The sequence below is a fragment of the Argopecten irradians genome, chromosome 16 (genome assembly GCF_041381155.1).
Source record: "Argopecten irradians isolate NY chromosome 16, Ai_NY, whole genome shotgun sequence".
Classification (NCBI taxonomy): Eukaryota; Metazoa; Mollusca; class Bivalvia; order Pectinida; family Pectinidae; genus Argopecten; species Argopecten irradians.
The window spans coordinates 19,840,664-19,912,752 of record NC_091149.1 but is presented as its reverse complement, the minus strand read 5'-3'; the positions used below and the strand labels follow the sequence as shown (position 1 = coordinate 19,912,752).

The 72,089-nt window shown below is 35.8% G+C and overlaps 1 protein-coding gene across 1 annotated transcript; it reads right to left on the bottom strand.

Annotated features, from left to right (window-relative positions):
* Positions 1-20,020: 20,020 nt before the first annotated feature.
* LOC138310071 (prolow-density lipoprotein receptor-related protein 1-like) lies at positions 20,021-60,665 on the bottom strand. Its single transcript, XM_069251215.1, is given in 44 exon segments — positions 20,021-20,195; positions 20,605-20,754; positions 21,055-21,180; positions 21,703-21,823; positions 22,570-22,725; positions 23,423-23,598; positions 24,612-24,716; positions 25,308-25,409; positions 25,778-25,997; positions 26,637-26,828; positions 29,322-29,542; positions 29,922-30,103; positions 30,651-30,875; positions 31,435-31,523; positions 34,725-34,868; positions 36,304-36,429; positions 37,228-37,365; positions 38,861-38,973; positions 39,499-39,616; positions 40,292-40,405; positions 41,087-41,206; positions 41,640-41,756; positions 42,217-42,465; positions 42,752-42,871; positions 45,130-45,189; positions 46,407-46,421; positions 47,037-47,172; positions 47,175-47,567; positions 47,569-47,623; positions 48,558-48,780; positions 49,294-49,422; positions 50,121-50,229; positions 50,231-50,244; positions 52,688-52,933; positions 53,723-53,780; positions 53,782-53,835; positions 53,837-53,844; positions 54,472-54,606; positions 55,175-55,294; positions 55,755-55,871; positions 56,135-56,290; positions 57,098-57,322; positions 58,566-58,687; positions 60,478-60,665. Coding segments are annotated over 44 exon segments (6,162 nt in total).
* Between the last annotated feature and the right edge of the window lie 11,424 nt (positions 60,666-72,089).

The window sequence follows — 72,089 nt, the reverse complement described above, 5'->3', positions numbered from 1 at the left end:
TAGGTACATGTATGATCAGGGATATTTTATTTCCATTTGCTTTTACATCTTCATTTTAAAAATGGAGGTGACAATAAAAAAAAACCTAGAGCATAGATGTACTGGGTTTCCATAATTCAAATCACAATCCAATTAACGGATGTCCTAACCTGATTGACAGTAAGACAATAGCAAATACCCGACATAGTCCACCGAATAGCAAATTGCCCGCGGCCAGGTACTTACAGGTGAGTTCGATGAATGGCGTTTGGTACAGGTAAACAACATCCTGGCCCAGGTATTACATAACCATCAAACCAAAGACATGGCTAATTATATATCTATATAGGGATATCTACTCGTATATCGATTAAAAATTGAAAGCGACCACACAGTCTGAAAAAATAGTTTGTTTTGCTAATATCTCAATATTTAGATCTTTTATAATATCAAAAATAAATTCTTTCTACCACATGTTGAAACGTTTTACGGTATTGTAATAAATGTATCTCAATTTATTCGGTTAGCAACACACAACACAATGTTTGTAATGATCAATCATCGGTGTGTATGTACAGAAACATATACACCGTATACATATATGTATATATGTTTCTGGTATGTACGTCAATACTTTAATAAAGGATTTCTGAAATTGTTTCATAAAATTTCATTTTACAGTCACAAACTTTGTAATTCACAATGTATCAAAGATACAGACTACAGGAAAATATTATCTAATTAAAGCTTATTCGTTGCTGAACTCCTCGACAAAAAAATCGAAACTTTTATTTCTGTGTGGATTTTCTTTCATAATTACACGAAGATACCTGTTATTAGAGCATAAATTAGAGTATTTGAAACATCGAATTTCACTCTTTTAGTTATTTACATTCGAGCCAAAGTTATTGTATGATTAACTTCACTCAAAAGTAATCATAAAAAATCGTTGATCGGCTTTTCCTGTGACCGTCGATGTAAGTGATAGCACATCAGTTATAGTACAGCTATAAGCCACGGACTATTATGATGTCACACGGTTTAGAGCTAGAAAATATGCATAATCGGGCGGTCAGAAGTTTGGACCCCGATATCGACGGTTTACAGGTTATTCCGGTCGCGCGCGGCACGAAGAGGTTTCTACACGTGCTAATAAAGCCATTTCCAGCATAAACTGAAATTATATTTTTTGACTGCACAATTCCTTTGACTAGTACTTTCATTGCAACAAAATGTAATATTCCAATCCAGTATTAACTTCTGAAATTGAAATCAGGGGTATCAATGTTTATAATATCCTGAGTTGGGTTAGATGTTTTAATGGAATATCCCTTGAGAGGAAATTGGACATTGATTTCAACTTCACCTTACGCTGTTGTTAACATTGACAGATTGACACTGGATTTGGCAATATTTGATTGTTGGGTTCATTAATGGCATGGACAGCCTCCAATGTATGTTGTGTGTAGCATGCACAGACTGCGCTGTATTTGTTGGGTCTTCTTGTATAGTGGAACTCTTGCCCTTTCATTGTGCTACATGTATTATGATATCACTGGAACATGCCGCTGAAGACACCCAAGCATCCCAACACACCTTGTCACATTAAACTGACAATGGGTCAGCCAGTCGTTCTACTGCCAGTATATGCTGAGCTCAGCAGGAGCATAACTACCACTTTCATACACTTTGCCCAGATGGTAGAAAGTTCAAACCATGATTGAAATTTCAAAACATGTAAAAACCAACACAAACTTTCAAAAGGAATATATATTAGTCTTGCATCATTTTTATTCTATATCATTAGTCATTGTTCATATTTATTTCGCATACAATATTTTCAAGATCTTTGGAGCATTTGTTTTTAACAACTTTATAAGATTAAACATTTCCATGATTTAACCAATTTGCAAATATTTGATCCACATTATTCTATAATAAACAACAGTCATTCTGCGAAAGTACAGAATTTTCAATCTGATATTTCAATCCATATTGATTGAAAATAACCTGAACATGTACTATTACCTCTTTTATGATATATCTTTAATATTTCAATATATCATTACCCTGTCTAGAATCTGAGCTACGCCTCCTTCAGTACTTTCAGTACTTTGATTTCAATTCTTTAAAATAAGTTATCAGAATATGGGTTACCCATGATTAAGAAAAAAATCATTCTGTAACAGTCAAACTTGTAATCCTGTGATGTAACCTTGATATTCAAGATTTAATAGAATTTCATTCTGATTATAGTACTGAATGGGTTACATAGCCGCGAACTGGCAAGATCTGTTCTATCTTTGTTTTGACAAATGACATAAAAGTGTTGGTCCATGAACTATGTACCATTAACACCCAGCCTTGTGGTTCCATTGTATAAATCCTGTGAATTAATCTTCTTGGAATTCTTATCCTGTGTTCATCAGAAAAAAAAACAGGTTATAAAGCTAGTTAAAATCTGTGTTACATTCAACTAAAATAGTTTCATTTTCATCAGTAGTGAACCTACAGTCATAGTTGTTATATATGGAACTTCATTGTTAAGTCATTGATCATGGTACACTTGAATTTGTAACAAATTTCAATTTTGCACAGTGGACAAATTGTTTCAAATTCATCGTATATTATCTCGGTGTTTATACATTGGTCCATCTGTATCACAGAAGTGTACATTGAAAATGGTCACCCCAGCATAAGCGCAGTAATGCAACAATACATTGTCCCTCAAGTTCCCATATCTCAATTACAGCCAAAGTTGTTTCAATAAACCCTGGAAGTGTTAAACAGCTTAGACCACAACGCCACAAAAAAACTTATTTAAGCTGCAGAAAGCTATACTTGAGTTTTACATCTCGGTTGATATAAAACTTGTTTACATACATTAAAGAAGGCACATCACTTACTGCAGACTCATTTATCCTTAAATCAGAAAAAGGAGGTACGCATTACATCCCAAGCACATCTTAAGCCTGTATTCCTGAAGTTTAAGCAGTAACCATAATCTTCAATGAAATCCATTTTTTACTTTCAATCAATTAACATCCCAATCACTTTGTAAAATTTTGAAAGTTTGATTAATTAACGTCCTATTTCATAATAAAATTATGATGGGTTGACATGTAAGTCAAATACGGAACCTCCCATGTATCACGGTGTTTCAGAATTGCGTTCTTCTTGTCAAATAGTGTACTATTAAATTTGATAGTGTTTAGTCAAGTGTTAAGGGTAAGACTTGCCGCCACTGTTCACAACAAGCAAATCAATAAAACCACATTTATTTACAAAATGACATTACAGAAACTGCTTTAGTACAATTTAATGCTAACAGTCTTTTAACGTAAGTATACAAAAGTGTTTTCAAAACAACCCTTCATCTTCACATGAATTTCATATTAATCCTAATTTACAGTATTGGTCTGAAAATGTTTCGGGCCGTAATCTTTGAACTATTTACCGTCAAATTTGGTGGAAATTTCAGTTATCCTAAATCAACAGTATAGGTCAAAACCTACTGACAACGTTCCTAATAAATTTGAGTCAAAATCGAACCATACCAACAGATAGAAAGGCATTTATACATGTTACTTGGCTAGAAACATGTCCCTTCAATTGCCATTCAGTTGCCCTTATCAATTCTCTTGTCTACCATCAAATCTTACCTCAAATTTACAATCAACAGTTCAGTTTAAGACAAACAACATCTGTTATGATAGATCGACGAACCTTTGTTACAGTCAAAGTGTTTACAGAAACCTTTGTTACAGTCAAAGTGTTTACAGAAACCTTTGTTACAGTCAAAGTGTTTACAGAAACCTTTGTTACAGTCAAAGTGTTTACAGAAAACCTTTGTTACAGTCAAAGTGTTTACAGAAACCTTTGTTACAGTCAAAGTGTTTACAGAAACCTTTGTTACAGTCAAAGTGTTTACAGAAACCTTTGTTACAGTCAAAGTGTTTACAGAAACCTTTGTTACAGTCAAAGTGTTTACAGAAACCTTTGTTACAGTCAAAGTGTTTACAGAAATCTTTGTTACAGTCAAAGTGTTTACAGAAAACCTTTGTTACAGTCAAAGTGTTTACAGAAACCTTTGTTACAGTCAAAGTGTTTACAGAAACCTTTGTTACAGTCAAAGTGTTTACAGAAACCTTTGTTACAGTCAAGTGTTTCAAAGTGTTTACAGAAACCTTGTTCACAGAAACCTTTGTTACAGTCAAAGTGTTTACAGAAACCTTTGTTACAGTCAAAGTGTTTACAGAAACCTTTGTTACAGTCAAAGTGTTTACAGAAACCTTTGTTACAGTCAAAGTGTTTACAGAAACCTTTGTTACAGTCAAAGTGTTTACAGAAATCCTTTGTTACAGTCAAAGTGTTTACAGAAACCTTTGTTACAGTCAAAGTGTTTACAGAAACCTTTGTTACAGTCAAAGTGTTTACAGAAACCTTTGTTACAGTCAAAGTGTTTACAGAAACCTTTGTTACAGTCAAAGTGTTTACAGAAACCTTTGTTACAGTCAAAGTGTTTACAGAAACCTTTGTTACAGTCAAAGTGTTTACAGAAACCTTTGTTACAGTCAAAGTGTTTACAGAAACCTTTGTTACAGTCAAAGTGTTTACAGAAACCTTTGTTACAGTCAAAGTGTTTACAGAAACCTTTGTTACAGTCAAAGTGTTTACAGAAACCTTTGTTACAGTCAAAGTGTTTACAGAAACCTTTGTTACAGTCAAAGTGTTTACAGAAACCTTTGTTACAGTCAAAGTGTTTACAGAAACCTTTGTTACAGTCAAAGTGTTTACAGAAACCTTTGTTACAGTCAAAGTGTTTACAGAAACCTTTGTTACAGTCAAAGTGTTTACAGAAATCTTTGTTACAGTCAAAGTGTTTACAGAAACCTTTGTTACAGTCAAAGTGTTTACAGAAACCTTTGTTACAGTCAAAGTGTTTACAGAAACCTTTGTTACAGTCAAAGTGTTTACAGAAACCTTTGTTACAGTCAAAGTGTTTACAGAAACCTTTGTTACAGTCAAAGTGTTTACAGAAACCTTTGTTACAGTCAAAGTGTTTACAGAAACCTTTGTTACAGTCAAAGTGTTTACAGAAACCTTTGTTACAGTCAAAGTGTTTACAGAAACCTTTGTTACAGTCAAAGTGTTTACAGAAACCTTTGTTACAGTCAAAGTGTTTACAGAAACCTTTGTTACAGTCAAAGTGTTTACAGAAACCTTTGTTACAGTCAAAGTGTTTACAGAAACCTTTGTTACAGTCAAAGTGTTTACAGAAACCTTTGTTACAGTCAAAGTGTTTACAGAAACCTTTGTTACAGTCAAAGTGTTTACAGAAACCTTTGTTACAGTCAAAGTGTTTACAGAAACCTTTGTTACAGTCAAAGTGTTTACAGAAACCTTTGTTACAGTCAAAGTGTTTACAGAAACCTTTGTTACAGTCAAAGTGTTTACAGAAATCTTTGTTACAGTCAAAGTGTTTACAGAAACCTTTGTTACAGTCAAAGTGTTTACAGAAACCTTTGTTACAGTCAAAGTGTTTACAGAAACTTTGTTACAGTCAAAGTGTTTACAGAAACCTTTGTTACAGTCAAAGTGTTTACAGAAACCTTTGTTACAGTCAAAGTGTTTACAGAAACCTTTGTTACAGTCAAAGTGTTTACAGAAACCTTTGTTACAGTCAAAGTGTTTACAGAAACCTTTGTTACAGTCAAAGTGTTTACAGAAACTTTTCAGTCAAGTGTGTTACAGTCAAAGTGTTTACAGAAACCTTTGTTACAGTCAAAGTGTTTACAGAAACCTTTGTTACAGTCAAAGTGTTTACAGAAACCTTTGTTACAGTCAAAGTGTTTACAGAAACCTTTGTTACAGTCAAAGTGTTTACAGAAACCTTTGTTACAGTCAAAGTGTTTACAGAAACCTTTGTTACAGTCAAAGTGTTTACAGAAACCTTTGTTACAGTCAAAGTGTTTACAGAAACCTTTGTTACAGTCAAAGTGTTTACAGAAACCTTTGTTACAGTCAAAGTGTTTACAGAAACCTTTGTTACAGTCAAAGTGTTTACAGAAACCTTTGTTACAGTCAAAGTGTTTACAGAAATCTTTGTTACAGTCAAAGTGTTTACAGAAACCTTTGTTACAGTCAAAGTGTTTACAGAAACCTTTGTTACAGTCAAAGTGTTTACAGAAACCTTTGTTACAGTCAAAGTGTTTACAGAAACCTTTGTTACAGTCAAAGTGTTTACAGAAACCTTTGTTACAGTCAAAGTGTTTACAGAAACCTTTGTTACAGTCAAAGTGTTTACAGAAACCTTTGTTACAGTCAAAGTGTTTACAGAAACCTTTGTTACAGTCAAAGTGTTTACAGAAACCTTTGTTACAGTCAAAGTGTTTACAGAAACCTTTGTTACAGTCAAAGTGTTTACAGAAACCTTTGTTACAGTCAAAGTGTTTACAGAAACTTTGTTACAGTCAAAGTGTTTACAGAAACCTTTGTTACAGTCAAAGTGTTTACAGAAACCTTTGTTACAGTCAAAGTGTTTACAGAAACCTTTGTTACAGTCAAAGTGTTTACAGAAACCTTTGTTACAGTCAAAGTGTTTACAGAAACCTTTGTTACAGTCAAAGTGTTTACAGAAACCTTTGTTACAGTCAAAGTGTTTACAGAAACCTTTGTTACAGTCAAAGTGTTTACAGAAATCTTTGTTACAGTCAAAGTGTTTACAGAAACCTTTGTTACAGTCAAAGTGTTTACAGAAACCTTTGTTACAGTCAAAGTGTTTACAGAAACCTTTGTTACAGTCAAAGTGTTTACAGAAATCTTTGTTACAGTCAAAGTGTTTACAGAAACCTTTGTTACAGTCAAAGTGTTTACAGAAACCTTTGTTACAGTCAAAGTGTTTACAGAAACCTTTGTTACAGTCAAAGTGTTTACAGAAACCTTTGTTACAGTCAAAGTGTTTACAGAAACCTTTGTTACAGTCAAAGTGTTTACAGAAACCTTTGTTACAGTCAAAGTGTTTACAGAAACCTTTGTTACAGTCAAAGTGTTTACAGAAACCTTTGTTACAGTCAAAGTGTTTACAGAAACCTTTGTTACAGTCAAAGTGTTTACAGAAACCTTTGTTACAGTCAAAGTGTTTACAGAAACCTTTGTTACAGTCAAAGTGTTTACAGAAACCTTTGTTACAGTCAAAGTGTTTACAGAAACCTTTGTTACAGTCAAAGTGTTTACAGAAACTTTGTTACAGTCAAAGTGTTTACAGAAACCTTTGTTACAGTCAAAGTGTTTACAGAAACCTTTGTTACAGTCAAAGTGTTTACAGAAACCTTTGTTACAGTCAAAGTGTTTACAGAAACCTTTGTTACAGTCAAAGTGTTTACAGAAACCTTTGTTACAGTCAAAGTGTTTACAGAAACCTTTGTTACAGTCAAAGTGTTTACAGAAACCTTTGTTACAGTCAAAGTGTTTACAGAAACCTTTGTTACAGTCAAAGTGTTTACAGAAACCTTTGTTACAGTCAAAGTGTTTACAGAAACCTTTGTTACAGTCAAAGTGTTTACAGAAACCTTTGTTACAGTCAAAGTGTTTACAGAAACCTTTGTTACAGTCAAAGTGTTTACGGAAATCTTTGTTACAGTCAAAGTGTTTACAGAAACCTTTGTTACAGTCAAAGTGTTTACAGAAACCTTTGTTAGAGTCAAAGTGTTTACAGAAACCTTTGTTACTTACAGTCAAAGTGTTTACAGAAACCTTTGTTACAGTCTAAGTGTTTACAAAACCTTTGTTACAGTCAAAGTGTTTACAGAACCTTTGTTACAGTCAAAGTGTTTACAGAAACCTTTGTTACAGTCAAAGTGTTTACAGAAACCTTTGTTACAGTCAAAGTGTTTACAGAAACCTTTGTTACAGTCAAAGTGTTTACAGAAACCTTTGTTACAGTCAAAGTGTTTACAGAAACTTTTGTTACAGTCAAAGTGTTTACAGAAACCTTTGTTACAGTCAAAGTGTTTACAGAAACTTTGTTACAGTCAAAGTGTTTACAGAAACCTTTGTTACAGTCAAAGTGTTTACAGAAACTTTGTTACAGTCAAAGTGTTTACAGAAACCTTTGTTACAGTCAAAGTGTTTACAGAAACCTTTGTTACAGTCAAAGTGTTTACAGAAACCTTTGTTACAGTCAAAGTGTTTACAGAAACCTTTGTTACAGTCAAAGTGTTTACAGAAACCTTTGTTACAGTCAAAGTGTTTACAGAAACCTTTGTTACAGTCAAAGTGTTTACAGAAACCTTTGTTACAGTCAAAGTGTTTACAGAAACCTTTGTTACAGTCAAAGTGTTTACAGAAACCTTTGTTACAGTCAAAGTGTTTACAGAAACCTTTGTTACAGTCAAAGTGTTTACAGAAACCTTTGTTACAGTCAAAGTGTTTACAGAAACCTTTGTTACAGTCAAAGTGTTTACAGAAACCTTTGTTACAGTCAAAGTGTTTACAGAAACCTTTGTTACAGTCAAAGTGTTTACAGAAACCTTTGTTACAGTCAAAGTGTTTACAGAAACCTTTGTTACAGTCAAAGTGTTTACAGAAACCTTTGTTACAGTCAAAGTGTTTACAGAAACCTTTTGTTACAGTCAAAGTGTTTACAGAAACCTTTGTTACAGTCAAAGTGTTTACAGAAACTTTGTTACAGTCAGTACAGTCTAAGTCAAGTTTTACAGAAACCTTTGTTACAGTCAAAGTGTTTACAGAAACCTTTGTTACAGTCAAAGTGTTTACAGAAACCTTTGTTACAGTCAAAGTGTTTACAGAAACCTTTGTTACAGTCAAAGTGTTTACAGAAACCTTTGTTACAGTCAAAGTGTTTACAGAAACCTTTGTTACAGTCAAAGTGTTTACAGAAACCTTTGTTACAGTCAAAGTGTTTACAGAAACCTTTGTTACAGTCAAAGTGTTTACAGAAACCTTTGTTACAGTCAAAGTGTTTACAGAAACCTTTGTTACAGTCAAGTGTTTACAAAACCTTTGTTACAGTCAAAGTGTTTACAGAAACCTTTGTTACAGTCAAAGTGTTTACAGAAACCTTTGTTACAGTCAAAGTGTTTACAGAAATCTTTGTTACAGTCAAAGTGTTTACAGAAACCTTTGTTACAGTCAAAGTGTTTACAGAAACCTTTGTTACAGTCAAAGTGTTTACAGAAACCTTTGTTACAGTCAAAGTGTTTACAGAAACCTTTGTTACAGTCAAAGTGTTTACAGAAACCTTTGTTACAGTCAAAGTGTTTACAGAAACCTTTGTTACAGTCAAAGTGTTTACAGAAACCTTTGTTACAGTCAAAGTGTTTACAGAAACCTTTGTTACAGTCAAAGTGTTTACAGAAACCTTTGTTACAGTCAAAGTGTTTACAGAAACCTTTGTTACAGTCAAAGTGTTTACAGAAACCTTTGTTACAGTCAAAGTGTTTACAGAAACCTTTGTTACAAGTCAAAGTGTTTACAGAAACCTTTGTTACAGTCAAAGTGTTTACAGAAACCTTTGTTACAGTCAAAGTGTTTACAGAAACCTTTTACAGTCAAAGTGTTTACAGAAACCTTTGTTACAGTCAAAGTGTTTACAGAAACCTTTGTTACAGTCAAAGTGTTTACAGAAACCTTTGTTACAGTCAAAGTGTTTACAGAAACCTTTGTTACAGTCAAAGTGTTTACAGAAACCTTTGTTACAGTCAAAGTGTTTACAGAAACCTTTGTTACAGTCAAAGTGTTTACAGAAACTTTTGTTACAGTCAAAGTGTTTACAGAAACCTTTGTTACAGTCAAAGTGTTTACAGAAACCTTTGTTACAGTCAAAGTGTTTACAGAAACTTTGTTACAGTCAAAGTGTTTACAGAAACCTTTGTTACAGTCAAAGTGTTTACAGAAACCTTTGTTACAGTCAAAGTGTTTACAGAAACCTTTGTTACAGTCAAAGTGTTTACAGAAATCTTTGTTACAGTCAAAGTGTTTACAGAAACCTTTGTTACAGTCAAAGTGTTTACAGAAACCTTTGTTACAGTCAAAGTGTTTACAGAAACCTTTGTTACAGTCAAAGTGTTTACAGAAACCTTTGTTACAGTCAAAGTGTTTACAGAAACCTTTGTTACAGTCAAAGTGTTTACAGAAACCTTTGTTACAGTCAAAGTGTTTACAGAAACCTTTGTTACAGTCAAAGTGTTTACAGAAACTTTGTTACAGTCAAAGTGTTTACAGAAACCTTTGTTACAGTCAAAGTGTTTACACCTTTGTTACAGTCAAAGTGTTTACAGAAACCTTTGTTACAGTCAAAGTGTTTACAGAAACCTTTGTTACAGTCAAAGTGTTTACAGAAACCTTTGTTACAGTCAAAGTGTTTACAGAAACCTTTGTTACAGTCAAAGTGTTTACAGAAACCTTTGTTACAGTCAAAGTGTTTACAGAAATCTTTGTTACTTACAGTCAAAGTGTTTACAGAAACCTTTGTTACAGTCAAAGTGTTTACAGAAACCTTTGTTACAGTCAAAGTGTTTACAGAAATCCTTTGTTACAGTCAAAGTGTTTACAGAAACCTTTGTTACAGTCAAAGTGTTTACAGAAACCTTTGTTACAGTCAAAGTGTTTACAGAAACCTTTGTTACAGTCAAAGTGTTTACAGAAACTTTGTTACAGTCAAAGTGTTTACAGAAACCTTTGTTACAGTCAAAGTGTTTACAGAAACTTTGTTACAGTCAAAGTGTTTACAGAAACCTTTGTTACAGTCAAAGTGTTTACAGAAACTTTGTTACAGTCAAAGTGTTTACAGAAACCTTTGTTACAGTCAAAGTGTTTACAGAAACCTTTGTTACAGTCAAAGTGTTTACAGAAATCTTTGTTACAGTCAAAGTGTTTACAGAAATCTTTGTTACAGTCAAAGTGTTTACAGAAACCTTTGTTACAGTCAAAGTGTTTACAGAAACCTTTGTTACAGTCAAAGTGTTTACAGAAACCTTTGTTACAGTCAAAGTGTTTACAGAAACCTTTGTTACAGTCAAAGTGTTTACAGAAACCTTTGTTACAGTCAAAGTGTTTACAGAAACCTTTGTTACAGTCAAAGTGTTTACAGAAAAACCTTTGTTACAGTCAAAGTGTTTACAGAAACCTTTGTTACAGTCAAAGTGTTTACAGAAATCTTTGTTACAGTCAAAGTGTTTACAGAAACCTTTGTTACAGTCAAAGTGTTTACAGAAACCTTTGTTACAGTCAAAGTGTTTACAGAAACCTTTGTTACAGTCAAAGTGTTTACAGAAACCTTTGTTAAGTCAGTCAAAGTTACAGTCAAGTGTTTACAGAAACCTTTGTTACAGTCAAAGTGTTTACAGAAACCTTTGTTACAGTCAAAGTGTTTACAGAAACCTTTGTTACAGTCAAAGTGTTTACAGAAACCTTTGTTACAGTCAAAGTGTTTACAGAAATCTTTGTTACAGTCAAAGTGTTTACAGAAACCTTTGTTACAGTCAAAGTGTTTACAGAAACCTTTGTTACAGTTACTGCTGAAGGTTTAAAGTGTTTACAGTTTACAGAAAACCTTTGTTACAGTCAAAGTGTTTACAGAAACCTTTGTTACAGTCAAAGTCAAAGTGTTTACAGAAACCTTTGTTACAGTCAAAACAACCGTGTTTACAGAAAAACCTTTGTTACAGTCAAAGTGTTTTACAGAACCAATAAAACCTGCCTATAACGACTGTTGAAGTTTTATAACTTCAGTTACACCTTTCTATAACAACCGCTGAAGGTTTATAACTTCAGTTACACCTGTCTATAACGACTGCTGAAGTTTTATTACTACAATAAAACCTGTCTATAACGACCACTGAAGGTGTATTACTATGAAAACCTGTGTATAAGGACTGCTGAAGGTTTAAAACTACAGTAACACCTGTCTATAACGACAACTGAATGTGTATTACTATGAAAAACTGTGTATAACAACTGATGGAGGAGAGATATAAAAGTGGTCACTATTGACATGTTGCCTTTATAGACAAGTTGAGGCTTCTGTGCCAACCATTCAGTTAATATCACAGAAATATATCAATACATGACACATGTTATTGTATACTTTATGTATGTATATTACCATGTATTATCTAAAACCTAATCATGTCAATAAATTTCTGTTATACTAATAATCAATCAATCATAATCAATTATTGTTAAAATGGTTGCAGCTTGGATGTGGCTTTCAAATACAATGAGAAAGACCAATCATAACAAAATCAATAATCTAATGTAAAAAAAATTGGGTTCGGTTGTCTACCTAGTTATGCAGATCAACATTCATATAGAGGTACAAACACAACATCAGCTATCTACAAAAAAAATCAAAGTACTGAAAGTACTAAATGGCTCGGTCTCAATGATTGGAGGATATATTTCTAAAGTCAACATTTTTTGGACAATAAGAAATAAAGTTTGCTAGTGTTCCTTCCGGTTTGGACTTTTGAGGATTCCTTGGACACCAAGGTGTTAAATAAGAAACATATACTAAACTCTTAGGAGCCCATTCTAATATTTCCTATGGTGTTATATGCCAAATGACTTTATAGCATCTTTAACCTTTTCCTTGTTAATTTGATGTCAATTAAAATATCCATTCTGAATTGCTATTCTCATTAAGTTCCTGGGACCAAAGTATCAGTTAACAAGTATTGTTTTGCAGCAGAGACAGACAAGAGGCATATTTTTCTATGCCAAAATGTCTTAAATATAGAATATGTCAGTCCTCAAGAAGACTTATCAATATAGTCATACCATTTCTGAATAAACTGGTCAATTGGTCTACTTTTAACAAGTTTTTGTAATTAGTCTTTTGTAAAACAGCAAGTTGATTAATTGATATATCCAAACATGATTTAAACTAGCTCTGATAAAATATCTTAAACATCTTACAGCCATTTAAACAAGAGCTGTCGGAGAACAGCAAAGCTCGCCTATTCAGAAGAAGTTGTTGTTCAAGTATTTACTATTTAAACATGGAAGTATGACAAATTAACAGACTAAAAAACCCTAAAGGGTCCCAAATTGGTTGTATTATCACGTTCAGCATCCATACACATTAGGAAAATAAAATCATAAACATTTATGATGACTTAAGCTTAAACAATAGACAAAATAGAAACTTGCTCAAAAACTTTAACGTGAAATATGACAAATTAACAGACTCAAAAAACCCCTAAAGGGCCCAAAATTGGTTGTATTATCACGTTCAGCATCCATACACATAAGGAAAATAAAAATCAGAAACATTTATGATGACTTAAGCTTAAACAATTGTCGAAACAGAAGCTTGCTCAAAAACTTTAACGTGAAATGGGACGCCAACGCTGACGCCGACGCCAACGCCGGGGTGACAACATTAGCTCCCCCTATTCTTCGAATAGGCGAGCTAAAAAAGTCTGGTCTATTTTCATGTTAAGTATACATTATGCCAAAAAGTAATCATTCTACATTTTATTCCAATATCAATTGGGTATCTTGTTAGCTCGCCATAAACCATGAATTGTTTTATACACTTTTTTAACTTGAGGAAATTACAAATGATATTTTCTACAATATTTGTATTTTCAAATCCCCATACTTCTGATGAGTATAATAAAACTGGCATTACAAGTGACTAAAATATTTTCAGTTTAAAATCAACAGGAAGGGATACATTCCTTTGTTTCTTAAAAATAGTAGACACTGATTTAATTGTTTGTTCAGCAATTTTTCCTTTTTCTTTAAAAACCCTACCATTAATGTTAAAAAATATACATAGATATGTATACCCTTCTTATCAAAATAATTCTATATCCCATAACGTAAACTGGTGTTGTTGGGCCAATTTACGTTTTGAGAATATTACAACTTTTATCTTTCTGATATATTAGATTATAATTTCTATGTAATGCAATAATGTAATGCAATATTATTCAAATCCGTTTAACATTTGTTGTAGAACAGTGTCATCGCCATATAAAATGATAAAAGTTTGGGATACATTTCAATATTATCTGTAAATAATTTGTCAATAGTTGTCAGACAATTAACATTCTTTTTCCGCCAGATAAGATTCCAAGTCATCAAGGTATATTGAAAATAGGAAAGGAGATATAAATAAGGTACCATACTGTGCATGTATATGTTCAATGTAAATTAACAATGTAAGCTGATCTTGCAGAATTGCCTTACAGCGTTATAATAAATGCAGTTGTCTCATTGCATTGGATATAATTGATTTAAGGCAGTTCATGTGGCGACCGAAAAAGGTAAAATCACCATTTTCAGAGTGATCAGAGAAGATTGATAGTCAAGGAGGGAAAACATAAGACAACCTGTGTTATGCAAATTAATATCTAATTTATTTTGAATAAAGTATGCCGAAGATGATGATTAGTGTATTATTAGCAATAATCTTAATATGTTTTCTAAAAATATTAACAACTAATGTCATATTGTGTTATAAATTTAATGTTTTATTTATTCTTTCTATTTCAAGCATGTAGATGTCATAGAAAATAAACAAATACCAAGTATATGCATATTAAAGTAAAATTTACAAATCACAACACTAATGTGTATTGTATATATGGAATGAAGATGATGATGGTAATATTAAATGTATCATATATATGGAATTTGAATATGATGATAGTAATTATTTTCATATCAAAAACTATTACAGTATTAAGCTACCACAGTTGAAAATGATTTCTTTCATTTTGTTCACACATTGTTTCTCCTGGACTGGTTCCAATTGAAATGATACTTGCATGTAGACATTCTGTAAAACATAAGAAAACAATAAATTTATTAACAGAGTAATTACCGAAAAGGCTAATATCATATAATTAAACATTTTTTTTTATAAATAACAATACCAGTTTAGAGTAAATATTATTGAAATTTATTTTCTGTTGTTCTTTAGTCCTCCTGTTCTTTGGAGTTTTGTCCTTCATAAATTGATTGTAATACAGCAGTTGTCATATAATGTATCTGATAATGTGCACACAGAAGTATAAGTATATGCATATGCATGTGTGCATGGGCACGGTGATAAGTTTATTTTGCCGAGTAAAAAGTTCAAAGAACTAGTATTGTTCATACTCAAAGATGTAATTGCACTAAAAACAGTGATCGTGCAGGCTTTTGTGTGATTGCATTTGTAAGGGGTGTATCTCTGAACGCCAACATTTTGGATTTAGCTGTAGGGTAGTTTGTTGTGACAGTGGTTATAGTCTTTTTCCTAAAGGCAGACCCAATGCCACAGGTAAATTTACCTGTAAAAGTTACCTGTGTTGATACTTATCTAAGTGTATATTGATTAATTTTCATTTCAACAAGTGTTCATATTTAATATCAGATACATATATACATAATATATGTTTCTGTTAATATCTATGAAAATATAACAATAGAATCTATGAATGAAATTAAATTAAATTCACAATGATTTTATTTCAAGAATTTTAAAGATTTCCTTGATATATCTAAAATATCCGGTATAAATCTCATTAGATTTTCAATAGATTGATACTAAAATCAAGCAAAATTCTTTGAAACTTATTTCACATGGAAGTAACTTTACCATTCAGTAATATCAAAGAAAAAATCCAAAAAGGAATTATCCAGTTTCAACTTAGTGTAACACTAATTTGATTAAAAGTTTGAAATAATATAAGCCTTTTGCCTGTTGAAAAGTGATATATTTCCACAAGGTCTTCCATATATGTCTGTTAAGTGACCTTATATACATATATAATACATGTACATGTAACATCTGCGTTAATAACCTACCAAAGAGTAAGTGAATTTATGTCAAATATGATTTCCAAATTTTACTTGTACTTGACTGACCTTTTTAAGTTAACAGAACATACAATATATTTTGAAAGTTGCATTAGGATGCATCATTTATCATCATTATATAATTTTCCTGCTTTCTTATCCTAAGATGGTATTTCTAGATCAGCGTGATGTTACATTATAATGTAAATGTACATGTTCATTTGTATATCATTATAGCAAAAGAGCACCCAATAATTAAACTGTTGTCCGTTAACAGCGCAGTAAAATTATATATTTTTGTGCACGTTAGAAATAACATATAAATTTCTTTCCTATGGTTGAATTTCGGTCAAACATTGTTACTAGATACAAATTGGTATATGTACTATAATCTTTAAACAGAAAAAATTAGAAAACTGTTAATTTGGTATTCTGAGCACTAAAAGTTTGCAACATTTTGAGAATTACAAGACCTTCAACATATGGACTTGAAATAATTGTGCCAGTATTGCAACATTAACATCTATAATGTGTATTAAAATGAATATGGTTAAGACCCTAAGTAACAGTCTTCAATCTCATTTCATTTAGTATTTTTACATTATTAAGTGACTTCTAAAAATATTTTGTATCAAAAATACATATAGAACATTAAACCCCAATGATATATTATTACCAATGTTTATAAAACATCATAATGTGTGTTTGTGTCGGCTTCAATAGATTACCAACTTAAACTATAATCAACAGGTCAAAATTTCCGACAATATTAATTTAAACTTTTGTGATATTGTTTTTCTCCACTCATTTTCTAACCAAATACTTCACGGTGTACGTCTATGCGATAAGAGAAATCATGCGCAACTATGCACGGTCACAAGAAATGAAAGTTGGCTAAGAATGTAGCCCTGGAGAACTCCTATGTCAATAAAGAATACTGTTACATTAGAATATACATTGATCAAGAAACGTGTTTTTCTGATAAAATAGAGATATGATTTGTAAAAAAATATTTCACCTGGAACTCAAAATGCATCGTTCTCAATAATCCACATGTAGCTCCATATTAATTCTTAGCATATTAAAGCACTGATTATCTTTGATTAATAATTTACATTGTATATATATTATACGGAATATATTGAAGGAATTATTTTCCAAAACCCTCCAATGTTACCTATGATATTGATTGAAATACAGGTAAATCTCAGGTGACTTTACAGGTGAAAATAAAGACACCTTATATGAAACAGTATATAATTGCCTTCCTATTGTTTCCTAAAACAACACCTACCTGTTGTTGATAAATATGTTGGCGTTAAGAGAACACCCCTTTGTAAGACTGTGCCAGGTGGTAGAGATTAGTTCCGCTCGAGTGATCACACAATGCAAGTGAGAATCGGGAGTATGTTTATGTAAGTTTTAATTACTAATCTCTGATGATTGTTGATAAAATGTAACTCAGGATATTTGCTAAACATTAAACCGTTTTCTCCACGTTTGTTGTAGATTGAAACAGCTTTTTAAGTGCCGTTCTACGGAAGAATTATGAAAAAGAAATCGGCATTTTCATCGATCTACAAATGAAGTAGTCCAAAAAAATCTCACTTCGAGTTATACGAACATTTTATGTATGATTTTTGTCATTCGGACCAAAAATACTTCGTTAATTACGTAGTTTACTGAATACGTTATATATATTATCAGAACGTCAAGCTCCTGTAGGCCTACATGTGATGAAAGTGGCTAAAATGTTTTAGTGACAACCTCTATACGTGCTTTAATATGTATATATAAATCTGATAATGTATACATGTGCTTATAAAATTATCGATAATTATGGATGTGGTAAATATTCATACCTTATTAACTGCCGTAAGTTGGAAGATTACGCCAGCTTGGACATTTAGAAAATGTTCATCGTCTCTCACGCGCTATTTGATCAGTTTACAAAGTTTATCCTAAATTTTCTTAGAGTTGTCTTTCTTCCATTGTGGATTTACACGTACATGTGGCATAACGCAGCCGTGATAAACAAATCTCCATTTCGTTCTGAGATTTATTTGCTCCCGAACTAATATGATTCAAATTACAAAAATCATTATTGTAAAAATTTTGATGTTTGAAGTGAAACATTGATTTCATTTTTTCCGTTGCGGGATAATTGTCACTAGTAGGGACAAAACGCGTGGGGCGAAGCGAAGCATTTTCGGGACGAAACGTCTTCATGCATTGTTAACAACATTTTCGGGACGGAAAGTCTAGATATATTGTAAACAATTCAAGTGAAAATTTTCCAACCTAAGATCATTTGGATAGTGTATATGGTAAGGATATGAAAGCAGTTATCTACTTCTCCTATTTCAACATTACAGATACGCTTATTTCAGTAACTTTAATATTCAAAATTTGCTATTTAAAATTCCCGGTAAAATCAAGGTTGTTGAATACACTGCCGTTAGGAGCGCTAGTATCTGGGAGCAAGTTCTAAGCCAATCATATTGAGGAAATTGACTGAAAGAGAATTTTGCAACCACGATCACAATGGCGAGGTGATCCTCGCCAAAAAACACTTCATAAAGCTGTTACAGTAGAAATTGTCTCTAAAAAAGAAATTTTCATGACAAGCTGATTTTCCCAACTCCACAAGAATTCATAAGGAATTAACAAAACACATGAAAAAGAATATGAAATTAAAATTAGAAATTTTCCCTAAACAGAGATACAATATAGTACCATGACAACAGCTAAACAACATCAAATCTTACCTTCTCCCCTTCTTTTGGTTTCTACAGATACACCAGACACAATAAAAGTTAATTAAAAAAAAAAAAAAAAACACTTTCCTCCAAAAAAAATAATTGTTCAAATACAACAAAATTGATTACTATACAATTCTTTCAATCCGTCATTCTGAACAAGCACATGCTTAATAGCCAAAATGTAAAGCAATGATCTTTAATATCAACAAAATTAATTGAGGAAATGATTAATGAAGCTCTCATTTGAACTACAACTGTGAATGTATGAAGCTTTAAAAGTCGCTGGCAATGTTACAGGATATCCCACCACCAGTTGTGTGGTAACGAGGACATTTTTCTTTTATGTAGGTCAAGGTCAAACTAGGTCAAAATGACCTAATTTTAACATGTGTCTCAACTCTAGGAGAAATTTGTCTTCTTAAGAAGAAGGTCAAAATGTGACCCAAAATTGAAGTTTTAGTGACAAATTACCCCAAAATAAACCCAAAACACTCTCTTATCCAAATGATAAGTGACTTAGAACTTGTAGTCACATCTATATCAAGCTCAGATAAAATAAGCAGTGACTAAATATGAAGTTCCAATGATAAAGTGTAGGTATGCAATAAAGCTGAGATGAAATAAGAGGTGACCAAATATGAAGTTCCATTTAATAAAGTAAAGGTAGTCAATAAAGCTGAAATAATGTATTGATCGAGGGGTAAATTGAAGGAGAGATGAAATAATGTAATGATCGAGGGGTAAATTGAAGGAGAGATGAAATAATGTAATGATCGAGGGGTAAATTGAAGGAGAGATGAAATAATGTAATGATCGAGGGGTAAATTGAAGGAGAGATAAAATAATGTAATGATCGAGGGGGTAAATTGAAGGAGAGATAAAATAATGTAATGATTGAGGGGTAAATTGAAGGAGAGATAAAATAATGTAATGATCGAGGGGTAAATTGAAGGAGAGATGAAATAATGTAATGATTGAGGGGTAAATTGAAGGAGAGATGAAATAATGTAATGATCGAGGGGTAAATTGAAGGAGAGATAAAATAATGTAATGATCGAGGGGGTAAATTGAAGGAGAGATAAAATATTGTAATGATTGAGGGGTAAATTGAAGGAGAGATAAAATAATGTAATGATTGGGGGGTAAATTGAAGGAGAGATAAAATAATTTAATGATCGAGGGGTAAATTGAAGGAGAGATTATGGAAACAACACAACTAGAAATGTCTGTTAGACATATATGCTCCTAACTCCACCCAAGGGGAAGAAGCAGTACGGAACTATTCTCGCAATCACCTTTTAATCCATTTCATAGTAGAGGAATACAACTGATGGGTTTTCTTCAAAAACTAACACCTCTTCAAATATAAAACTGACTGAACTTACACAGGCAACAAAAAAGGAAAATGAAAGCTGAAATTTTGCACAAATACAACCTCTTACAGCAACCCATGCCTTGACAGCTTAATCCGCGATAAGTAAGATATGGAGGTGTAAACTTACGTCGTCAGCATCCTCGTCATACACCTGCATGGGGGCCATATCTCGCTCGTCTGCCTCCTGTGTCTGAGCCAAATAGATAGGATTCGCCACCTCCAAGTTTGAGTTACTGATCATCCGACGGTGCTTAAACTGGTCTCTGTCAACAGTGATTAAGATGGCTATGTTACTTAGGGCATACAAATGTGTGACAAAATCAATTGATAAGACAAATTATTTCAGCATTCTTTTTACAAATGGATTAATCTTAACCCCTAACCCTATAATGGATTCAATAACAATTATTTTTGATGAATTTAACCTAAAACTTAATCCGAGGAACTGCAAAAACAATGACAAACATTATAAACAATATTCACAATGTATATTACAATTCTGACTTAACATTAATAACTCGAAGTTTGTGGGATAATAGTAAAACTAAATTAAGTGTTCTTTGATGTGTGGAGAATGTCTGGTCGGCTAAGACAGGTACAATACAAAACAACAGAATTTAAACAAATTAACGCTGTCAGAGTGATTCTATTATAGATCAGTCATTCTTTTACCTCCTTCTGCGAGCAGCGAGAGCAATGAAGATGATGATGAGGACAAGAAGAATGGCGAGGACGGGGATAAGAATCGGTAAAAGGATGCTGGCTTCTTGTTGTTTCTGAGCCAGTTTCTCGCAATGGTCTCCATGGTAATCTGCACTACATCTGTAACCATGGTAACAAACAAGACAATTAGAAATTTAAGTGCATGGTCACTGTGGCAAGCAAGATCACACTGCTAAAAGTTCTTTAATGGAAACATGGTAACTAAAAAGTAGTTATATTATTTCAGGTAACCATGGTATACAAAGGTTACCATAGTAACTAAAAAGTTAGTTACCTTATTTCAGGTAACCATGGTATACAATGGTTACCATAGTAACTAAAAAAGTAGTTACCTTATTTCAGGTAACCATGGTATCCAAGACTATTTGCAAAACTTAAGTTATGTGCATCTATACTTACACACAGATGTTACAGGCGGCCACCTGGTTGTCGTCTAGGTAACAGTCCTGACAATGGCCGTCATGGAAACAGTCAGTGTCACAGATACTCTCCTCACACAAGGGTCCCCTCCATTTCTTGTCACATCTGTCAATCACCAGTCACATGACAAATGTAAATAGTGAAGTTAAAATATCTTTCTTAGGAACGGTACAGATTTAATCATTTACGTTACCGTGAAATTGAATTTCTGCTATACACAATAAAAAAAATCTCAAAAACACCAGCCTCCTGTTGAGATTGTTTCTTCTAAACAATCATTATATTATATGTACTGAAGTCATTTTCTATGTGCAGATACTAATAAAACTATTTCGGCACCTGATAAATAAATATCAATAACTGGAAATGTATATATGTTAGAGGTATAAAACTTAATGCTACTGTTTACATATTAACTGGTCATGCAACCAAAGAGACGAGATAGAATCCAACATCAAGGATAATAGTTCTTTTTTTAGCAATACTGTTTTTGCCTGTTGAACAATCCCAGATTGAGGATTCTCTTTTATTCAAGCCACTCCAGCTTATCAGATTGAATCTGTATATCACCAGTCTACCGGCTTTTAATTCAGTGAATCTTCCGCTAATACAGGTTGATCTACTTACACACAGACATTTTGGCCACTGGTCAGAGTTTCACAGTTGCCCTGTCCTTGTACACACCGACAGGTCTCACATGTGTCTCCTCCGTACACCTGGCTACAGTTACAGACCGGGTTACCCTGGTCTGTAATATACAACAAAGAATGAAAACCTCAGCTCAGCAGTACCAGTTTATTTTATCAGTAGAACTTATCATATCAAGAGGCCCACGGTCACCTGATATTTGATACAAATTAGTTATGTCATTTACTAGCCAACTGATGTCATTTGTTCATGAAATAGGAACATAGATCTAATAGGTCTACATACAAAGTTTCATTAATATTGGAGCATATTTACTCACGTTATTGAGTTCACAAAGTTCAATTATTATTATTGCAAAGGGCAATAACTCCATAATTAACTTACAGTTGATTCAAGCCAATTTTCCAACTTGTCCAAAATCTTTATAATGTTAGTCTACATAGCAAGTTTCATTATGCTCCGTGCATATTTACTCAAGTTATCGTGTTCACAATGTTCAATAATTATTATTGTAAAGGACATTAACTCCATAAGTAACAGTCAAGTTTTCAAAATTGTTTGAGATCTTTCCAATGTTAGTCTAAATAAAGTTTCAATAAGCCCAGTTCATATTTATTAAAGTTATCATGTTTACAAGGTCCAATAATAATTCCTAGTGCAAAGGGCAATAACTCTGTAAGTTACCGTCAAATTAAGCTGAATTTCAAACTCGTCCAAGATCTTTCCATTGTTAGTCTACGTACAAAGTTAGTGTTTTAAATGAATGATTCTGCATTTGTAGTTAAAGACCAAACTTAATGCTTTCAAAAAGCTGCTTAAAAGACAGGAAGTAACGTGGGATCTTACCCATTGTACAGGTGCCACCATGCTGACAGTAGCCACCACATTCCGAGGCAGGTTGATCACACTGTGGTCCCTGCCAGTCAGATGTACAGGTACATACCGGTAGGCTCTTCCCAGAATTCTTCTCATCTACTGCGTTGGTGTTTGGATCACATGTCCCTTGTTGGAAAGAATGAAGAGTTTTGTAAATCTGTGGTGTTTTATTAATAACAAGTTTAGGTTAATTCGGGGGTGGGGGGATGGGAACATTGGTGAGGTAAATTCTGATTCATATTATCCTATTATTATCCAAAGTTGAACAGTTTGTAACCAAGACGAGGCATAGTGTGGTCCTGACAGTCCAAAGGAGTATCAATTACTATAAACGTACCTATTTTAAGGTGTTTAATTTTAGTGCAAATGCAGAAAACTGAAAACTATGATGTATTACAGGAGTATAAATTACAGCCATATGATAGGTCAATACCGGAAATACCTTTTACAAAATTTACCCACGCACAAAATTCAGCGTTGTACATGAATTATTGCTTCAAACACAATGCAAAAACTACTAAAATAAAACTATTGCTACAATAAGTACATTTACATTAAATATGAAAAGATGCATACCTTGACCTGACAACAATAAAACTCAAACATAAGTGCTTTGAAAATGCTAAATGTCATGAAGTCATAATGGTATGCTGTCCTCACAATCCAAAAGTCAAGCTTGTGCTGTTTGGTGAAACTCTGCAAAGAATTAATACCTCCAGAGTGCAGAAGAATTTCACCCTGTGTCCTTTCAAATAATAATTATGTCCATCAGAGGGAGTTATGTCCCTTTATATGACTTGCGTCGCTTTAAATGATCACTTACCTCCATTCTTGCAGTAGTTCGGACATGAGCTTGCTTCTGTTTCACATTTGTTACCACTGAACCCTTCGGGACATATACAAGATATCTGGCCAGCCTGTATTTGGCATGTGCCTCCATTTTCACAGCTGTCCTCAGTACACTGTTCACATCGCAGGCCTTTAAAACCATGCAGACACCTGTAACAAAAGTTCTTCTGTCAACGAATATTCTTCAGCATTGTAACTTCACTTTTGCTGAATGACACACGATTGAAGCAATTTCCGTAGGTGGACAATAACATAGGATTTGAACCTTTTTATGGCACCAGAATTCTGTTGTTCTGTTTTATAATTTACATATGCATTCATTGAATTGTAATGATTTCGACTTTGATACATTCAACAAATGTTTGAACACGCAACGAATGACAAAAGCTGAAACATGTCATGAAGTTGAAAACACAGACAATTTACTTTTCTGGTATAATCAAAGGCAAAAAAAGTTTTCAAAAAAAAAAAAAAAAAAAGAGGAAAAATGTTTATCACCACTACTTGTATTCTGGGAAACCTTGAATCAAATATTTTTTCTTCTGTTATGATACAAAGCAAACTACAGATATAACAATGACTTTTGCAAAATGTGATGATGTTGTTAAAAAATAATTGAAAATATGAGAGTGAACAAACAATGTGGCACATGCTTATGATTTAATTAGACCAAAAAATAAGCTGGATTCTGAATTGTCTAAACATGCAAGCAAAAATGATGTCTCTAAACTTCTCCTTGAAATAACATAAGAAATATTTCATTAAATCTTAAAATGTTTTGATCTAAATCATCCAAGACCTGAAATTATGAAATATACACTAGCTATAACATGAATGGTTACTCTTATTATAGATTTTGACCATGCAAGGATTTGACCTTATATGCATGAATGGTTACACTTATTTTAGATTTTGACCAAGCACGGATTTGACCGTTACATGAATGGTTACACTATTTTAGATTTTGTTCGAGCAAGGATTTGCACCTACTCCAGCACCTAAATCTAAACAGCTAGTAATTTTTTGTGTAATCTTTTATTTCAAAGCTCATTATTAAAAATTGTGAGAATTCATTAAGAAATCATATTTATCATTACATTAAAATTCTATAATTGTTATTTCAATATTTGATTCTAAACAGAAGACTGTTCCAAAATACATACGAGCATTTTGGATTCCCATTTTGCATTGAACAGAGGCCATTGTTTTCACAATAGTCAGTACACACATGCACGCCACAGCGGGGCCCGGAGTATCCTGCAGTACAGCTGGAACAAGAAGACGCGTGATTATACAGTAAACACCTCATATACTGCCTACACTTTGCCATGGAAGTTACAGAAAGCAAAGCAAGTAGCAACAAACATCAATGACATGGAGTTACCATGGATAATGTTAGAACATTCAAAATGAAATCATGCAGCCAGTTTTGTAACATGAAAATGAAGTGCATATGAACATTCAAAAGGAAGAGATATAATGAATGTTTTTCATGATGGACGTGCAGATTACATTTAAAACAATACTAATAATGATTGAATAATGATGCTTATAAAAAAAGACAATAACTGCACCAAATTATACTGCTTAAAGAAATGCTGTACATGTTAAAATAAGATTTAGTTTACAGTTTGGAATACGAAAGTAAAATTATTCATGCAAACAGAAAGGTATCGTGTATGTCAGTCACTTTGTGATTTTGTGGAAGATATCTTTGTATAATATATACGGCCTTGAAAAATTGAGGTGACCTATTTGTAGGAGAGTGTGGGAGATTAACTTTTGTAACACTTTGGAGGTGATTTACTTGTAGGACTGTGTGGGAGATTAAAGTTTGTAACATTTTCGAGATTACTTACTTGCAGGTGAGTGTGGGAGATGTTGGCAAACAACGACCTCCGTTCTCACAGAACGAACTACTACATTTGTCACAACGATCTCCTGTCACGCCAGGTGGACAGCTACAGGTAAGAAATCTTGTTTACAGGTGTGCCACATATATTTACAATAATCATGATAGCTTTTACCAAATGGGAATCTTTTTGAATAACTCCTTAAAATATTTCCTTATCTATTATCCTCAATTATTTACTTTTACCTTGACAAAGTTTGTGATTGATTCAAAAACAACAAAAGTACAAAAAAAATGAAAACATCATTCACTTGTAAATTGAATATTGGTAAAAATGCATGTATAAATTTGAAAATAATTTTAATACAAGTAGACATTAAATCTTTATTATTTTATAGAAGATTTCTGTTTTATCAATAAGATATAAATAAATAGCTACCTGAAGCTAGGGACAATGCACTTCATCATGATACATACCTGCACTTTGACTTCCCGTTTGGCTGAAGATGACAACTGCCCCCGTTTTTACAGTATCCTGCCTCACAGGACTTTTTAAAGCTACATTTCTCGTCCTCCAGTACAGCATCGTTAGAACACATACACTTGTACTTGGTTTCTGTCTGTTGTGGCATGTTGATACAGAAGGCTGCTGGACATGGTCCGTCATGGGTGCTATTGGATCCGCAGTAATTCACGACTGAAACACACATCACATTTTAATAAAAGATATCAAATTACTTAAAGTACTAAACATCACATCTCTGATATATATGAAATTACTGAAAGTACTATACACCACATCTCCCATAGATATCAAATTACTGAAAGTATTGCACATCACATCTCTGATAGATATCAAAGTACTGAAAGTACTGCATATCACATCTCTGATAGATATCAAAGTACTGCACATTTGCAGATCACATCTCTGATAGATATCAAAGTACTGAAAGTATTGCATCACATCACAATCTCCAAAGTACTGATATCAAAGTTCTGAAAATTTGACTGCACATCACATCGCAGATAGATATCAAAGTACTGAAAGTACTGCATATCATATCTCTGATAGATATCAAAGTACTGAAAGTACTGTACATCACATCTCAATATTAGATATCAAAGTACTGAAAATATTGCACATCACATCTACAACTGATATCAGAGTTCTGAAAGTACTGTACATCACATCTCAATAGTAAATATCAAAGTAACGAAAGTACTGCACATCACATTTCATGGTCAAAATCTGAGTTAGCACGGCCTACTTTTAATTCTTGACCCACAATGTGACCTTAGTGACCATGAGTCTGGTGGCCTACTTTAACATACTTACTTGAGTTTTTCTGTTTGATAGGCTGTAAGATGATAATATCGCCAATAAATGTGATGTTGTCCAGTAAAACATCAGTCCTGTTCATGAACTTGGATCCAAACTTATGTATACGTATAATGGAATGGGATCGGTATAAGGTAACATAAAGGTAGTCTTCAAAAACATCCAACATGAAGGGAGGATCTTCAATTGCTGTAACAGGACAATACCAGTTATATCGTTATACCAAACCACCTTATTTCTAACTTACATGACAAGAAGATTTAGTTTGAAGTGCTTTTATAGTTCCTCACAGTGGCACATTGCACTAGTCTATATCTTAACTTCTTGGAGAATATCAATGGCCATGTTTGAAAGGAGCATGAAATCATTTATCTCAAATATGTAAGCCAAGATTATTATACCATTTTAATACTACCACTTGCTCAGACATGTTAACCTTTGGTGAACAAAAAGAGGTAGATTTTTTACTCAAAAGCGGTAGCATTACACGCGGCATTTTTTGCGATGCGTCAGAGATATATAAATATCAATAATATGCAAAATAATTACAAAAACATATTTTGTTAACAAATTATGATTTAACTGTAATTGTCACCATAGGCCTTGCATTGGTGGCTCATTTTGCATTTTTCAAATGTGGCTTACATTACATTTAGAAGATGAAAAATGCCAATAAATACATTGTATACTTTTATTTCAATGCTATTTATCACCTTTTTTAATTATACATTTTGTCAATTTTTTTTGTTTTTTTTTTTCACTTTTTTTTTGTAATACATACTGGACTCATTTTATTTTGATTTATGAAAAAGACAAGAGGCCCAGAGGGCCTGTATCGCTCACCTGGTTTGTAATGCCAAGTCATGTTCTGAATACAGGTTCATTGTTTCTTTTCTGAAGGAGTTTGAATATTTACCTCCGATTTCCCATATTGGGCCACACCTCTCCTGCCCCTGGGGGGTAAGAGCCAAAATTTATACAAGTTCTGTTTCCCTTCCAAAAAGGATGTTTGTGGCCAAATTTGGTTACAATCCATGCAGAACTCTAGGACAAGTAGCGATTTATAGGATTTAACCTCTATTTCCCCTATTGGGCCCTGCCCCTCCTGCCCCCAGGGGGTCAGAGCCAAAATTTATACAAGTTCTGTTCCCCTTTCCCCAAGGATGTTTGTGGCCAAATTTGGTTACAATCCATGCAAAACTCTAGGACAAGTAGCGATTTATAGGATTTACCTCTATTTCCCCTATTGGGCCCCGCCCCTCCTGCCCCCCGGGGGGGGGGGGACAGAGCCAAAATTTATACAAGTTCTGTTCCCCTTCCCCCAAGGATGTTTGTGGCCAAATTTGGTTACAATCCATGCAGAACTCTAGGACAAGTAGCGATTTATAGGATTTACCTCTATTTCCCCTATTGGGCCCCGCCCCTCCTGCCCCGGGGGGGGTCAGAGCCAAAATTTATACAAGTTCTGTCCCCTTCCCACAAGGATATTTGTGGCCAAAATTGGTTACAATCCATGTAGAACTCTATGACTAGTAGCCATTTAAAGGATTTACCTCTATTTCCCCTATTGGGCCCCGCCCCTCCTGCCCCCGGGGGGTCAGAGCCAAAATTTATACAAGTTCTGTTCCCCTTCCCCCAAGGATGTTTGTGGCCAAATTTGGTTACAATCCATGCAGAACTCTAGGACTAGTAGCGATTTAAAGGATTTACCTCTATTTCCCCTATTGGACCCCGCCCCTCCTGCCCCAGGGGGGTCAGAGCCAAAATTTATACAACTTCTGTTCCCCCTCCCCCAAGGATGTTTGTGGCCAAATTTGGTTACAATCCATGCAGAACTCTATGACTAGTAGCCATTTAAAGGAATTGTTGACGGACAGACGGACGACGGACGGACGGACGGACGGACGGACGGACGGACGACGGACGACGGACGACGGACGCCGCGCCATGACATAAGCTCACCGGCCCTTTGGGCCAGGTGAGCTAAAAACGTGAGTAAATCATTTCAATTATATGTAGTTTTTGTTTTTGAAATGATGCTAACTAGTTTTAAGCACAAAATTTATTGAAAGGCCAGATGATTGTTTCCTTACGGTAGGCCTACGTAATACACATCGTTACACTCAGACACGTGAAATAGGCTAAGCAAGTGACACCACCAAGCCAAGGTGGAACTAGCCCCAGGCTGCTAATTAGCACCAGTGGGTGTTGGTCAGGGAGTGTTCACACCTCCTTTGTTTACTTAATTATGAAGCCAGTCCCCCTACTCAGTCTGATAATGCATTTTGAAGCCACCATGACAGCCCCAACCCACTATAAAAAATTCAGAAATCGGAAGAAAAAAAATGAAGACGATGTTTTGCAGAAATCGGAATATTTGGATATTAAAGCGGTAGGCGGAATATCAGCCTCAAAAGCGGTAGAACTTCCGCCAGAATCGGTAGGGTTAACATGTCTGCTTGCTTAACCATCACATAGTCACCTCCCCAACTGTGTATACCACCAAAGATGGGATTTTTTTTCAACTTGGAGTGAGACTCCTATACTTTAATTCAAATCTGTAAATTTAAGTCATAAAGATAGACTAAATCTTTTCTAAAGAAAGCATATTTAATACATTGTCAATGACATAAAGTTGTATTTCAAATCCGGCCATTTTTTATGACATTTCGATTTCATTACCTGTGAACTGCTTGACAACTTGACGGTCATCGCCATGGAGACCAATGGTTTCTATGGTGTGTTTCTTTGTGTCTGTCCAGTACAGTCTATGGTTGGCATGGTCAATGGCCAGACCGTTGGGCCAGATTATGTCGTCTTTAACTAGATCCTTACGCCCACTTCCATCTAGGTTGGAAGTCTCAATCTTCGGAGGAAAACCTCTGTCAGTCCAAAACAGCTTCCTGAAATGAATGTTTTTCATGACAAATTATGAATAATGTTGAAATTTTGCACCTCTAATGTACACATCAATCAATTGTGTACTAACTATTGAAAATGTCAGAGAGACGAATATATACTCCCATATCCTTATGAGAGAGGCACAGTATATGCACATGGAGTCTAGAAATTTACACTAATCTAATCAACCGATTCATTAAAAAAATTTCTAATCTGAAGGTCTTTGGAGTCATTTTTCCTTGACCCATAAAGTTGATTTTCTTCAATTCATCTATGTTTTAAGAAAAGCTTTAGGTATATATAAATATATCTTGATTCATTGTCACATTAATGTCTGCCATATCAGCCATATAGAACTGATTCCCATCACATCTGACCTACCCCACGCCTGGAGCCACTGCGATAGAGTACGGCTGATCCAGCCTGGAGTTTACCACTGTGATCTTACGAGCACCATCGTAATCTGTCATCTCTATGGTACGAGTTCCGGCATCAGTCCAGTAAATCCGTTTCCCGACCCAGTCAACTGCTATACCCTGGGGGTCGGCTACTAAATCAACAAACTGAAAATGCAAGTAGAAGGATAATTAATCTATGACATTTTTCCTTCTAAACTTGATATAGACTACTTTTTTTTTGTATTTTGCAGAAAAGTAGGGATAACGAAAATGAATTAATCTTTATGACAATGGTTATACCAACTAAACAACAAAAGAAATTTCTTTCTCTGACTTCAATAAACCAACTTATTTCTACATCAAGAACAAGTGTTGGTGGATAGTTTTAATAGATAAAATCTATGAAAAAATTCAAAGGTTGAAACATCACATATCACAGGTACATGTAATACATCCAGTTACCTTCTTTTCCAGCATTATCCTTCTTTATAAGAACGAGATTTGAATTTTCACATCTACCATTCGTTTTTAAACAACCATGAATTTGCAATAACATGTCTGTCCATTTTTAATTTATTATTCATAATTGTATTTTTGTAAGTAATAATAAGTTGGGTGATAATATAACCTTGAGTTCAAATGAAGTAGTAATGTTATATTATTAATCCCTTAATTAATGACTGATCTGTCCCAATCTTTACATTGCACTTACCTTGACTGGGGGCTGAGCCTTGAGATCTATACTGCTCCTGCGGACCCGACTACTTCCCGACTTGTGTTTCTTGTTTGGTATGTTGACCCCAGCCCAGTTGGCATTTATGGCCATTTTCTTGAGTGTTTTATCGTGACTGATGATAAATGCCGTCCACTGATTGGACGGGTGTTGGACGGACTGTGTCATGTCAACGTCAATAGATAGAATCTTATCCATCTCGCTCTGGGAAAAAGAACAAATGATAAAATGTCAGACATGTTGTGTCATGTCAACATCAACAGACAAAATCTTATCTGTATCACTCTATGATAAAGAACAAATGGTTTAACATCAGATACCACAGTAATACATCTAATCAGACCCCCACTTCTATTCAAAACTATCTGTCTTTAAAATAACAACAGTATTACATACATACAGACTATATAGGATTACATCTTCATTTCATTTCCCTTGAAATATCAGTATTCCTTCGCAATAAAATATCCAGATTATCTCCCATTTACAAATTCAGGTTATCCCCCTTGAAATATCTGGATGACTTCCTCATGGGCTATCTGGATTACCTGCCCTTGAAATATCAGTATTACTTCCCAATGACCTATCATGTTTACCTCCCCTTGAAATATCAGGATTACTCCCCCGTGAGTTATCTGGATTATCTCCCCTTGAAATATCAGGATTACTTCCCCATGAGTTATCTGGAGTACTTCCCCTTGAACTAGCTATCTAGAGTACTACCCCATGAACTATCTGAATTACCTCCCTTTGTCATACTTACTGACAACAGGGATTGCTGCTGTCCACCATAGCCAATGTCTGACTGGATCAACTCAGTCTCGTGAGCAATCAGTAGCTGGGGCTTAGGCCCTGAAACATGGACAAATTTAAAGTCGTGAATCTGAAACTACAGCTGGGGCTTAGGCCCTGAAACATGGACAAAGTTAAAGTGAGGACTCTGAAACTATAGCTTAGGGACTATAGCCCTGAAACATTTAACACATTTAATTTAATACACAAATGCAATACCTTAATTCCGAAATAAAGTCTATCATTTGACTTGATGTAGGCTCCAAGATAAATAAAAGTTGTTCATAAATCCCACTAAGTTAAATCTAATACAAGAGATACAGAGAGAAGTATACATTAATAATGACATCAGCAACAGAGCAATTTATTGTAGGTCGTCCCTGACTTACCTATCGCGTGATATGAAGGAAGATGTGATACTTGTAGGTCGTCATGAAGGACGATGTGATACTTGTAGGTCGTCCCTGACTTACCTATCGCGTCATATGAAGGAAGATGTGATACTTGTAGGTCGTCATGAAGGACGATGTGATACTTGTAGGTCGTCCCTGACTTACCTATCGCGTGATATGAAGGACGATGTGATACTTGTAGGTCGTCCCTGACTTACCTATCGCGTGATATGAAGGACGATGTGATACTTGTAGGCCGTCCCTGACTTACCTATCGCGTGATATGAAGGAAGATGTGATACTTGTAGGTCGTCATGAAGGAAGATGTGATACTTGTAGGTTGTCCCTGACTTACCTATAGCGTGATATGAAGGATGATATGATACTTGTAGGTTGTCCCTGACTTACCTATCGCGTGATATGAAGGATGATGTGATACTTGTAGGTCATCCCTGACTTACCTATCGCGTGATATGAAGGATGATGTGATACTTGTAGGTCGTCCCTGACTTACCTATCGCCTGACATGAAGGATGATGTGATACTTGTAGGTCATCCCTGACTTACCTATAGTGTGACATGAAGGACAATGTGATTCTTGTAGGTCATCCCTGACTTACTTATCACATGACATGAAAATCGATGTGATACTTGTAGGTCGTCCCTGACTTACCTATCGTGTGATATGAAGGACAATGTGATACTTGTAGGTCGTCCCTGACTTACCTATCACATGACATGAAGGATGATGTGATACTTGTAGGTTGTCCCTGACTTACCTATTGTGTGACATGAAGGACAATGTGATACTTGTAGCCGTCCCTGACTTACCTATCGCGTGATATGAAGGAAGATGTGATACTTGTAGGTCGTCCTGATGAAGGACAATGTGATACTTGTAGGCCGTCCCTGACTTACCTATAGCGTGATATGAAGGATGATGTGATACTTGTAGGTCGTCCCTGACTTACCTATAGCGTGACATGAAGGATGATGTGATACTTGTAGGTCGTCCCTGACTTACCTATATGAAGGAAGATGCGATACTTGTAGGTTGTCCCTGACTTACCTATAGTGTGATATGAAGGATGATATGATACTTGTAGGTCATCCCTGACTTACCTATAGCGTGATATGAAGGATGATATGATACTTGTAGGTTGTCCCTGACTTACCTATCACATGACATGAAGGATGATGTGATACTTGTAGGTCGTCCCTGACTTACCTATAGCCTGATATGAAGGATGATGTGATACTTGTAGGTTGTCCCTGACTTACCTATCACATGACATGAAGAACGATGTGATACTTGTAGGTTGTCCCTGACTTACCTATCGCGTGATATGAAGGATGATGTGATACTTGTAGGTTGTCCCTGACTTACCTATCGCGTGATATGAAGGAAGATGTGATACTTGTAGGTGTCCCTGACTTACCTATCGCGTGATATGAAGGATGATGTGATACTTGTAGGTTGTCACTGACTTACCTATCGCGTGATATGAAGGATGATGTGATACTTGTAGGTTGTCCCTGACTTACCTATCGTGTGATATGAAGGATGATGTGATACTTGTAGGTTGTCACTGACTTACCTATCGCGTGATATGAAGGATGATGTGATACTTGTAGGTTGTCACTGACTTACCTATCGTGTGATATGAAGGACGATGTGATACTTGTAGGTCCTCCTCACTTACCTATTGCATGATATGAAGGACAATGTGATACATGTAGGTCGTCCCTGACTTACCTATCGCGTGATATGAAGGATGATATGATACTTGTAGGTTGTCCCTGACTTACCTATAGCGTAACATAAAGGACGATGTGATACTTGTAGGTCGTCCCTGACTTACCTGTCACGTGACATGAATGAAGATGTGATATTTGTAGGTCGTCCCTGACTTACCTATAGTGTGATATGAAGGACGATGTGATAGTTGTAGGTCGTCCCTGACTTACCTATAGCGTGATATGAAGGACAATGTGATTCTTGTAGGTCATCCCTGACTTACCTATAGCGTGACATGAAGGACGATGTGATACTTGTAGGTCGTCCCTGACTTACCTATAGCGTGACATGAAGGACGATGTGATACTTGTAGGTCATCCCTGACTTACCTATAGCGTGACATGAAGGATGATGTGATACTTGTAGGTCGTCCCTGACTTACCTATAGCGTGATATGAAGGATGATGTGATACTTGTAGGTCGTCCCTGACTTACCTATCGTGTGACATGAAGGATGATGTGATACTTGTAGGTCATCCCTGACTTACCTATAGCGTGACATGAAGGATGATGTGATACTTGTAGGTCGTCCCTGACTTACCTATCGTGTGATATGAAGGACAATGTGATTCTTGTAGGTCATCCCTGACTTACCTATAGCGTGACATGAAGGATGATGTGATACTTGTAGGTCGTCCCTGACTTACCTATAGCCTGACATGAAGGATGATGTGATACTTGTAGGTCATCCCTGACTTACCTATAGTGTGATATGAAGGACAATGTGATTCTTGTAGGTCATCCCTGACTTACCTATAGCGTGACATGAAGGATGATGTGATACTTGTAGGTCGTCCCTGACTTACCTATAGTGTGATATGAAGGATGATGTGATACTTGTAAGTCATCCCTGACTTACCTATAGCGTGATATGAAGGATGATGTGATACTTGTAGGTCGTCCCTGACTTACCTATAGTGTGACATGAAGGACGATGTGATACTTGTAGGTCGTCCCTGACTTACCCATAGTGTGATATGAAGGACGATGTGATACTTGCAGGTCATCCCTGACTTACCTATAGTGTGACATGAAGGACGATGTGATACTTGTAGGTCATCCCTGACTTACCTATAGCGTGACATGAAGGACGATGTGATACATTGTCTGTCCACATCGTGTAACCATCATCACAGGAACAGTTGGTCGTGGGATTGTTACTGTCATGTTCACAGTTCTGGGAACAGGTACCCCACTGCTTACACAGGTCCACAACTAAATAGAGGTTAATAACAGTATTACATAAGTATACAGACATATGAGGTCAATAACTGTATTACTTAAATATACAGACTTGTGAGGTCAATAACTGTATCATATAAATATGCAGACATGAGAGGTCAATAACCGTATCATATAAATATCCAGACATGTGAGGTCAATAACCGTATTACATAAATATCCAGACATGAAAGGTCAATAACCGTATTACATAAATATCCAGACATATATGAAGTCAATAACTGTATCACATTTATATATGTGTCACTAAAGATGCACTTGTTCTGAAGAGATCACCCTCACAAGGATTATTTTATTGATCTACCTGAACAAGAGAACCAGCCGTCGTTAAGTTTATAGTCTAGAGGGACATACCTGAACAGGAGAACCAGTTGTCGTTAAGTTTATAGTCTATAGGGACATACCTGAACAAGAGAACCAGTCGTCGTAAAGTTTTAGTAGTCTATAGGGACATACCTGAACAAGAGAACCAGTCGTCGTGAAGTTTGTAGTCTATAGGGACATACCTGAACAGGAGAACCAGTCGTCGTTAAGTTTGTAGTCTGTTGAGACAAACCTGAACAGGAGAACCAGTCGTCGTTAAGTTTGTAGTCTATAGGGACATACCTGAACAGGAAGAACCAGTCGTCGTCATTAAGTTTGTAGTCTATAGGGACATACCTGAACAGAGAACCAGTCGTCGTATTAAGTTTAAGTATAGGGGACATACCTGAACAAGAGAACCAGTCGTCGTTAAGTTTGCAGAGTTTGCAGTCTATAGGGACATACCTGAACAGGAGAACCAGTTGTCGTTAAGTTTGTAGTCTATAGGGACATACCTACACAGGAGAACCAGTCGTCGTTAAGTTTGTAGTCGTATAGGGGACATACCTACACAGGAGAACCAGTCGTCGTTAAGTTTGTAGTCTATAGGGACATACCTACACAAGAGAACCAGTTGTCGTTAAGTTTGTAGTCTATAGGGACATACCTACACAGGAGAACCAGTCGTTCCTTAAGTTTGTAGTCTATAGGGACATACCTGACACAGGAGAAACCAGTCTTCCTTAAGTTTGTAGTCTATAGGGACATACCTACACAGGAGAACCAGTCTTCCTTAAGTTTGCAGTCTATAGGACATACCTAACAGGACATACCTTATTTAGTTATAGGGACATACCTGAACAGGAGAACCAGTCTTCCTTAAGTTTATAGTCTATAGGGACATACCTGAGCAGGAGAACCAGTCTTCCTTAAGTTTATAGTCTATAGGGACATACCTGAACAAGAGAACAAGTCGTCGTTAAGTTTGTAGTCTATAGGGACATACCTGAACAGGAGAACCAGTCGTAATTAAGTTTGTAGTCTATAGGGCCATACCTGAACAAAGAACCAGTCGTAATTAAGTTTGTAGTCTATAGGGTCATACCTGAACAGGAGAACCAGTCGTCATTTAGTTTGTAGCCTCTCTTACAGCCACACTTGTATCCGACGCCTGTGATGTTGACACAGGTTTGGTGACAGATGTTACCACCACACACAGGCTGCAGGTTTTCTACAACGTTATAACATTCATATATTGTCTTCTGTGTCATGTTTGTTCATTTCAGCAAAGATTAATTATGGCTTTAAGGTCCCATTACGTATTGCGCATCTAAAGATCTTTCAATGAAAAAATATTATAAAACATTACTTTAAAGTAATTAAAAAGAAATGTAGTCCAGTAAACCGGTAAAAAAATCAGATGATATTGATTGACCTCATAAAAAGGTTTTCCTTTTTTCCCTTTTTTAACTTAAAAAAAGTTATATTTTTGTACCAAAATTTGGCCTTGCAAAATCAAAAATATCCATGAAAATATTACATTTATACAGAATATTCCTTGGAATCTACAATAAGTTTAAATACTGTATTCGACCTCATAATCAAAGCACTGAAAAATGAAACAAAATGGGGGGGGGGGGGGCTAAATAGAACTGAATTTAAACTACCCTTTCATAAAATTTTGCACAAAGTAAACCATGAATTAATTTACAAGAAGTCAATCAAGAAACCAAGTAGACCCAGTTTGAGTTTAGTATGAGGTCAATGACATTGAGGCCTCAAAAATAAGGAAGATTTTTTTTATAGAGAGGGCGTTACTTATGCAATGGTCGTCAACCGTCAATCAAACCACATTTGACTTTGCATTTTGCTTTGTATATGCTACGACGTTTACCCTGACACTGAATGGAAACGCATGCTTTTTTGAGCCCAAGGCACGGCAACATACTACCTAGAAATCAATCAATTGGATCAAATACAGTATATAATATATATATATACAAAATATTAAAGAGAACAATTGACGTACCAGGTCTACAGAGGCTTGCATCTTCGTCTGTATGATCCAGACAGTTGTTCTGTCCATCACATACCTGATGGATTGGGATACACTTGTCATTCTTAGTACATCTGAAACTCCTCCCATGACAAATGGTGTCATAGTAACCTGTAACCAATCGGTGAATTTGTTACAAAAAATAAGCTAATCATTGCCATTGTTTCAAAAATATTAAATTAAATCAATTCCATTCGAAACAAATAACTAGCCAATCGTTTCCAATGTTACAAAATTAAACTAGTCACATTCATTGTTACAAAACAATCTATATAACAGAATAAACATTGGTTATGCTAAACATTATTGATCCAAAGAATTGTTAATCCAATTTTCTTGTTCAAAAGGTTGGGCCATATATATTCTGTTATACCCCTGGGATTAACAGAGAAATCAGTAATAGTGGGAGAAATATTTTTCTCCCATACTTGACAGGGTTATCCCGCAGTTTCCAGGAAAAGATAACTCTGTTTTACCTGGGTAGGGAAAAGATAGCTCACACGTGCTAGACAATGATGTGACGTCATCAATACATGCAGTGTCTTTTGTCGGCGACATCATTACTTTTGATGCACTACAATGTTCCTATGATGGTGTGCTTTATAATGTTTCTAAAAACTGCATTTTCACAATGTTTCATGAAAGTATGGGAGAAAAAGAATCAAACATTGAACTATCAAGTTGACAGGGATATTTCAATCCAAGTGAAAGATTTTGGCTGGTCAACCAGTGGGAGAAATATTTATCTAGAGTCAAACTTTTGTTAAAATTGACCCTCCGCTTTCTTGGTTTGCTATAATTGACTCTCCACTTTATATGTTTGCTATAATTGACTCTCCACTTTCTTGGTTTGCTATAATTGATTCTCCACTTTATATGTTTGCTATAATTGATTCTCCACTTTATTTGTTTGCTATAATTGACTCTCCACTTTACATGTTTGCTATAATTGATTCTCCACTTTCTTGGTTTGCTATAATTGATTCTCCACTTTATTTGTTTGCTATAATTGACTCTCCACTTTATTTGTTTGCTATAATTGACTCTCCACTTTATTTGTTTGCTATAATTGACTCTCCACTATAATTGACTCTCCACTTTATTTGTTTGCTATAATTTACTCTCCACTTTATTTGTTTGCTATAATTGACTCTCCACAATCTTGGTTTGCTATAATTGACTCTCCACTTTATTTGTTTGCTATAATTGATTCTCCACTTTATATGTTTGCTATAATTGACTCTCCACTTTATTTGTTTGCTATAATTGACTCTCCACTTTATTTGTTTGCTATAATTGACTCTCCACTTCATTTGTTTGCTATAATTGACTCTCCACTTTGTTTGTTTGCTTTAATTGACTCTCCACTTTATTTGTGTGCTATAATTGACTCTCCACTTTCTTGGTTTGCTATAATTGACTCTCCACTTTCTTGGTTTGCTATAATTGACTCTCCACTTTATTTGTTTCCTATAATTGACTCTCCACTTTATTTCTTTGCTATAATTGACTCTCCACTTATTTTTGTTTGCTTTAATTGACTCTCCACTTTATTAGTTTGCTATAATTGACTCTCCACTTCATTTGTTTGCTATATTATACTTACAATGCTCCTCATCAGTGTAGTCCCCACATTGGTCTATCCCATCACAGCGTTTCGATACGGACAGACAGATATGATTCTTACATCGGAAACGGCCCAGCGGACATTGATGATTAAACTAAAAATATTAAATAAATAATAAATATAAAATATAGATATTAATCAGACTATCATTACTTTAAAACATTAAAACATTTTCCTCAACATTATGAATACTGTAATTACTGGTACTTAATACTATTAAAGTTGATATAAAAAGTACTTGCAGTCAAACAAGCTCAGTTAGAAGGCGAGAAACATGTGCTAAAATGTTTAAAATATTTATTGTTTACCAGATAATCAAATTATGATCAGCTATTGAATAACAATATAATACACAGAATGAATACTTCAACAAATACTGCATTCAACCCAATAAGCCTCCATGTCCCTATAAACACCCCTCCCCCATTTTGAGGCCTCAATTTTTATTGCCCAAGAATAAATTAATATAAAAAAAAATCACAAATCTGTAAAGATTTGCAATAATTTAGTCTTTTTAGCATCTTTTCATTTTTATTTTTTTTTATATTTTGAAATGTCCTGGGTGCTTATTGGGTGGAATAAGGTAATTGTATTTTGATCAATAGAATAACAACTTACTACACATATCAGTTTCCTCGTCGGAGTTGTCACCACAATCATTGTCACCGTCACATCGCCATAACTCTGGTATACATTCCTTGTTCTTACACAAGAATTTATTATCTTGACAGGAATCTGGGGAAATCAATTATCATCAGTTAATTTTCATCCTCAATTATGAATATTATTACTATCAAGGAAACAGCTGGATGAAATATATAAATCATTTCCTTTTCATAATTTAAAAAAAGAAAAGAAAAAGAATTGCCAATCAAAGAAAAAAAATTCACCTTACTGACTTTTGACCTCAAGGCTACAATCTCACCAAAATGATACCAAGTTATAATGACTGAATATAAAAGAGAGACAGAACGGGACAAGATGAGAGAGAACAAACACGCCCGCCTCAAATTTCATGACAAGAGATTAACGAAAAAGGAGATGTCTGTATTTCAAAACAAAAGTCTGTCCTGATTGACAGACTTACCATGGTTATAAAATCAATGATAGTTTACAATGCAATACTGTAGAAAATGAAATGTTAATTGTGTTAAAACTTTGGTCTTGTTTTCATGGTTACTGTGAAATTACCAATATAAAAACACATTTTGTATTATGTAATATTATCATCATAATTGCTCCATTGGCTAACCAGTCAAATATTATATCCAGGGGATCATATGAAAGCTCCGAACCATTAACATTTCATGTTTATACAGTAGCCATCATCTTACACAGTGTCAGATTAATTAATATGTAACTTCTCTAGCCATAAAACGCATATTCATGAAGAAATCGTCGGGTACATACCACTACAGTTACGTTCGTCGGAACCATCTGGGCAGTCAATGTCTTCATCACAGAGCCACTTCTTGGGGACACAGATCCCCGCACACTTAAACTCCGAATCGTCACAGGCAAAACCTGTAACACATAGGATTTATTCAGAGTTATCTCCCTTGTCTATTTGAAAGCTTTATATCGGGATACTTATCCATAAAGAAACCTGATTATGAAGGACATAATCATGTACAGTAAATGATAAGTGCCGACATTTACAGCATAAACATGTCTTCCTAACCACCTGTATACAGACCACCTGCTTAATAAGATCACTACTTGGTGTTACACACAGCCAATTAAATTACAACACAATCTCTCCTGTGTAATCTTCTCTGTCCCTCTGTCTGTTATACACATGATTAGCTGATGTTAAAATTTTTATTGACTAATTATAAGACAGCTTCTTTTCTCATTTGAACTACCATGGTTACTAATGTAAATAGGAAAGATTAGCGTGCAACCAGCCAGACTCGAACCTGCAACTCCAGACTTACTGGTCTGCTGCTTTATCAACTGAGCTAAAAGGAAATTTCTTCCAGCACAAATCTAGAAGTCAACTGTTACAATTTGCTATTAAAACTTGCTATGTGAATATTTTGTCTGTTAAAAACTTTTTTTACCGTTACTATTAACAATTAAAACCTGTTATGTTTATGTTTTATGCCTGTTGACAATTTTTTTTTTTACTGTTACAATTTATAATTAACACCTGCTATGTGTATATTTTATGCCTGTTGACAATTTTGTTTTTTTTTTTTTTACCTGAACAGTCGCGCTCATCACTTCCATCCTCACAGTTCACTTCTCCGTTACACTTCCAGCTCTTTGGTATACACTTGTTGTTATTACAGGTAAATTCCTGGTCAGAACACTGTCGGTGAGCTGGGGATACAGAGAAAATCTCGCTTGATATTTAAGGACAAATATTCGAATTCAAAACACTTTTAGGCCCAATTTCGCGAAACCAACTTAAGTCAAAAAGTGACTCAAGTGCACAAGAAATATGTTACGTTAAGTGCACTTTTGTTTCAAGAAGCAGGAGCCAGTATTTTATGTCTATATATAGCTGGACATATATCAATAACAGTACCGGTTATGATTCCTTTCTGCATGGACAGGCTCTGGCAATAAACACACATAAGTATAATTCTCCACTTTTTTTGGAGGAAACATTAAAAATTCTTCTCATCCAAGAAATCACAGCATGGACAAAGCTGTACAGATATTCCTTTGTCTATGAATATGTACACACCAGAAGTTTCACAGCAATAGACAGTTTTGACAACACATGCCTGATCAATATGCAGATACTTACAACAGTTTTTCTCATCCGACCCATCATGACAGTCGTTGTCGAAGTCACATTTCCAACGGGAGGGGATACAATGTTTATTGTCACACTGGAAGTAAGTCGGGTCACAGGTCGTTTGAGCTTTAAATAAAAAAATAATAATTTCAATTTAAAAACTGACAATTAATATGATCTCAATCACATTTTAAAACTGATTAGTATCTTCAATTACTAATTTTATACTTCTATGGAGAGTTGAAGAACTAAAAATTACAGCATCTTTCTGTGAGTTGTATTTTTTCAAAACTTAGTATTAAAAGTAGTTATTAAGAGTTACCTCCAGAAGATTTTTTTTTAAAAATTGGAAAATATGAACATTTTTCTTGTATTTTTTTTCTACAGACATATAAAAGTTAGCTCTTCTGTTTTGGCTTTGTGAGAAATACTGACATGTCCCAGTAACATGCACCTTGTATTGAGTTTTTGCTGTCATCTCCCTCCTCTAAAGTACTGACAGATTCTAGTATTCCAGTTTAAGAAACTAACTGTCACAGCCTAAATTAGGATATTCTCTATAACTGTATCTAAGACAATTACTTACTACATCTCGCATTGTCCTCGTCCGAGTGATCCTCTGGTCCACAGTCGACGTCGCCATCACACTGCCAGTCCAACGGAATACAACGCCCCGTGTCACACTTGATGTATCCGTCCATGCACGTCATGTTACGGCAATCCTGTGGCTCATCTGAACCGTCCCCGCAGTCATTGTCTGTGTCGCATCGCCAAACGTAGGGAATACAACGGTGATTGTTACATTGGAACTGGTTAGACTCGCAGGAACTGTAGGCTGAAAGGGAGATACAAGCCTTAGGACTTGCAGAAACTGGATAACGCAAAAACTGCACCTTGACAGGGATATTCCTCTCAGACTGATTAACTAAATATATGATGGGAGATAACTCCGAATAAATCAGAGCCTACATTCAAAAGAACTGATTGCTAAAATGGATTCATACATCTAAGATTCTCAAACAAATTAGCAACTTAATTTTTTTAATTTCATCCCAAGAAAGAACTACTAAATTTAGGTACTAAATTTTATCATCTGTATAGGATAGAATATGATGACTTACTACAGTTATATTCGTCCTGCTTGTTTGTACAGTCGATGTTTCCATCACAGAATTTCTTCTCCTCAATACATACATCTTCACCGGGACATTTCCTATAGCCAGCTAGACAATGGAACTTCTCTGTAACAAAAACATGATAAACTAGAAATGCTTACAGGACATGGGTATATCTCTATGGGTAATAGGTATATGCTCTGTCGGCGTGGAGCGTGTAGCATCTTTAAAGTCCCAATATCAATATTTGAAATATATTTTTTTTAAAAATCCTGTTGTAAATTATGCAGAGGCAGGACTAAATTGAGATCAAGATAAGCTATAATGATTTGGAAACTTTTAAAATATCAAATAAATAGTGAACATCGCTATGTCGCTACCATTTTTCAAGAATAGCTGACATTGTATATGTCATCGGCAAGAACACCATGTGACTACCGTAACTGCGTAACGCCTTTTCGAACTCTTCCTGAGAACAAGTCATGAACTTTGCAACTGCCGTTCGGCAATACTTGTATTCTATGGTGACCAGTTTAAAATAATGTCATGTTTACAAGTATCGACTTTCAACAACTGCTGTACCAGGATTATTTAGAAACCATTATAAATATTCTTTGATATAACATAATTTCAGCTATATCTACAAATACTAACAATATTAGGGTTAAATCTAAATTGACTTCTTTCTGCTAGTTACGTATAGTACGTGTGACTTTAAGTCATGTATCCTGTAAATAAGAACTACAATCTCGAAACAATACGTACCACATGCTTTTTCGTCTGAGCCATCAGAACACTGTCGGACTCCATTATAGATGTCCGACGGTGGGATACACTCTGTAGATGAATTTTCACACCGATACAAGCCTGGATGACTGCAGTTATAGGGCACTGTAAAACCAAAGTAAACAGTTTAAAACCAATGTCCAGAAATTTTATCAATTTGGATGCTGCGTTTAAAGTTACAATGAAACGTAATTATTGAAGAATTAAAACCAAAATGCAACATTTTCTCGGTAATGAAAATCTAACGTTGTACTAGGAATTTATGTCATATATGATTTAATTAGATGTACGACAGGTGTTTCTCTGTAATGAACATTCACCTTGTACTAGCTAGTTATGTCATATATGATTTAATTAGACGTATGACAGGTGCTTCTCTGTAATGAACATATATGACTTAATTAGACGTACGACAGGTGTTTGGTTCGTCCGATCCATTGTCACAATCCCACTGACCATCACACTTCCACCAGAATGGGATACACTTAGAGCTGGACACACACAGGAACTGGGCACTGGAATTATATACGTATAATAACTTCATCTTCTATCATATAATTAAATAGGGATTGAATGTATTTTTCTAATTTTCATAGCGGCTATGAATAGCAGAAGCTATCTACATATCCCGCGGAACTCGTTAGCGCTCCTCGGAAGATATGTAGATAGCTTTTGCTATTCATAGCCGCTCTGAAAATTAGAAAAATACATTCAATCCGTATACTTAGATTAGAATGATTTATGAAAATAAAAATTATTGAAAGGTTATTATATTATATTTAAAATAATAACTTCATCTATCATATAATTACATACCTATGATAACTTCATTTATCTTATAATTACGTACAACAACTTCATCTATCATATAATTATATACGTATAATAACTTCATTTATCTCATGCTTACTTCATCTATTATCATATAATTACATACGTACAATAACTTCATCTATCATATAATTACATACGTACAATAACTTCATCTATCATATAAATACATACGTATAACAACTTCATATATCATATAATTACAAATGTATAATAACTTCATCTATCATATAATTACATATGTATACAATAATTGCATCTATCATATAATCAAATGTATAACTTCATCTATCATATAATTACATACGTACAATAACTTCATATATCATATAATTACAAATTATAATAACATCTATCATATATAATTACAAATAACTTCAATTATTAATATAATTACAATACACTCAGCTACATATATCATATAATATTACTTATAACAGCATACTATAATCATAATATTACATATGTACAACTTCATCTACCTTATAATTAAACATCAAAATACAACTTCAAATTGATGAATATGTCGTAAATGACAACTAACACATACAAGTTAATACCTGTGTACATTCTAGTCTAATTAAAAGCTTACCTAGTACAGTATATTAACGCCGTGTGACATTCTAGTCTAATTACAAACTTACCTGGTACAGTTAGCCACACAGTTAACGCCATGTGGACATTCTAGTCTAATTACAATCTTCCCTGGATACAGTTTAGCCACACAGTTAACGCTGTGTGACATTATAGTCTAATTACAAACTTACCTGGTACAGTTAGCCACACAGTTAAACCCATGTGACATTCTAGTCTAATTACAAGCTTACCTGGTACAGTTTAGCCACACAGTTAACGCCATGTGACATTCTAGTCTAATTACAAACTTAACATAGTACCCTGGTACATTTAGCCACACAGTATAACGCCGTGTGACATTCCTAGTCTAATTACAAACTTACCTGTACAGTTAGCCACACAGTTAACGCCGTGTGACATTCTAGTCTAATTACAAGCTTACCTAGTACAGTTAGCGCCAGTTAAGTGACATTCTAGTCTAATTACAAACTTACCTCGTACAGTTAGCCACACAGTTAATGCCGTGTGACATTCTAGTCTAATTACAAACTTACCTAGTACAGTTAGCCACACAGTTAATGCCGTGTGACATTCTAGTCTAATTACAAACTTACCTAGTACAGTTAGCCACACAGTTAACGCCGTGTGACATTCTAGTCTAATTACAAACTTACCTAGTACAGCTAGCCACACAGTTAACGCCATGTGACATTCTAGTCTAATTACAAACTTACCTAGTACAGTTAGCCACACAGTTAATGCTGTGTGACATTCTAGTCTAATTACAAACTTACCTAGTACAGTTAAGCCACACAGTTAACGCCGTGTGACATTCTAGTCTAATTACAAAGCTTCCACACAGTTAAGTGCCATGTACATTATAGTCTAGTTACAAACTTACCTAGTACAGTTAACGCAGTTAATGCTTGTGTGACATTCTAGTCTAATTACAAACTTACCTGGTACAGTTAGCCACTACAGTTAACGCTGGATGTGACATTCTAGTCTAATTACAAACTATCTTACCTAGTACAGTTAGCCATTAATGCTGTGTGACATTCTTGTCTAATACACAACTTACCTAGTAACAGTTAGCCACAGTTCCAGTGCAACCGAAAATGTCTGTGTTACACAGTTAATTGTGCATTACAAAAGTTACCTTACAGTTCTTACATTAGTGTATTAGCCACACCAGTTAATGCCGTGTTCGTGACATTATAGTCTAATAACAAACTTACCTTCGTACAGTTACCCACACAGTTAAAAGCTGAGTGACAATCTTGTCCTAATTACAAAACTTACCTAGTACAGTTAGCCACACAGTTAAGGCCGTCCTCCAGGAGTAACATGAATTATCTCCCGACACGCACTACACCGTCGCTCCACAGAATTCAGAGTCAGGAAGGCGCTGGGTCCTAGACTGAGGACGGAGCAAACAAAGATGGCTGCATCCCCCATTGTCTTTCACAGGGGTTCGGATTCACTGGAAACGATGACAACAGATCTCAGGCATGTCCGTAGGTTAAACAGGGATCATTAGTGCACATTATTGTTTACATGCAGGCACATTTTCAAGTTATTGTAAATTGTGTATTCCGTCTATGCATATAACAAAGTTACCTCCCTTACAGGTATTCAGTTACTATTAATAATGTATTCCGTCATTGTGCATTACAGAGTTACCTCCCTTGTGTGCAAAATTCCATTGCGACATCATTATTTTGAGAGCGAATTTCACATCTTTTTTTTTTTCAGGAAAAATAAAGCTATGCTCACACATACATGACATCACAATCAATACCTACCAACATGGGGAGATAACTCTGTAGCATGCAAAACAGAATATGAAGTGCATCTTTATGTAAAATGTACAGTTTTTGTTATATTCAAAAGCAAAAATGCCTTAACAGCTAGAAATGTCTGTTAGGAATCAATATCCCCATCTCCATATGGAATCTGAATGAATGTGAAATAGAATGTGAAGTGACAGGATGGGCAACATCAATGCTATTGTTGACATACTAAAATGATGAAAGATTCTTGAAATCTTATGGGGGTTTTTCTTTAGATTTCCATTACAAAATGGTCGATAACTTACTTTCCACCTGCCTCATCTTGTGGTAAACCTGAATATCCATCAGGCGATGAACCACTGTGGCAACAGTCGTACGATTTTTCCCCGAGAATTTCTCCGCTCTCTCAATAGAACCCTTTTCCCAGTCCGTCCAGTAAAATGATAGTTCATAAATGTCGTCAGAGCAAACGTGTGGGGTAGCTCCCTATCTATGACCATGTGTCTGGCAGTGCCATCTAAATTAGCCATGGCAATGTAATCCAAGCTGGCATCGGCCCAAAAAATCTTTTCTGTGATATAGTCAATGGTTAACGCGTTTGGCCAGGCGAGGTCTTGAGTGACGATTTTCTGTGTTACACTTCCATCGAGAAAGGAGCGTGAGATATGTGGCTTCTCCCCCCAGTCTGTGTAGAACATGAAGCCCTTAGCAGGAAACACTTCCAAGGCACGAGGCTCCTCCAAACCTTCTCGGATCAACACTTTACGGTATTTCCCGTCCAGTTTTGACACTTCAATAGTGTCTGTTGTTTTGTCACACCAGTACAGGTTTCCTCCCTACCCAATCTACAGCAAGGCCGTCTGGGTTTCTCACTGTTGTATTGTGTACAAACCTAAAAAATTTATCATTAGTTATCTCCCTTATATAAATATGATTTAATTATCTCCCTAATATTTATTTACTTCAGTTATCTCCCTTTTATATACAATCATACATTTACTTTGGTTATCTCCCTTTTATATACAGTTATACAGTTACTTCAGTTATCTCCCTTTTATATACAATTATACATTTACTTTGGTTATCTCCTCTTTATATACAGTTATAAAGTTACTTCAGTTATCTCCCTTTTATATACAATTATACATTTACTTTGGTAATCTCCCCTTTATATACAGTTATAAGTTACTTCAGTTATCTCCCTTTTATATACAATTATACATTTACTTTGGTAATCTCCCCTTTATATACAGTTATAAGTTACTTCAGTTATCTCCCTTTTATATACAATTATACATTTACTTTGGTTTTTCTCCCCTTTATATACAGTTATAAGTTACTTCAGTTTCCCTTTTATATACAATTATACCCATTTACTTTGGTTATCTCCCCTTTATAAAATACAGTTATAAAGTTACTTCAGTTATCTCCCTTTTTATAATCTCCTTTTTATATACAGTTATACATTTTTGTAACAGGGTGCTTAAATAATTGTATGTGGGTTGCTTATTAATGCCTCAAAATGTAAGTTGTGGATGGGAAAAGTTAGCCATATTTTAAATCTTTCTGTACTCATGATACATTAATCCGTTACAGTAAACATGCATATACCTTTTATCATGAGACACATTATTATGTCGTGATTCACATGTAAAAGACTCACAAGTTCATGTAATATGAGATACAATGATAATGTTAGAGCCTAGAGCCATCACATGTTGTAAACATTGTTAAATCCATGAGATTGGGGCATTCTTACAACTTCAGCTCTTCTTCAGAAAAGGGGAGGGGCGCTAATTACGGCAAATATGGTAAATGTATTATACTGATAGCTTCTGTGCTGTACCTGTTTTGTGCCGTTAACAATTTTCATCCTGTTAATTGAGCTGGACTTGCTTGTTATGTCCGTCCAATAAACCATCTCCTCTTTGTGGTTAAAGCCGATGGCTACAGCGTTGTTCAGGTTTTCTGTTATTTTCTCCTCAACCCCAAAAAGGGAAACTCTCCTCAAATAATATCTATTGGCTACAATCAGGAAAGGCTGCTCCTCTGGAAATAAGAATCATTTTGTTTAATTATATTTGTCATTTTACTTCATTTTTTATGTTTATAATACTGTATTCAACCTTATAAATGGCCAGAATGCTTAAAAGTTAGCATTTCATAAAATTCTTGTAAAAGTAAGCCATAAATCAATTTGCAAAAGAATTTTCATTTTAAAGTAAGTAAAACTGAGAGTTCAAAAAAGGGAGAGAAGCGCTTATTGGGTCAACTTACAATAGTTAATATATTTTGCTACTATGTGTTTATGTATGCTTATAGTGATACAGTAAAACTTGTCTTAGTGGCCACCTGTATAATCAGACCACTTGCTTAGGCTCCTATTGATGGCAAATTTCATCACAATTTTAACTGTGTATGAAGACCACTTGGTTATAAAGACTGTTTTTTTGGGCTGCAGTATGTTAAGCCTTCGACTTCTCTGAAGAAGAGACTTTTTTAGGTATCAATGCTAACACTATAGTCAACTTAACAGTTTGAGATCAAGAAACATGAACCTACTTCCGTAGACTTTACAGGAATGTCGATCCTCGGCTAAGAGATAACCACTCGCACATGTGCAGTAGTAACTTCCTGGGGTATTGTGGCAGAAGTGGGAACAAGGATACTTTGTCTGGCATTCATCTACATCTGTAACCATAGAAACGGACAAATTAAGGAAATAGAATTTGTATCAAGGCTGTACCCATAGCAACAGCAACAGACAAATTAGGATATAGAATTTGTATCAAGGCTGTACCCATAGCAACAGACAAAATTAGGAAATAGAATTTGATATTAAGGTTCACAGTACCCATAGCTACCGACAGACATTGAATATAGAAGTTGTATCAAGGCTGTATCCATAGCAACGGACATGTTATGATATAAAATTTGTATCAAGGCAGTATCCATAGCAACAGACAAATTAGGATATAGAATTTGTATCAAGGCTGTACCCATAGCAACACACAAATCATCATATAGATTTTTTAATGTCCTTTCTAAACTATTCTGTATTTGCATATTACAGAGTTATCTGCTCTTGCGGGTAGGTATTGATTGTGACGTCATGTGTTTTGCGAGCATAACATCATAATTTTTGGAGAAAACACCATAAATTGCGCTCACAAAATAATGACGTAACAATCAATACCTACCAGCAAGGGAGCTAACTCTGTAATATGCAAAGGCAGAATAGCAACAGACCAATCATTATCTTGTCACAGTAGTATTGTAACCAGAGCATTTGTATCATGAGAAAATATCAACAGAGTAACTATAGCAATACAAAACCTATCGTCTAGAAATCATACCAAGAAGGAGAGACTGAGAATGCTGTCCCATACCTTGACAAGTTCTCCCATCATTCCTGAGCTTGTAACCGTTGTAACAGGAACATCGGTAGCCAATCTTTAGATCTGTACAGTTCTGGCTACACATAAACTGATGTGGGGTCACACTCATTGATGTCTCTGTGGTCAATCAAAGGTACAATAGTTAGATATATAGTGGTCATGGTCAATCAAAGGTACAATAAGATAGAATATATATAGTAAGTGGTCAATCAAAGGTACAATAGTTAGATATATATATAGTGGTCAAATGGTCAATCAAAGGTACAATAGATAGATATATATAGTGGTCAGTGGTCAATTCAAAGGTACAATAGAATAGATATATATAGTGGTCAATGACAACTCAAAGGTACAATAGTTAGATATATAATAGTTAGATATATATAGTGGTCAGTGGTCAACAAAGGTACAAATATACTATAGTGGGTCAGTGGTCAATCAATATATATAGTGGTCAGTGGTCAATCAAAGGTACAATAGTTAGATATATATAGTGGTCAGTGGTCAGGTACAATAGTTAAATATATATATGTAGTGGTCAGTAATCAGATACAATAGTTAGATATATATAGTGGTCAGTGGTCAATCAGTACATCTAGTTAGATATATATAGTGGTCAGTGGTCAATCAAAGGTACAATAGGTGGTCAGTGGTCAATCAAAGGTACAATAGTTATATATATAGTGGTCAGTGGTCAATCAAAGGTACAATAGTTAGATATATAGTGGTCAGTGGTCAATCAAAGGTACAATAGTTAGATATATATAGTGGTCAGTGGTCAATCAAAGGTACAATAGTTAGATATATATAGTGGTCAGTGGTCAATCAGAAAGGTACAATAGTTAGATATATATAGTGGTCAGTGGTCAATCAATAGGTACAATAGTTAGATATATATAGTGGTCAGTGGTCAATCAAAGGTACAATAGTTAGATATATATAGTGGTCAGTGGTCAATCAAAGGTACATTAGTTAAATATTTATATAGTGGTTCAGTGGTCAATCAGATACAATAGTTAGATATATATAGTGGTCAGTGGTCAATCAAAGGTACAATAGTTAGATATATATAGTGGTCAGTGGTCAATCAAAGGTACAATAGTTAGATATATATTAGTGGTCAGTGGTCAATCAAAGGTACAATAGTTAGATATATATAGTGGTCAGTGGTCAATCAAAGGTACAATAGTTAAATATATTTGGTTAGTGGTCAATAGTGGACAAAAGCAATATATCAAAGTGGTACAATAGACAATAGTTTAATATAAATAGTGGCAGTGGTCAATCAAGATACAATAGTTAGATATATAATATAGTGGTCATTGTGGTCAATCAAAGGTACAATAGTTAAATATTATATGGTCATAGTGGTTAGTGGTCAGGTCAATCAGATACATATAGTTCAGTGGTCAATATATACTATTTTAGTTATAATATAAGTGGTCAGTGGTCAATCAGATACAATAGTTAGATATATATAGTGGTCAGTGGTCAATCAAAGGTACAATAGTTAAAATATATATAGTGGTTAGTGGTCAATCAGATACAATAGTTGGATATATATAGTGGTCAGTGGTCAATTAATGTTACAATATTAGATATATATAGTGGTCAGTGGTCAATCAAAGGTAGTCAATAGTTAGTAATATATATAGTGGTCAGTGGTCAATCAGAGGTACAATAGGATTATATAGTGGTCAGTGGTCAATCAAAGGTACAATAGATTTAGATATATATAGTGGGCAGTGGTCAATCAAAGGTACAATAGTTGGTCATATATATAGTGGTCAGTGGTCAATCAAAGGTACAATAGTTAGATATATATAGTGGTCAGTGGTCAATCAAAGGTACAATAGTTAGATATATATAGTGGTCAGTGGTCAATCAAAGGTACAATAGATTATATATAGTGGTCAGTGGTCAATCAAAGGTACAATAGTTACATATATATAGTGGTCAGTGGTCAATCAAAGGTACAATAGTTAGATATATATGGTGGTCAGTGGTCAATCAAAGGTACAATAGTTACATATATATAAAGTGGTCAGTGGTCAATCAAAGGTACAATAGTTACATATATATAGTGGTCAGTGGTCAATCAAAGGTACAAGTATAAGTTAGATAGTTAGGCTTATTTTTGCCACTATATATACTGCAATACCACTTTCTTCCGCGGCTATTAAATTTCGCGATTTCCATTTCAAAATAAGTTTGCGAAGATAATTGACTTACAGATTTAACTATTGAATGATAATTTCTATCAATATAGATGATGTAGATATCAATTCGCTGAGATAAACTTCATTTTACTTGGATCCCGAAATTTCAAAAGTGAATCGCACATGAATAAAATTTGGTTTACAGTACAAACTGTAAACATATCTATCTTAGTGCAAATGTGAAAAAAAAAAATTATGTAAAGGTAAGACATGGATACCATCACTCATACTACAAGACTAAGGAATAAAAAGTAAAGTAATTCCCATAAATAAGATTGAAGAAAATTTATCAGACATGCCATTATTAAAGTACGATTTAGTAACTGACAAAGTACTTACAGCAATTTTCGGGCTCATCAGAGGCGTCACCACAGTTGTCCTTGCCATTACAAACAGCGTCTATGTGTATACACTTAGAGTTGTTGCACTTGAATGACATTTCTGATCCACATGGTGGCACCACTGTACAATTGGCTTCGTCGGAATGGTCGGGACAGTCAGGGAAGCCGTTACAGGTTAGATTTTTATTTATACACGTGCCGTTCTGTTTACATGAAAACTGGTTAGGTTTACAGGGGTGGAATACTACAAAGCAAACATAAAGAGAAGATAATCATTATACAAATCATTAATGTTGTCATGTTAAAAAGATTTCGTTTAAAGTGAACGGGTCCTCTTCTAATCGTTTTTTTAAGTAAGTAAACTTTTCTCTTTAACAGATTTCCTCTGTCATCAAAATTCTGAGAAATCAAACAATTTTAATTGCCATTACCCCAACCTCACATAACATGGTTAACGTGCCTGAGGAAAAGCTTGAAGGCCTATCTTCTTTTATTGATCACATCAAATATGGAGTTCTCAGTTGGTGATCAACGAGACTACTTCAGGTACTATGTGATACCCTCTTTGTGCGGGACTATTGTTTCTATTGGTGATGGAATGACGTTAAACAATGATACCCGCGCCAACGTCATTTCAGCGGGAAGATTACAAAGATTTAAGTTCAATCACCATTGGAGATACAAGTCCTGCACAAATGTTATCAGCTATCACGTGGTACATGAATAAGTCACATTTAAGCACTAACCTCTCACATCTAAAACAAATTCTCAAACTTGAACTATCTATATGTATAATTCAGATGATATCCCTACATCTCATTAACCTTAAGGAATATGGGGGTTTCGAGATCTCAAAAACACAGGTAAAGAACAATTTACCGTTGATTAACCTGCCAGTGATTATGACGTCAGGAAATTCACATCAAATGATGTCAAAAAATTTTACTTTACCCCCGTTGTTTTGGGATCTCAAAACTCCCGTATTGAAATGCTATCTGATACAGGAGTTTGTGTATCTCTCCGTTAAACGTACCACAAGACGGTGGTTCATCGCTATTGTCTCCACAGTCATCGTCACGATCACACACAAAAGATGTTACGGATACAGCGCCGATTCTTACACATAAACTCGTCCCTTTTACAGTGGTGCTGGGGCTGAAATTAATTATAAAACAAATGTCACATCTCTGCATAAAATCACAAAATGAATACTGTAAATACCACATAAACAAGCACTCACTGGCACCCACATAGGATTCAAACTTGTAACCCAGAGATGGAGGGCTTAATGGTAATATGTTGAAACATCTATAGAGTTTCAATAGAGTTTCAATAACAATAGCACTGATTAAATTTTTTTTTTTTTTTTTTTAAATACTGATTTTTTCCCAACATAAATTATATACATCCATCCTCGATACTCCAAGGGTTACTATCCCTGACGTTATATACACCCTTGGATTATCTCATAGTAAAACTGGAGGCAACATATTTAGTCAACACAGATAATATGATCCTTTGATATACACCAAAGAAATTGTAAAACAGCACACTATGGTTGACTGTATTGCTTTGAAGTTGGGTGTCGCTCTGTGATCTTCAAATGAAGTACCTGTAGGCCTGTGATTGGTCAGTTTTTATCTCCTGAACTGCCTCTAGTTTTACTATGTGGATATAGTAACCCCTGGAGTATCGAGGATGATATACATACTACTGAATGGATTACACTTTTCAGCCATGGTAAGCATTTTTAAGTTATTTGACTACAAGTTATATACTTACGACAACCTTTAGATATTCGCTCGTCCTCTCCATTCGGGCAGTCAATGTCGCCGTCACATTTCCATTGTTTCGGGATACAGCGCCCTGTGCCATTACATAAGTACTCATTCTCCTGGCATGTCCTGTTTGTTGTTGCTGTAAAATAAAGGAGTTTGTGAACAAAAGACACTCAATTCATACATCAATACACGAGCCTACTCAAATTGAATAATATGTAGACCTTATTTAACGTAAAAACTTGTATAATTTGCACACCAATGTAATTTGTGGAGGTACTTTTTGGGACTGAAAATGCTGAACATGAAGACAACTATAACATCCTTTAAAAAATATTCAATTTTCAAGCAAGCTGATTGATAAAAAAGATATGACATATTAATTCCTTTAAAACTCACAACTGAGGAGCATATATACATCATCAGTTCAGCGACCCATAAAGACACTCAAAGATGTCTGTTAACATCAAATAACCTGTACCACAATTTCGACCAATCAGAAACATAATGCACCATCACTTGCTCATTGAAGTAGCTATTTTGGACGACAATTTAAACACTTTGGTTCAGTGTCTGTGTCTAATCAGTATCAATTCATATTGTAATATCATAACAAAAACGTTAATTGACCTAATTTCGGGAGAACACATTTTGTTTAGCTGTCTTTACAAAATAAAAGGCTAATATTTGTAGAATGTTTAGCTTACTGCAGTGGTCACCCTCATCATTATGATTGGCACAGTCAGAATGACCGTCACATTCCCAGGACCGTGGCAGACACAGCTTGGATAAGTTACACTGGAACATGTGACTCTCACATGTGTAATCTGAAAAATTCAGAGAAGCAAAATAATGGCTAGTTTATGGGAAATGGTGTATATACAAAATGGTGTCTTAATCAAGTCAGGAGGAAGCTCTTTGAGGATGTTCCCTTTGAAGGCTCTGAGAAAACTCCTTGAGGAAGATCTCTGAGGAAGCTCCTTGAGGAAGCTATCCCTGAGAAAGCTCTCTAAAGAAGCTCTCTGAGGAAGCTCCCTGAAGAAGCTCAATGAGAAAGCTCTCTGAGGAAGCTCCCTGAAGAAGCTCAATGAGAAAGCTCTCTGAGGAAGCTTCCTGTGAAAGCTCTCTGAGGAAGTTCTCTGAGGATGTTCTCGGAGGTAGGTCTCAGAAGCAGGTCTCTGAAGAAGCTCTCAGAGGAAGCTCCCAGAGAAAGCTCCTTGAGAAAGCTTGTTTACAGTGAATTTCATTATGACATAAACCTATGCCTGGGGAGACTTGATCACTTACTGCACTGTTTCTCATCGGAGTTGTCGCCACAGTCGTTGTCGGTATCACACTCCCACTGGTGAGGGATACAGGCACCAGAAGACTTACATCTAAATCCTCCGTCATCACAAGCACCATCTGTAGGCAAAGATTGTTATTAGAAAGAAAGATATCAATAGAAAGTTTGTTTCAGTGTATTTCTTGATTGTACAAAATACATTAAACTGAGTAGCCCCTAATACATTTAATTAGTTAAAGATATGCCCCTTTTGACTAGTTAAAAGTAGGAAAGCCTGAGAATTACCTTTGGAGAAGACGTTTGGCCATGGGTTATTACTTAAATACTATATATAAGAAGAAACAGGAATCGTTTTCATTTCATTAAAATAATAAAATCTCACCTTTTGATGAGTTGTCACAGGAATTTTCATCACTACCGTCCCAGCAGTCTTTGTTTCTGTCACATTTCCATGAGGACAGGATACATTGAGAAGTGGTGTTACAGGGTACGACGTCTTCCTCGTACGGGAACATTTCCAGGTTATCGCACGTCATGTCTGTGGTGTAAAGGAGTTCACAATCAGGAGATTGGATTTTATTAGTTTAACATCCTATTAACAGCCAGGGTCATGTAAGGATGTGCCAGGTTTGTTGGTACCGGAATGACAAAGTACCCAGGGAAAAACCACCCACCAGCGGCCAGTACTTGACAACTGCCCCACATGAGATCGAACTAACGAACGCAGAGGTGGATGGCTTGTGGTAATATGTCGAAACATCTTAACCACTCGGCCACCATGGTCACTAACAAAAGGAATGCCAATACAATCGGTGTATGGTTCATCAAAGATGTGAAGATTGGTTTTGGTTACTAGAATCTGTTGTTAGGGGTGTTTAATTTTCATCATTTTCTTATTAAATTATGAATTTTATAATAATTAATTACAGAAAATTTAGGATGGGCAGTTATAAGTACAAAATGATTAAATGTTAAAATGTTAAAAACCTGAACAATGTTTCCATAATACCCCTTATTCCTTACATACAAATATAACCCCTTTCTTTCATAGAATTACACCATTACTATTCATCGAAGAGTTGTTTGGTTCTTTAGATTTGTTAATCTACAGCATTTCTATCCATTTTCTATCCAATATTATTATCACAACTTTTATAAGTGTAAAACAAAATGTTAAATGTCATTGACATGCATGGTTTTTTTAAATATCTTCTTTTTTTTTGACTATCGATGACAACCCTTGATGACTTGAATACCCTGTATATCTTTCACTATAACTGGATCCCCTGCAGTTTGAGTTAACGTGGTTTTATTGTACTTTAGAGGTTAAGAAGTTGATACTTACTACAGCCAACTTCATCATCCCAGTCTGGACAGTCCATGTCGCGGTCACAGCGGAACTGTCGGGCGATACAGAGGCCGCTCTTGCACTGGAACTGGGACGTGTCGCACATACAGTTGGCTTCGTCCGACAGGTCGCTACAGTCGGGCGTACCATCACAGAATTTCTCAATGTGTACACACATAAAGTTGGAGCAGGTAAATAGGCCGGGGGCACATGTCTTGTTAGCTGTAATTAAAGACTCTGAAATACTCACTAACAGCAAATACATTATGGTACAAGTCGGTATCCTCAAAATCGCTTGAGTCGGAAATTCATCGGTTGAGTCGAATTAATTTTAAGATCGCGATGACTTCGAAATTCGCATCGACTTCGAAACTCCGGTTGTGTCAAAGTCAATTCCTGGGTCCCTAGAACAGATATTCAGAGGAAAAAAATAGTCGCTATCTCGAATTTTTAATTTTAGTTCAAAATTTTAAAATAAAAAAACCAACAATTACGTCTAATATAACTATGATTGATACAAACAATTGTAATTCACAGCTGTGGTTTGTCGTAACAGTGATTGGATTTACCTGGATCACATATCTACGGATCGGTATATGCAGATTCAGGCATATGGGAACATACTACAACAATGATCTGCTAATTAAATAAGTTGTTTAATTAATCCTCTCAAGGGCTGAATCCTAATTAGTGTCATCTTTAAACTATGTGACTTACCTGTACATAAACACGCGTGTTTTACAAAATAACACGCGGCATGGCTAGCGAATCATGACCGGAAGTGTGTTTGTTTAGGAATCATTAGAAACGAAAGTGTTTTCTAGCATTGTATGGAATGTCTGATAGTGCAAAAATAATTTAAAGAAACTACACACAAGGCTAACATGTTGATAACTAGTCGTTGCAGATGTACTAGTATCTTAGTAATACAATGTATTTCTTCGTTGGAAAAATAGAAATCTACATAGTACTTTGTCGTTTCAATTTACCGTAAATTGTAATTAACCAATAGAAACTTGAGAGTGTGTCTGCTCACGGTAGGTGAAAAACTATTGTTATTATTTTACTACATGTATTTGAAATACCATTAAATTTTGAAATAACGAATGATGCTTTTTTATTTGTTCAGGTACCTATATTCCGTATAAGCTTGATGTATGAAACTATTGTACTGGTAATTTTTAATTTTATTTATCAAATGTAAAAATAAATCTTCATATTACTACTGTTTTAATATGCAACATTAGGGCCAATATTACCCGACTGATTCCATGAATAACCATGTTCTGACCACCGAATTCATTTTCGTTGGTACAAAAAATATTTATCATAAACCAGTTTCCAACAATATTATTATACAGTAAACATAAGAAATTGTGGTTTAATTTTTATGATGACAAAATATTTTATATTATTTTACTACAAAAGACTGAAGAAGACTGGCATTGAGAAGATAAGTACTCACTGCAGACATCGGAGTGCTCATCACTGCCGTCTAAACAATCGTTGACACTATTACATCGCCGCTCAATCGAGATGCATGCCTTCTTATCATGAAGTCTGTCAGGCCACAGGACGTGTTCGCAGCTAAAAGGTCAAAGGTCAACAAATCATCATTATTTCAATCCATGGTTATCTAATCACATTGGTATTATATCATCAAGATCAAAAGTTATTATATTGGCATTCTAAAAGGTCAAAGGTTAACACATCAGTATTGTGTCAAGGTCAAAAGTCAAAGGTTAAAATAATGTAGGATACTTCTTTAAAGTCAAATGGTTACTTTCCAAATTTTTCAGAATTCGAGTAACACAGTCACACATTTGATAACTTTTTTTTTCAGAATTGACCTTATTTGAACAATTCGAACAAATTAAGGGAATGAGTTTATTTACTCCAATCAAAATTGTTTACAGAATTACACTGAACGTGTAATATGTAAATATATCATATCTCTGATGCTTACGTCCACAGCGTCTGCCATCAGGTAACAGGAAGAGGCCGGGTCCACACGTACACCGAGTATGTTTCAGAATTCAAAACCTTAGCACTTAGGGGTCTGAGCACGCAACTCTGTGCAGTCGATCACAACCCTAGTGTTAGGATATGTCATTCTGAAACAAACTGGCATGTTGGCATTTACAACTTGTCGAGAAGGCCAAATAGGCAAAGAGCCTAACATGAAATATAGGTAATTAATCCATGTGATCAACAGTCTGCTAACAGTGCTTGTTGAAATATTGAACCCCAAGGTCATGCTCATTATGCCCCTGTCGAATACGACATAAACACACATAAGGGCATCAGTAGAAACTTGAGAAGTTCAAAAAATGTGTTTTCAAGATGGCGGCTGCAGCGGTCATCTTGGAATTTCCGGATCAGACCTAAAAAATAACACTTGTTGTCGGGGTTACCATGTCAGGATCAATTTCATGCAAGTTTCAGCCAAATCGCACCCGGTAGAACTTGAGAATTGAAGTTCAAAAATGTGTTTTTCAAGATGGCGGCTGTGGCAGCCATACTTGGATTTCGGGATCTTGACCCAAAAAACAAATTAACAAACTTTGTCCCGGGACCATGTAAGGGATCATTTCATGCAAGTTTCAGCCAAATTTGCACTGGTAGAAACGTTGACGTACCGAAGTTCAAAACATGTGTTTTCAAGGATGGCGGGCTGTGTGTCGGCTCATCTAGGCATTTTCGGATCGTCTCGAAAAATAACAACACTTTGTCGGGACCATGTCAGGATCCTTTATCATGCAAGTTTCATCCAAATTAGCACAGGTAGAAATTGAGATGACAGTTCAATATGTGTTTCAAGATGGCGGCCATCCTGGATTTTCGAATCGACCCTAAAACTAACAACACTTTGTCGGGACCATGTCCAGGATGCATTTCATTGCAAGATTCAGCACAAAATCGCACTGGTAGAACTTGAGTGTAGAAGTTCAAAATGTGTTTTCATCATTGATGGGCGAGCAGTGTGTGGCCATTTTTGGTATTCTGGATAAACCCTGTGAAAAATAAGCAACACTATTGTACGGGACCACGCTGTCGATGGATCATTTCATGCGATAAGTTTTATACGCCAAATCGCACTGGTTAGAACTTGAGAAGAAGTTTCCAAAATGTGTTTTTCAAGATGGCGGCTGTGTGCGGCACTAAAAAACTGGTCAATAAGAGGAAGACTTTCAGATCTAAAAGGATCTTCCTTGCTATCAACTCCTACTCTCTGGCACTGAATCTGACTCCAACATGTCATAGAGGTGGCTGTTGACTGAATACTTTGAAACACAGCCTTAAAACAAGAATAGGTTTTAAAACCAGTATACATACATAATGTATTGTCATCTCCAGCAAATTTTTCAACACAAAACCTCTGAACTGTTTGTGCCTCCAACTTAGCTTCTAATGATGCTATGTGCTGTCTGGCCAGTTCCAATTTCTCACTATCACTCAGCTGAGTTGGCACATAGTCATGATCCTGGCTTGGGAGGGGCTGGTGACTGTTGTCTGGATCGACAGGCTTCACTTCAACATCTAGACTTGGATTCTCTCTGTCCATTTAAAAAGAACATACAATTTCCCTTCATTTGTTTACAGAAAAAATATTTCATAAGACATAGAAAATTATGAAGTATCATTTTCACCGACACAAGCTTAAGTAAATATTAACACGTTCATATCAAAATATTTGTTTCTTAGTTAAATTCTTCCGACGTATGAAGTTCTTTTCAAATTGAGGATTCTTTATATGTGAATAAAGAGAAGTTTTTTTAACAGTTATTGAAGATAATAAAATGCCCATTATAAAATGCATATCAAATTTCTGACAGAAATATTCTATTTTTATTGTGTGAAAGTAAGTTTTTCGAGTGTATGTAGGAGTCCTCTGGGACTCGAACCCAGCATCCAAAACAAATGGATGGTACCAAAATACAAAACTCTGAATACAAACACATCGAAAAACCAACACTGTATCAAACTCACAACACAATCCATAGAAACATAGTTTAGGTGTGATGTATGCTCTATATGTATAAGATTTATATGTACTTTTTCATTTGATATACAATTACCTGTATAATATTTTAAGTATTATACTTATACAAACAGGGGTTTATGTTTCGATACACAATATTCCTCATGATGATTGTCTGTGGGGCCGCGGTGGCCGAGTGGTAAAGATGTCCCAACATATTACCATAAGCCCTCAACCTCTGGCATGCAGATTGGAATCCCATGTGGGCCATTGCCAGGTACTGACTGGCTGTCGGTGGTTTTTCTCCTGGTACTCCTGCTTTCCTCAACCAACAAACCTGACACGTCCTTACATGACCCTGGCTGTTAATAGGACGTTAAATAAATCCAAAAGGATTTTCTGTCTAGGTCCAATGTACAGCAATTGAAAACTTCAGCAAGACCTTCAATATTATATCAACAACCTGTATTAAATAAGTCAGATTAAATTTAAGAAAACTAATATGTAAAAACCATATTTCAAGGGAAAATGGAAAATAATATATTTATGTATAATATGTATAATAACTTTATTAAAAGCTGAACAAATTTGCTTCGTATAAAATGTAGTGGTTTTTTTCTCGAAATGTTTTAAGAGTGAAATGAAACTAGTAAAATCAGATAAAAAAGAAAAACTAAATGGAGTTATCAACACAAACTGTGTATGTTAGAAATTTCAAATATATCATGCATTAACTCTCCTTACAATTCAATGAATGGACGCTTTTTAGGAGGTGCTCTCTCCGACCTGGTTTTATTCCATACAAACACAGTTGGAACTGCTCCCTCCCTCAATTTCTTCATTCCAGTGAGGGTCCTCTGAAAGTCATCCGTGGTAAAATGCTCCGAACACACAAATGTTGACCCCGTTATCTGTAAATAAATGAATGCTATATAACGGCACATGAAAATCAGAAATAACACAGGTTTCAGTGTAAAGATTCTTAAGAGTCTTAAGAGAATAAAATGATTTGTACGTACTGGTACACATATCGTGTACATGTATTTTATGTGTATGTTCAGTTGTAATTATACCATATTCAACCCAGCAAGTGCCCCTCTGTCTTTTTTTGGACTTCAATTTCACTTACTTTGAATTAAATGCAGAGTGAAAATATGAGAACTCTGTTGGTTTGCTAACTGATTATATTTTTGCAAATTGATTAATTTACTTTGTAAAAAAAATTGCATCAAAGGCTAGTCCAAATTTGTTCAGTGCCCCGGACCCTATTTGCTTCAATTTTTTATTGGGTCAAATATGGGGTATTATTTATAATGTTCAGGGCCTACTTAGCTTGTTCAAAAGGTGATTATATGCTAATTATCAAATTCTCAAATTCAGAGTTTATAACAACATTGTTCATATTCAAATTTCTTTTAATATAAAATATTAACTTTACACAATATATTATTTTTAAACTCCATTCCTTTCATGCTTGCTGAAATATAAATACAAGTTTTGCAGCAGAGGAGAAGTGCAAAAATCTATTATGGAATGATTTAAGTTACCAGTAATCACCTTTTGAACAATCAGGACAGCTGGTGTATAGGTATTATCACAATTTATAAAAATTAGTGTCTTGTTTTATTTAATTACTGTATCTTATAACGTTGTTAAGCAATTTTAGGAATACTATCTCTGTTTTGTGAATTTTGTCCCATCATACCCATATGTCGGGGATTATCTGTATATTATGTCCCATATATGTGACCAGCTGACTCTAAACGGAAAATAAAATATTTATCTTAATCAGCATATCATGCATTGAGGTTATATAATACAATGTACTTATATTTTATATGACAATATTTATATTGCACTCACAGTTTCAGCGATGTCAACAACATTAATTTCTGTTTTATCCTGTCCTTTATACTGTAGACATATATAATATGTTACCTGCTGCATGTACTGTGCATTTGAAACTATTATCATCCATACCGGAAGTCAAATCAGATGTGTCAACACTAAAACCCAGAGAAAAGAACTCGGATGACGTGATATCGGTACGGACACTAATCATGAAATGAGATGCATGCATACGCTTAAAATAATTGCGAACCTACAACAAAGTACATGTATAGAAAACTGCCCGAGTGACTTTCTAAGGCAGTGCTCCATTACAATATATAGGGACCATTTCGTAGACGTACCCGGCCGGGAACGTATATTTGTTCTACCTGTACAGATGCATACAATGAAGTACTATTATATACATGTAAATACATATGACGTCGTCCTTTGACATGTACATTTGTATGTGAGGGAGAGGGGTGTAGTTGGTCTTTGTTGCATTATAATTAACAGCAACATGTAGTATAAGGCCTACAGTATGTATTAAAATTTTAGATAAATGCTGATTACACAAGTTTAGACGACGATATCTGCTTCCCATAGATGTCACTGATATATATATATATATGTAGCGGGATTGGACTGGGTCGATCATCGGTGACCGGGTGGCTCAGTCGGTGGAGCACTCGGCTAGTATTCTGAGGGTCCCGGGTTCGAGTCCCGGTCTGGCCGCTACATTTTCTCCTCTCCTGTTACAAAATTGGCGCCCAACTAAATAACCCACGGTGGTGGTGTTTGGAAGGGTCTCGTGTGTCTTCGAGGGCGAAGACTTCGAGAAAGGAGGGAGGAGTGTAGCGGGATTGGACTGGGTCGATCATCGGTGACCGGGTGGCTCAGTCGGTGGAGCACTCGGCTAGTATTCTGAGGGTCCCGGGTTCGAGTCCCGGTCTGGCCGCTACATTTTCTCCTCTCCTGTTACATATATAATGCCCATAAAAAAGTTTCTCATCGTCGAACAAAAAGACATGTACATAGTTGGATTCAGTCCGCAGTACAGACAGCAACAATATTAACAGTACATAGTACTGTCATACGAGTCGACAGGGACACACATATGTGTATTATTATTGATCTTTATCAGTTCCGTAAGGAGCAACAATTTAAAAGGACTAACCATAGACTAGCCTAATAAGCTTACAATTAGTAATATTACGTGTCTAGCTAATACCATACATAATCAATGCACAGGAGTTTGAATTTCTGTCAATAATATATAGTAAAATTATATAAGAAATACCCCTTTGTAGTATATAGTGGTATTTTTTTTAATATAATTTTACTATATATTATTGACAGAACGTCAAACTCCTGTGATCAATATGTGCCCTGTGTTTATAACGTTACACTACTGGCAGGCGACCAGTTCTCGCCATCGCATCTGTATCTCTATGCAGCCTTCTTCTGATAAAAGACACTTTCAAGCTGATTTCCATAAAAAATTGTCCAAAAATTCGTTTGTGATTATATTAATTATGCGATGGCGAGAGTTGGTACTTCAGCGAGAACTGGTCAACAGTAGGCCCTACGTAAACTTTAGATCTGCTTTGATATAATACTGTACCATGCCTTGAAAAAATCACCCTCGTCTCGTCCGATATTCACGATCCATCTCCTTCTTCTTATTTCGTTTTTCGGAAAAAGATGAAACGATACAGGCTGACATTTCCTTGAATCGTTACTGCACAGTGGTACACAACAGTGCTTGGCGGCCATGTTTGCACTGGTAGGTGGCGCTGGTGGTGCGCCCACGGAGTACGGTTAACCATGACGCGCGAGAAAGGAGTATTAGTGGGTACAGTTGTTCTCACAGGCGTGGTTATAACAGCGACTCATGGTACCTGACACAAACAAACACTACAGTAGACAAGTGAACAGCAACTTGACTATCTCAGACATTCAATCAAACCTCTAACGAGGAGAAGGCATTAAATACTGAGAACCTAGCATTAAAGAGAGTGTCTTTGTTTATAAATGAAATTAGTACTCAAAACATCCATGAAACAAATTATTAAAAACGTGACTAACAATTATTGGCGTCCTCAGCCACGACTGTTATCCCCATTGGCTGTCGCTCCAGGTTCTTTTTCATCCAGAATATACTGCTGCCATCATACTTATTGGATCTCATCACGGCACGACGGATCCAGTCAGTCCAGTAGATGTACTGTCCATACACAGCTAGGCTGAAAGGGTGCTCGGGCTTAGCCTTCACCACGACCTAATAACAAATGTCAAGGTCAAGTTAAATATAAAACAGGGTGAAGGAGTGCTCAGCATAGCCTTCACCACGACCTAACAACAAAGGTCAAGGTCAAGTTAAATATAGAACAGGGTGAAAGGGTGCCCAGGCATAGCCTTCACCACGACATAACAACAAAGGTCAAGGGCGATTTAGAAACCACCATATTATAACAAAGATTACAATCATTTTAAATATAGAAACACTTCATCTGTAATTGTATAAGCAATATTTAGTTGTATCATAATATGTTCAATATTTTACTTGAAATGAAGATACTGACATATACATTCCTACTTGATACACCTAAGATATTGAGGCGTGGTTCTAATCCCATAAAAATAATATTACAATAGCTTTTACATACTATTGATTTAAACTAAAATTAAATGGGGGTACCATTCCTCCACTGCTCTTTATCATGCAACACTAGACTCACCTTCCTATTTTTGCCGTCAAAGTCACATCTCTCGACTTTGTCGAGTCTGGCATCAGACCAGTATAGCTGTTGTTCTATGTGGTCAATGGTTAGTCCGTTGGGGGTCCAAATCTCTTCGGTGATGATAGACTCGGGTTTGTAGCCATTGAGGAAGGAACGCTGGATCTTAGGCTGTTCATCATGCCAGTTTGTCCAAAACATACGACTAAAACAACAAACACATATTGATCTATAGTCTTAAACATACGACTAAAACAACAAACACGTGTTTACCTATAGCCCAAAACATACGACTAAAACAACAAACACATATTGATCTATAGTCTTAAATGTCGTATTCCCATTTGGGATGTTTTCAGATTCTAATTAGTCGTGATTAAACACATGTCAAAGCTGGTGTCCGCTTGCTTTTTATTCCACTCTTTGCGCATGCTCAGGGAGCATACTATATTTCAAGTATACCGAGGGAGCATTTATGAATTGTTATCAAATGATACAAACACTACATCCCTCCTTTTCCAGAAAAATAACTTTACCCTTCACAATTCTCATATTGGTTATGAACCATTAACCTTGAACACCTAAAACTTCAAAACTTATTTTTAAACAGTCTTTGAAAACAAACTGAAAATATAACACTGCTTTTAGCAACACAATACTAATATACGTGTAAATGTATCAAGTAAGATTAATAACTTTTAACCAAGTTCATGTTATGGTCACTTCAAAGTCTTTGAACCTCGACGGAAGTCTTGTAGACCTCACTGGGCGCTCATAGGGTGCTGCACGATCTTCGCGAGGTGTTGCACGATCTTCGCGAGGTGTTGCACGATCATCGCGAGGTGTTGCACAATCATCGCCGGGTATTACACAGTCTTGGTGCGATGTTGCCCGATTCTCAATCTCAATTGGAGCGCGCATCTCTGTCGCGTTGTATTCCCTATGAATATTGGGCTGCTCTTGAGTCTCACCAACATCCTTCTCGCGCTCATGGTACCTTTTCACTTTTGTAATGTTTCTACGGTATTGTACATCATCGTTTCCGACAACTACCATGTTACCTGACCTGGTAACAACTTTATATGGTTCCTCCTCAAATGTTGGAGTTAGTTTATTTTGTCTCTCCTGCTTTAGAAGAACAGTGTCTCCAGCGTTAACATCACTTCTAACTTTAGCATTTCGCGTTCTGTCCGCATATATTTTACTTTTTCCTTTTTGTTCACTGTCGCGATCGCGTACATTGATATCCTCTCCTGGATACTCCTCAATTCCTGGTAAACGCGTCCTCAACTTGCGCTTGAATAACAGTTCAGCTGGACTCACACCATTAACAGAATGAGGTGTTGTTCTGTAACACATCAAATATTTGTCCATCTCCTCTCTCCAGTCTCTTTTCTCTATCTGGGCTGTCCTTACTCTTTTTAGTAGAGACCGATTTTGCCTCTCTACCTCCCCATTAGCTTGCGGCCAAAGGGGCGTAACTCTTCTGTGCTCAATCCCCTGTTCTGCCAGGTAATCAGCAAACAATCCACTGACAAATTGTGGTCCGTTGTCTGTAGTTATAGAGACTGGTAATCCATGAATCATGAATATTTGTTTCAAGCTCCGGATGATCCTTTCCGTAGTTGTCGTCCTCATGGTGTGGACCTCATAATATCGACTGTAATAGTCTACAACCACAAACAAGTAATCTCCAGATGGGAGCGACATGAGATCTGCTGATACGTGTTGCCATGGGCCAGTAGGTAGTTCTGTTGGTTTCATTGGTTCAGGTGCTTGAGGCATACCAACTACTTGACATGCATGACATGTTTTACAAAATCTTTCCACATCTTTGTCTATTCCTGGCCACCATACCTTAGTACGGAGAAGTCGTTTCATACAAACTACACCAGGGTGTCCTTCATGCGCGATCTCTAGTATCTTATTGGACAGACTGGTTGGAATTAAAATCCTGGTGCCGCGCAATACGAGTTTTCCTATAACACACAGCTCATCTTTGATAGGTAGATAGTGTTTGTTCTCCAACTTGTGCCACTGATTGTTCTGTAAACATTTCCTCACATCGATCAATTCCGGATCTACTGCAGACGCTTCCTCTATTTCACGAGTAGTCATAGCTCTAGGTGTTGCAGTCTTGGCCACAAATCTCACATATTCATCATCATCACCTGCTGTGAAACTATCCTCAAGGTTACCAGAGTTGTCTCCCTTGGACTTGTCGCTAATCAGCCTTGACAAACTATCTGCTATGTTTTTGGACCCAGGTATGTACTTCACAGTGTAATGGTAGGGTTGAAGTCTCAGAACCCAACGGTGTATACGAGCACTTGCCTTGACAACAGATGTAGCAGAATAAATGCATTCCAGTGGTTTATGGTCTGTGTGTAGTTCAAATTCTGTACCATACAAGTACATGTGTAGCCGCTCACATGCCCAAACTATTCCGAGAGCTTCTCGTTCCGTCTGAGAATATCTACGCTCTGTGTTGGTCAAGCTCTTACTGATGTAGCATATAACGCGATGCTCACCATTTATTTCCTGCACAAGGACAGCGCCCAATCCGACAGGACTGGCATCAGTGACTAAGATAGTCTTGGCTTTACGGTCAAAGTACCCCAAGGTCTTGGTATTAGCTAATCTAGCTTTCAACTCTCTAAACGCAGTTTCCTGTGCGCTTTGCCATACAAATGGTTCACTTTTCTTGGTGAGCCTACTAAGTGGTTCAGCCACTGTAGACAAATCAGGGATAAACCTTCCCACATAGTTCACTAGTCCGAGAAAACTTCTTACCTCGGCTGGACTGTTTGGCTGTCTAGTCTCAATCACTGCTCTGACCTTTTCCTCGTCTGGACCAATTCCTCTGGCTGATAACAAATGTCCCATAAACATCAACTCTGTCATACGGAACTCACATTTGTCTCTATTCAAGGTCAAACCTTTTTCCTGAATTGTCTGGAGTAGAGCCTCTAATCTTGCATCGTGTTCCTCAACTGTAGGAGCATGTACAATAATATCATCAAAGATATTGCGTACCCCAGCACATCCATGTATGGATGCTGAATGACACGTTGGTACATTTCAGGTGCACAAGAAATCCCAAACATGAGTCTCTTATAGCGATAAAGCCCTTGGTGAGTAACAAATGTAGTAATCAACCTGGACGCTTCACTAAGTTCAAGTTGATGGAATGCCCACTTAATGTCCAACTTGCTGAACACTGTACTTTGGTTCAAATCATACAGTACCTCTTCTACTGTAGGTATAGGGTGTCGTTCTCTGATGATCGCCTCATTTGCTCTTCTCATATCAACACACAGACGAATATCAGACTGACCTTTTGGAACAACCACGACTGGAGAAACCCAGGGAGTGGGGCCTTCAGCTTTCTCAATCACATCAAGTTTCTCAAGTTCCTCAAGTTTGGCTTCCAGTTTATCTCTGAGTGCAAACGGTATCCTCCGCATATTCTGTGCTACTGGTTTAACTGTCTCATCAATAGGAATGTCTAGTTGAAAAGATTTCAGTTTCCCAAGGCCACTGAAGCACGATTTGTATTTCTGTACAAGTTCATCAGGCACTAATTGTTGTACCGTGTTTACATTATTGACACCAATTTTCAACACACCCAGTTCAGTTGCCGTCTTGTAACCCAGCAGGGCTTGACCTTTCTCTTTCACTACGGTGAATTCTGCGCTTATAAGAGCGCAGCTCTCTGCGCGGCCGAAGGCCGCGTAGAGCGAAGCTCTACTAACCATAACACGTGTGTGAGCATATAGAATCCAATACATTCCAGTACCCCTTGGACTTTGAAATCGTGTCCCGCGGGAAAAGTCTCGCGCCTCCATGCAGGCAGCCATGTTTTAATTCTCGTTATCAGCACGACGGGATTTGAAACTTTCTCTTTACCATCAGGATACACTTTGAAATTACTGTAAGTAGTTTTAGATAACTACACAAAGACAATAACGACACAATAAATGTACTAGTCAAAATGGTGTACTGTCTGTGTGTTGTCTAGACTGGTTCCCGCCTCAGTTACCTCCCTTGCGTACGCTTCACTGAGCGGAGCGCAGCCTGGCGGAGAGTAGAGAACTAAGGGAAGGGAACCAGTCTATGTGTTGTCAAGCGCACGGCACCGCCAACCGTGACGTCAGGAAGCTTGGTGCCAAAGATGACGGCACATATTCCCGCGTAATTTTGATACATGGCATGTTGCCAAGTTTTCCGCATTGGAGAGAAACAAGATCGAAAAAAATGAAATAATCCAGTTGAATATTTCTTTTTGACCTGTATATGACGACTGCTAGACACAAATATTGAAGAATAGCATTTACTAAAAATTAATGATCGGACTACAAGTTTAAACAGTTTTAATCTCATTCTGAGGTTATAATCCTAACTACTATATTTACATTTTTTATATGTAGCTGCGCTCTTCTGAGGCTTTGCCTTAAATTCATATTAGACCTACCGTTGTTACCCACTGAGATTGTTATGAGACTTGTGCACGAAACATCCCATTACGTCCATGGATTTCTCACTTCCGTACACGTAGAGTTTCTTTTCAGATTTTCTCGACACACAGTCTACATGTTTGGTTTTCAAATTTTCCCATAGCTGTTTATTTATAACGTTACAGCTGGAACCAGAGTCAATAATCATAGGCACGTCATGTATCCCTCCAATGCTGACTGGAACTGTGGGTTGTTTACAATCGTCACCAACTGAAAAAGCATAGTCATCATCACTTGTTTCAACTAAACGTACCTTTTGTTTGCTTGGTGTCTTTCCTTTGTGTTTTGGTGTTCCCTGGTACGCTTCGGGTTTAGTCTTGCACATTTTTGAGAAATGTCCTATCTTGTGACACTTGAAACATTCCTTATCCTTCGCAGAACACGAGTCAGACTTCTGCAAGTGTGCATTATATATTACTTCCACAACGATAACATTGCTTCCGGTTTCCGGTTTGGCGATCAGGATCACTCCGACGCTTGCTAGTTTGGTGCACTCGATTGACCTGCTCACCACGTGGTGTAGTACCTTCAATACTAACGGCCTGTTTTTCACTAGTTTCCATCGCTCTAGCTACCGCCTGTAATTGGTCTAAAGTCAGATTTCTCCCTTTTTCCAAGTAATTTCCGCCTTAGATTGTGAGATAAACATTTTTCTATTACCTGATCCCGGATTTGCTCGTTGACATCAATAAAATCACAGAACTCCGCTTTTTGACGCAATCGTGTTATTAATTGATCAATTGTCTCTGAGGGCTGCTGTGAAATATTTCTGAATAAATGTCTCTCAAAAGGAACATTGACTTGGGGGGTGAAATACTGGTCTAGCTGATCTAACGCCACCGAATAAACAGTTTGTGTGGTCCCTGGAGTTACATTAGGGAACGTGTAAATATGTCTAAACAGTTTGTGTGGTCCCTGGAGTTACATTAGGGAACGTGTAAATATGTCTAAACAGTTTGTGTGGTCCCTGGAGTTACATTAGGGAACGTGTAAATATGTCTAAACAGTTTGTGTGGTCCCTGGAGTTACATTAGGGAACGTGTAAATATGTCTTGCATCTGCATTCCTCCGCAATGCAATAATAACGCTTTCTTCTGTTCAGGATCTGTAACCTCTTTACCTGTCACGAACAGTTCAAATGCCCTACGCCATTTTTTCCATCTTGCACCGATTGACGTTGGTTCACCATGACACTCAAACTGGGGAATCCATCCGATATCCGCATAATGACAGACGCCGCCATTTCAAAATGTGTCCCTTAAACAAATAGGGATCCCATCCTCGTCGCCATATGTTGTATTCCCATTTGGGATGTTTTCAGATTCTAATTTAAGTCGTGATTAAACACATGTCAAAGCTGGTGTCCGCTTGCTTTTTATTCCACTCTTTGCGCATGCTCAGGGAGCATACTATATTTCAAGTATACCGAGGGAGCATTTATGAATTGTTATCAAATGATACAAACACTACATTAAACATACGACTAAAACAACAAACACGTGTTTACCTATAGCCCAAAACATACGACTAAAACAACAAACATGTGTTTACCTATAGTCCAAAACACACATCTAAAACAACAAACATGTGTTTACCTATAGTCCAAAACATATCATATATAGTGATTTAAACAACTCACAAGTGTTTACCTATAGTCCAAAACATACGACTAAAACAACAAACAAGTGTTTACCTATAGTCCAAAACATACGACTAAAACAACAAACATGTGTTTACCTATAGCCCAAAACATACGACTAAAACAACAAACATGTGTTTACCTATAGTTCAAAACATACGACTAAAACAACAAACATGTGTTTACCTATAGTCCAAAACATACGACTAAAACAACAAACATGTGTTTACCTTATAGTCCAAAACATACGACTAAAACAACAAACATGTGTTTACCTATA